Source organism: Trachypithecus francoisi, unplaced genomic scaffold, assembly GCF_009764315.1.
Source record: "Trachypithecus francoisi isolate TF-2019V2 unplaced genomic scaffold, Tfra_2.0 Lachesis_group6, whole genome shotgun sequence".
Taxonomy (NCBI): domain Eukaryota; kingdom Metazoa; phylum Chordata; class Mammalia; order Primates; family Cercopithecidae; genus Trachypithecus; species Trachypithecus francoisi.
This window is the reverse complement of record NW_022681471.1, coordinates 109,642,454-109,714,542: the sequence shown is the minus strand read 5'-3', so window position 1 is coordinate 109,714,542 and position 72,089 is coordinate 109,642,454. Positions and strand designations below refer to the sequence as shown.

The 72,089-nt window shown below is 36.5% G+C and overlaps 1 long non-coding RNA gene across 1 annotated transcript; it reads left to right on the top strand.

The window, feature by feature from the left end:
- The first annotated feature begins 35,994 nt into the window (after positions 1-35,994).
- Positions 35,995-60,090, top strand: LOC117078334. The gene is made up of 4 exons (XR_004434974.1): positions 35,995-36,005; positions 42,030-42,034; positions 50,992-50,998; positions 60,010-60,090. It is a non-coding gene; the product is annotated as an uncharacterized LOC117078334 (long non-coding RNA).
- The last annotated feature ends 11,999 nt before the right edge of the window (positions 60,091-72,089 follow it).

The window sequence follows — 72,089 nt, the reverse complement described above, 5'->3', positions numbered from 1 at the left end:
GTTCCACTTCCCCTATGCTTTTGCAGACACTTAGTATTTTGTTTTTTTCAATGTGGTCATTCTAGTAGGCATGCAGTGGTATCTTTTTGTGGTTTTAATCTTTATTTCCCTAATAAGTGGTGATGATAAGCATATTTATCTTCACCACTATTAACTATTCATGTATGTTCTTTGGTGAAATGTCTATATGAATTTTTTGCCCATTTTTAATTGAGTTGTTTTTCTTATTATTGTAAGAATAGATATCTGAATACAAGGCCTTTATTAGGTGTATGATTTGCAAATATGTTGTCCCCAGCCTATAACTTGTCTTTTCATTTTCTCATTGGCATCTTTTGCAGCACAAAACTTTTTAGTTTTGTAAAGCCAAATTTTTCAAATGTTTCTTTAATGGCTCATGCTTTGTGTTGTATCAAAGAACTCTGCCAAATTCAGGGTGATAATTATTTTCTTGTTTCCTTGTAGAAGTTTAATAGGTTTAGCTCTTAAAGTCTATGTTTCATGTTTCATGAATTACATTTTAGGCATGGTATGAGATAAGGGTCTAAGGTCATTTTCTTTGCACATGAGTGTTCAATTGTGTCAACATCATTTGTTGAAAAGATTGTCCTTTCTTCCATGAATTGTTTGATATCTTTGTCAAAAATCAGTTGGTCGTATATTTAAGGGTTTTTGCTTCTGGTCTCTCAACTCTATTCCCATGGTCTATATGTTTATCCTTATACCAGTACAGCATAGTCTTGATTACTGTGTTTTGAAATCAGGAAGTGTGAGTCCTCCAACTTTCTTCCTTTTCAATATTGCTTTGACTATTCAGAGTTCTCTGCATTTCCATATAAATCTTAGGATCAGCTTGCCAATTTATACAAGAATTCCTGCTGGACTATTGATAAGGATTGTGTTGAATTTATAGATCAATTTTTGGGGAATTTCTATCTTTACAATAATGAATATTCCCATCCTTAAACATGACTGTCTCTCAGTTAATTTATTTAGTTATTCTTTAATAATTTAGCAATGTTTTGTAGTTTTCAGTACACAAATCTTATTTGTTCAAATTTAGAACCTCCAGTACAAAGTTGAATGGAAGCAATGAGACCAGATTTTCTTACGTCCTTGTCTGGTATCTGATCTTCAGATGAGGTAATTCAGTCTTTCACAATTAGTATGATGTTAACTGGGGGGTTTTCATAGACGTCCTTTATCTCTATTATTATTTGAAGCTGCCATAACACATAAACTATATGTTCTTATTTGGACTTACTTTTCTCTCCTCTTCTTAAAATCACTTGCCAATATCAGCTTAGGTAGTCATCATGGAATTTTTAAAAAATGGGTAGGAATTTGATGATGGGGAAAAAGAATGCTGCAAGGCTAATGGAAAAATATTACTAAAACACAACAGTATCCAATATATTTAGGTATATATAACTGTCTTAACTTTGTCCATGGCAAAATTTCAGTGATTTTGTAAAGATCCTGAGAGTTTTTAGAGCACTGTTGATAACTCTGGATATAGTTATATACACCAACTCTTTACTGAACGTACATAAGTTAAATTTACTTAGTCTTTACAACATTTATAGTTATACATATTACTAAAATATACACTACACATTTGTTATTTTCGAAAGCTGGAAAACAAGGCATATATGTACAAAGTCAAAGATGACTTTATTTACTTTTTTAATTATATTTTCAGTTCTAGGGTACATGTGCACAACATGCAGGTTTGTTACATATGTATATATGTACCATGTTGGTGTGCTGCACCCATTAATTCATCATTTACATTAGGTATATCTCCTAATGCTATCCCCCACCCGACAACAGGCCACAGTGTGTGATGTTCCCCTTCCTGTGTCCAAGTGATCTCATTGTTCAATTCCCACCTGTGAGTGAGAACATGCAGTGTTTGGTTTTTTGTCCTTGCAATAGTTTACTGAGAATGATGGTTTCCAGCTTCATCCATGTCCCTACAAAGGACATGAACTCATCCTTGTTTATGGCTGCATAGTATTCCATGGTGTATATGCACCACATTTTCTTAGTCCAGTCTATCATTGATGGATATTTGGGTTGGTTCCAAGTCTTTGCTATTGTGAATAGTGCCACAATAAACAGAAGTGTGCATGTGTCTTTATAGCAGCATGATTTATAATCCTTTGGGTATATACTCAGTAATGGGATGACTGGGTCAAATGGTATTTCTAGTTCTAGATCCTTGAGGAAATGCCACACTCTCTTCCACAATGGTTGAACTAGTTTACAGTCCCACCAACAGTGTAAAAGTGTTCCTATTTCTCCACATCCTCTCCAGCACCTGTTGTTTCCTGACTTTTGAATGACCGCCATTCTAACTGGCATGAGATGGTATCTCATTGTGGTTTTGATTTGCATTTCTCTGATGGCGAGTGATGATGAGCATTTTTTCATGTGTCTGTTGGCTGCATAAATGTCTTCTTTTGAGAAGTATCTGTTCATCTCCTTCGCCCACTTTTTGATGAGGTAATTTGTTTTTTTTCTTGTAAATTTGTTTAAGTTTTTGTAGATTCTGGATATTAGCCCTTTGTCAGATGGGTAGATTGCAAAAATGTTCTCCCATTCTGTAGGTTGCCTGTTCACTCTGATGGTAGTTTCTTTTGCTGTCCAGAAGCTCTTTAGTTTAATTAGATCCCATTTGTCAATTTTGGTTTTTGTTGCCATTGCTTTTGGTGTTTTAGACATGAAGTCCTTGCTCATGACTATGTCCTGAATGGTATTGCCTAGGCTTTCTTCTAGGGTTTTTATGATTTTAGGTCTAACATTTAAGTATTTAATCCATCTTGAATTAATTTTTGTATAAGGTGTAAGGAAGGGATCCAGTTTCAGCTTTCTACATATGGCTAGCCAATTTTCCCAGCACCATTTATTAAATAGGGAATCCTTTCCCTGTTTCTTGTTTCTGTCAGGGTTGTCAAAGATCAGATGGTTGTAGATGTGTGGTATTATTTCTGAGGGCTCTGTTCTGTTCCATTGGTCTATATCTCTGTTTTGGTACCAATACCGTGCTGTTTTGGTTACTGTAGCCTTGTAGTATAGTTTGAAGTCAGGTAGCGTGATGCCTCCAGCTTTATTCTTTTGGCTTAGGATTGTCTTGGCAATGTGGGCTCTTTTTTGGTTCCATATGAACTTTAAAGCAGTTTTTCCCAATTCTGTGAAGAAACTCATTGGTAGCTTGATGGGGATGGCATTGAATCTATAAATTACCTTGGGCAGTATGGCCATTTTCACAATATTGATTCTTCCTATCCATGAGCATGGAATGTTCTTCCATTTGTTTGTGTCCTCTTTTCTTTCACTGAGCAGTGGTTTGTAGTTCTCCTTGAAGAGGTCCTTTACATCCCTTATAAGTTAGATTCCTAGGTATTTTATCCTCTTTGAAGCAATTGTGAATGGGAGTTCACTCATGATTTGGCTCTCTGTCTGTTACTGGTGTATAAGAATGCTTGTGATTTTTGCACATTGATTTTGTATCCTGAGACTTTGCTGAAGTTGCTCATCAGCCTAAGGAGATTTTGGGCTGAGACAATGGTGTTTTCTAAATATACAATCATGTCATCTGCAAACAGGGACAATTTGACTTCTTCTTATCCTAATTGAATACGCTTTATTTCTTTTGCCTGATTGCCCTGGCCAGAACTTCCAACACTGTGTTGAATAGGAGTAGTGAGAGAGGGCATCCCTGTCTTGTGCCCATTTTCAAAGGGAATGCTTCCAGTTTTTGCCCATTCAGTATGATATTGGCTGTGGGTTTGTCATAAATAGCTCTTATTATTTTGATATACATTCCATAAATACCTAATGAGAGTTTTTAGCATGAAGGGCTGTTGAATTTTGTCAAAAGCCTTTTCTGCATCTATTGAGATAATCATGTGGTTCTTGTCTTTGGTTCTGTTTATATGCTGGATTACGTTTATTGATTTGCATATGTTGAACGAGCCTTGCATCCCAAGGATGAAGCCCACTTATCATGGTGGATAAGCTTTTTGATGTGCTGCTGGATTCTGTTTGCCAGTATTTTATTGAGGATTTTTGCATGGATGTTCTTCAGCGATATTGGTCTAAAATTCTCTTTTTTTGTTGTGTCTCTGCTAAGCTTTGGTATCAGGATGATGCTGGCCTCATAACATGAGTTAGGGAGGATTCCCTCTTTCTCTATTGTTTGAAATAGTTTCAGGAGGAATGGTACCAGCTCCTCCTTGTACCTCTAGTAGAATTCGGCTGTGAATCGATCTGGTCCTGGGCTTTTTTTGGTTGGTAGGCTATTAATTATTGCTGGAATTTCAGAGCCTGATATTGGTCCCTTCAGGGATTCAACTTCTTCCTAGTTTAGTCTTGGGAGGGTGTATGTGTCCAGGAATTTATGCATTTCTTCTAGATTTTCTAGTTTATTTGTATAGTGGTGTTTATAGTAGTCTCTGATGGTAGTTTTTATTTCTGTGGGATTGGTGGTGATATCCCCTTTATCATTTTTTATTGTGTCTATTTGATTCTTCTCTCTTTTCTTCTTTATTAGTCTTGCTAGCGGTCTGTCAATTTTGTTGATCTTTTCAAAAAACCAACTCCTGGATTCATTGATTTTTTGGAGGGTTTTTTGTGTCTCTATCTCCTTCAGTTCTGCTCTGACCTTAGTTATTTCTTGCCTTCTGCTACCTTTTGAATGTGTTTGCTCTTGCTTCTCTAGTTCTTTTAATTGTGATGTTAGGGTGTCGATTTTAGATCTTTCCAGCTTTCTCTTGTGGGCATTTAGTGCTATAAATTTCCCTCTACACACTGCTTTAAATGTGTCCCAGAGATTCTGGTATGTTGTGACTTTGTTCTCATTGGTTTCAAAGAACATTTTTATTTCTGCCTTCATTTCATTATGTACCCAGTAGTCATTCAGGAGCCGGTTATTCAGTTTCCATGTAGTTGAGTGGTTTTGAGTCAGTGTCTTAATCCTGAGTTCTAGTTTGATTGCACTGTGGTCTGAGAGACAGTTTGTTATTATTTCTGTTCTTTTGCATTTGCTGAGGAGTGCTTTACTTCCAACTATGTGGTCAACTTTGGAATAAGTGTGATGTGGTACTGAGAAGAATGTATATTCTGCTGATTTGGGGTGGAGAGTTTTGTAGACGTCTATTAGGTCTGCTTGGTGCAGAGCTGAGTTCAATTCCTAGATATCCTTGTTAACTTTCTGTCTTGTTGATCTGTCTAATGTTGACAGTGGGATGTTAAAGTCTCCCATTATTATTGTATGGGAGTCTAAGTCTCTTTGTAAGTCTCTAAGGACTTGCTTTATGAATCTGGGTGCTCCTGTATTGGGTGCATATATATTTAGGATGGTTAGCTCCTCTTGTTGAATTGATCCCTGTAATGGCCTTCTTTGTCTCTTTTGATCTTTGTTGGTTTAAAGTCTGTTTTATCAGTGACTAGGATTGCAACCCCTGCCTTTTTTTGTTTTCCATTTGCTTGGTAGATCTTCCTCCATCCCTTTATTTTGAGCCTATGTGTTTCTCTGCACATGAGATGGGTCTCCTGAATACAGCAGACTGATGGGTCTTGACTCTTTATCCAGTTTGCCAGTCTGTGTCTTTTAATTGGAGCATTTAGCCCATTTACATTTAAGGTTCATATTGTTGTGTGTGAATGTGATCCTGTCATTATGATGTTAGCTGGTTATTTTGCTCATTAGTTGATGCAGTTTCTTCCTAGCATCGATGGTCTTTACATTTTGGCATGTTTTTGCAGTGACTGGTACCAGTTGTTCCTTTCCATGTTTAGTGCTTCCTTCAAGAGCTCTTGTAGGGCAGGCCTGGTGGTGACAAAATCTCTCAGTACTTGCTTGCCTGTAAAGGATTTTATTTCTCCTTCACTGATGAAGCTTAGTTTGGCTGGATATGAAATTGTGGGTTGAAAATTCTTTAAGAATGTTGAATATTCACCCCCACTCTCTTGTGGCTTGTAGAGTTTCTGCTGAGAGATCTGCTGCTAGTCTGATGGGCTTCCTGTTGTGGGTAACCCGACCTTTCTCTCTGGCTGCCCTTAACATTTTTTCCTTCATTTCAACTTTGGTGAATCTGACAATTATGTGTCTTGGAGTTGCTCTTCTCGAGGAGTATCTTTGTGGTATTCTCTGTATTTCCTGAAGTTGAATGTTGGCCTGCCTTGCTGGGTTGGGGAAGTTCTCCTGGGTAATATCCTGCAGAGTGTTTTCCAGCTTCATTCCATTCTCCCCGTCACTTTCAGATACACCAATCAGATGTAATCTCCTGGTGTGCCGTTTGCTAAGACTGTTGGAAAAGTGCAATATTAGGGTGGGAGTGTCCTGATTTTCCAGCTACCATCTGTCATGGCTTCCCTTGGCTAGGAAAGGGAATCCCGTCAGGGCTTGTGCTTCCTGGGTGAGGCGATGCCCTGCCCTGCTTCGGCTCACACTCTGTGGGCTGCACCCACTGTCCAACAAGCCCCAGTGACATGAACCCTGTACCTCAGTTGGAAATGCAGAAATCAACCGTCTTCTGCATTGCTCACACTGGGAGCTGTAGACTGGAGCTGTTCGTATTCGGCCATCTTGGAACTGCACCTGACTTTGTTTACTTTTATTAAACTAGGACCTTGATACACACAAACACACACACACAGAATAACTACAGTAATATCATGTTGCTATTTATATCTATGCTTAAAATATAATTGGCTTTAAATGACAGCACACTTAAAAAAACCAAACAGTATATAAATATATGTTGTGAAAAATAACTAGACACATAATGCTAGTTTCTTATATAACACCTGCCCTCACAATTTTATGAAGATAAACTTTTTTGTTCAGGATAGTTATGTGCCCCTTTAAGAATGCATACTTCTACACATTCCTTTGCAGTTAAAGGTGGCTTTGTGCCTTACCTTGGGCTATCAAGACAGAAGCAGAAGTTCCTAGGCGGGGGTTCCCTAAAATTATTTTCCTGATAAAAATGAAGAGTGTCAGGTAGCATGCAAATTTGCCTTTCACCTTTCCTCATGTTCTTGCTGCCTGCAATGTAGACTAAATTCTTAGGGGTCGAGCCACCATCATTGCAGTACTAACCACTAAAAACTGCACATCTGATTGCCAGGAGCTGGGACTTGGGGAATGGGAAGATGTTGACCTAGGATACAAAATTTCAGTCAGATAGCAGAAATAAGTTCTAGAGCTCTGTTGATAGCATGGCGACTATAGTTAATAATAATGTATTGTATATTGCAAAATAGCCAACAGTAGATCCTAAATGTTCTCATCATAGAAAAATGATAAGTATGTAAGGTGATAAATATGTAAATTTGCTTGATTTATTCATTTCACAATGTGTGTGTATAAACATCACATTTTATACTATAAATATATATATAATTTTATTTATCAATTAAACCTTAATAAAACCGAAAGCAGGAATGTAAGGCAGGGAGGAAAACACCATCTCAGTTTCTTGAACAGGTGCATTGACTTGCTTGCCCATTCATTGATTTTTTGTGAAAATCAATAAATAAACTCAAAATTTGGTTAAGACACCATGGTCAACTTCTGTTACATGCTGTTGAATACTATCCTAAAATAAAACACCTTCCCACGACCAACCTTCATTGCTCCAGTCTCCCTTCCCAGAGGTACCTGCAACCACCCATTACTGTTGTACTCTTCCAAATAAATTGTATGCGTTTTATTTTAAATACGTGATTTCTAGGTAAGAATTTCATCAATTTCTTAAAATTTATGATGCATTTTGAAGACACTAGAATACCTCCTGGAAATGTTTAACATAAATCTTATTTACATTCTATATATAAATTTAAAAGAAAAGCATTTCTAGCAATTGAATCTTGATTTGGAATATGAGGAATACATTTTTTGGTATTTTTTCATCTAAAAGGAAGGCTTAGAGAACAATCGAGAAAACAGTTGACAATCTTGGAAACTTTTTTCAAGAGCACAATCTTTGAGGGGGCAGGAGCGAAATCTGGTACTAAGGATTTAAGAAATTATAATAGTTGTGTAATATATATGATTTTAAAACACCCTAGTGGCAGGAATTTCTGTTGCTGACTGTGAAAAAAGTAGCCTGTATCAGGCTAAGCCTCCTACAGAGACAAATTATGCAGTCTAAATAAAATATACAAAATAATTTTATGGGGCCGGGCGCGGTGGCTCAAGCCTGTAATCCCAGCACTTTGGGAGGCCGAGACGGGCGGATCACGAGGTCAGGAGATCGAGACCATCCTGGCTAACACGGTGAAACCCCGTCTCTACTAAAAATACAAAAAACTAGCCGGGCGAGGTGGCGGCGCCTGTAGTCCCAGCTACTCGGGAGGCTGAGGCAGGAGAATGGCATGAACCCGGGAGGCGGAGCTTGCAGTGAGCTGAGGTCTGGCCACTGCACTCCAGCCTGGGTGACAGAGCGAGACTCCGTCTCAAAAAAAAAAAAAAAAAAATAATAATAATAATAATAATAATTTTATGAAGCCATCAAAGAGCAACCATGACAGACAGAACAATAGGGACCAAGATCTAGAAAGCAGGGGCATGAAATGAGCCTGGAGATGCATTTGGTGACATGTTTCCTCTAAAGGCATTTGCTTATATTCATTCGATCTAGAGGCCCAACCAAAAGTAGTAGTCTAGAATTTGCAACAGTCTCATGAGGATGGAGAGGCAAACATTGGAGCTCAGAGCTACAAAGGCAGCCTATACTTCAGGTGCCAAAACCTTAGAATTTGATAATATTCAAGAACCCAACACCTGCACTCAATTTTCCCTTGAAAAATGAATGAAGTAAAAGGCCAAGAAACCTAGAAAAAAAATCAGCTGCTAAGGGGCTATAATGCCAAGTAGATATTTAGGCAGTCTCAGTGCTAGAGAGAGAAACACTGGAGTCCAGTGCCTGCCAAGGTGGAAGCCCCTGAATTAGTATGCTCTAGGAATAAGGAAAACAAATGTAAATCAAATTTTCCAAACCCTAAACTACAGCCTTGAATCTTTTAATATAGGATGAAATTGAGGTGAAATAGACAAGCTTGTAATAACAATAGAATATTTTAACACATCTCTCTCTGTAATCAATAGAATAAGCAAAAAAAAAAAGAATCAGTAGAGAATATTACAAAATTCTTAATTGGCATATATAGAACACAATACTCTAAAACTGCAAAATGTGCTTTTATATCTTAACTTTTTTACCCTTATAAACTAATAATCAGACTCAAAGACATTAAGCAATTCCAAAATTACATAAGATTATCCTCTGAAAGGCTTCAGTTTCAAACCTGAATTTCACTCCAAAATCCATGCCGTTTTCTCTAAGCCATAATACTGTGATAAATTTGAAAGTGATATTGCAGTGTTTTTCATGACACCAGACTTTCCTGTTATGTTATACTTTTGAGCAATTTGTACATGAAGAGATGCTTTAGTGGGGAAAAAGCACACACATAAAAAGCATATTTTAAAAAAGAGTTCCAAGCCTATTAAAATGGGTCCCAATCCAATGTGACTGTGTCTTACAGAAAGGGATAAGTTTGGAGAAAGACATGCATACAAGGACTATGCCATGTGAGGTTAAAGGCAGAGTTGGGGTGATGTTTCTACAAGCCAAAGAACAGCAAATATTTCCAGCAAACCACCAGAAGCTAGACAAGAGACATGGAACAGATTCTTGACAGTCTCCAGAAGAAGCCAGTCCTGGTGACATCTTGATCTTGGCCTCCAGACTGTGAAACAATAAGTTTCTGTTGCTTAAAAAAAAGAAAAAAAGGAAAAAAGAAAAAGAGTGGTTTACCCCTCTACTGACACTTCTCAGTGTAATTTAGCACTTAAAAATTCAATTGTCATGAAATCTCCTCAATTTTTTTAATCTAGTGTTTCCTAAACTTGTTTTATCTCCTATTCAACCTCACGCAAACGTACTTTTTTTTTTTTTTTTGCATAAAGTCTATTAAGTAAATACCATATCATGAAAATTACAGGGTTTTAAAAAAGTGTGTCTGGAGACCTTTCTCGATAATAACCTCTCCCCAGTGTAACTTTGTTGCTTTGCTTCGGAGAATCTTCTAACTTCTCCAGTGAAGAAACATTTATTTTCCCAGATATTATAATCTCTTGGGGTAGAGTAGAATGAATGGGGAGGAGGGAATAAGATAATATTAACTGTAAAAGCTGCTGGAGCAGGGTCTGGTGCCTTTATTACTCTCTCCACTGAGTCTTGATGGCTGGTAAGGAAAAACAGTGGAGATTAAAAGGATCCAGTGTCAGATGAGACAAGTGGATTGTAGTTAACTTGATGGCCATGCCTATGGCAGTCTTCAGAGTGCCTGTTATAACTCTCTTGTCTATATTTCTGTCTCACTCCAATCTTCTCTTGTGATTTTGCACAATTTTTACCTCTTCTATAAGAACACACTTGAATAATAGAAATGATCAGGAGATGGTTTTTGTATTTGTACTACCTCTCTACACAAACATACACCCAGCCTTGGGACCCCTTTTTAACTGATTTGTTTCACAGAAGACTTTATTATAAAATTCTGATCATATGTAAGAATTTTTAAAGTTTTTGGTAGTTAATGTTATTGATTAAAGGAAAGCTTACAGTTTTTAAATTCAAATATCACAAGACAATCAAAAACTTCAAATGAGTCATAAAAGAGAAAATACAGTATTGCCAAAATAAATCTACAATCGATATAAATGCAGCTTTGAAAGATCTAAATAAAAACTTTTCTACAAAAGTGAAAAAAGTTCATATCCAAAGTTAGGAAAGGCAGCCTTCCTTCAAATACATTTTTTAAATGTATCAGCCTGAAAATAATTAATTCCAGAAAATGATTTCAAATGCATTGTCATTCACAGGAAAATCATCATTAGAATCATTCAGATTCACTCCTACCTTTCAACTCATAAGACAAAATTAGACACAATGGCCTACTTAAGGAATACACACACACATACTAGCAGGTATTATAACTTTGAATTTTTGATTCACCATTGATAGCACAGTGAGGAGCATAACATAGGGCGAATGTTTTGAGAATTCAACAAACCATGTCAAGTTTTTTGTAATGAAATTCTTCTGAAATTCATTTTTTAATTACAAAATGTGTACTTTCTCAATAAATGATAGTTTATATAAGTCTAGGAAACAAGTGTTCCTCAACAAAATTATGGGGATTCTTTACTGGACTTTCTTTATGCCTGTATTAAATCAAACCCATTCCATAAATATTTATCAACAGCTATGTGCCAAGACTCATGCTACCTGTCAGAGGATATAAAGAGTTACAATCTATTGAAATCTGGTGAGTTCATCTTAATTAGAGTTGAGGTCACACTACAGTAGAAAATGTTTCAATCGTGTTTTAAAGTATAAAAGGAAACCTTCACGTTTGGATATCTTCCAGGTTTCATGGACATTGTGTCATGATTTTTTTCAAAGTTATACATGGGCTTTCAAACTATGAGTTGGTGCAGGTATTTAGTATCTTTTTATATTTGGTTCATACTCTCCCCCACTCCAATCTATCATGTTAAGAGGCATTTGAAGGTGAATGACTTGCATCATGAATAAAAATTGTTCAGCAGACAGCTCTTTAATTACAAATCTTTAAATGTTTGGGAGGACTGCATTTTACTTAAATTCCCTTCATACAATGACAAATTCTGAAAATACAACTTTTGTATTCTTTAATTAAGAGAAGATATCGCTTAAAAAAGGCCAAAATACATATATTTTTTAAGTGTATATAATGGTACATATTACCTGCTGTCTTTTCCGTAACATTTAAAGTCATTTATGCAGTGAAGATGGCAAAGTGTCTTGCTATTAAAAAATATATTCTTTCTGCAGTACAGAACACTTTAACAAAGTAATGCTGGATATGTTTCAAGTCAGTAACTCTAATGGCATTCTTCAATTTCTCATATTACTAACCCCTCAGAACAAAAGTGCCACTATTAATAGGGTTCAGATATTCTCACTAACTCATTTTGACTTCCATTGAAACCTTTTCTTCATATTATGTGGACTTTCTAAAAAGTCTTCAAGCTCTTTAAATATTGGATGTGAAGACTAAAGTCAGAAGCTATTTATTTGGGAAATGAATTATCCTAATCTCTTGCAGACATTTCTATACTAGAAAAACATAGAAAAGAAATGAAGAATAACAACAGGAGGGACAAATGAGCAGTGAAAAAACTGAAGCCTAGTTTGAATGAGATAGTTTTCGATTTCCAAATGAGGATTTAATGGTAAAATTCAGGAGTATTCAAAACCAGGTGTGTAGTTTATAGTTGCTAAAATGTAATGAACTTGCCTTGTTAATTGGCTTAGGAATTTATAATATCAGTTTTCACATTCAAACCTATATAGAGAACACACATTTTAAATCAACTAATCAAAGGCGTTCTTTAAATCCTCAATATATACTAATGTACCCAGCAACGTGTTAGGCCAGTGGTTCTCAAACTTTTCCTTACTTGAGTCTGAGAGTAGGCTTGTTACCACACAGATGAGCTTTAATGCCACAGCTTCTGATACAGTAGGTCTGGGGTGGGGCCCAACACTTTGCATTCTAACATATTTTCAGGTGTATTAGGCTGGCATTACAAAATGCCACAGTCTTGGGTGGCTTAAACAACAGAAATTTATCACAATTCTGGAGACTGGGAAGTCTAAGGTCAAGATGCTGGCAGGGTGGGTTTTATTCTAAGACCTCTTCTCTTGGCTTGTAGCAGGCTGCCACCTCCATGTGTGCTCAAGTGACCTATTCTTTGTGCATGGAGAGAGAGAGAGAGCGTGAGTGAGAGAGAGATCTCTATGGTATCTATTCTTCATCTTATGAGGACACCAGCCCTATCCCTATCAGATTAGGGCCTCACTCTTTTGACCTCATTTAACCTTAAATACCTCCTTAAAGTACTATCTCCAAATACAGTCACATTGGAGGTTAGAGCTCAATATATGGATTTCTGGAAAACACAATTCAGTCTATAACACCAGGTGATGCTGCTGCCATGGTTCTAGAAACCACACTTTTGAGAACTAGTATATTAGATACTGTGATGAATACAAAAGTATATTTGCAAAGGCTACTGTCCTCAATAAGCTTCTGCTGTTTTCAAGAGAAGGGTCTAACAAATATAAAATATGTAGAGGGCAAACTAAAGGTATAAATGCTTAATTTTATGCATGTGTCAAAACATAAAATATATACATGAATTAAAAATTGGACACGAGGTTCTTATGAACACCTTGCAGTTGGTAAGATATCAGATAGCACTAAAATTGGTAAGATTTTGAAAGTTAATGTGAAAAAAGTATGGATACGAGGAATCAACAAGGCAATAATGTGGAGTTTGGAATAAGTGGAGTATATTGAATGGAAAAAATAAGACGATTTTGTCTGAAGAAAAATTTGTGTGGATTATAATGGGAGATAAGGCTGATAAATTGGATTGAACTAGGAGAGTAAGAATTATAGGGTCTGTAAGTTCCCAAGAAAAAGAAAACATGATGAAATTGGAACAATGAACACTGAACAAGAATGAGATCTAGGTGGTTCAGGGAAGTATCTACATTTCACACGCCCTCTACTTTCTCTTTGTTTGCTGTGTTTCCAGAATTTGTAAATTGCAAAATTTTGATGACTGTTGAGAGAGCTTATTTCTTTGAACCATAATGCATGAAATCATCTGTAACTCTTGGCTTGCAAAAAGGAATCCACAATCTTTCTCCATATTACAAATTATATAATGTCAAGTAAGAAAGTGCAAAATAATTATGAACAGAATTTTGTCTCTTTACATTCATTCAACATCATCACCAAGAAATTACTTGTCTAGAATTTGGCTGACACTTTGGAAATGTACATAACTTATTCATATTACAGAGTTTAACTGTATTTCTAGCGTATATAAATATGCTCTTATGATGCATTATTTTGTTTAGTTTCCATTCTCAGTAGAAATAATAGATATCATTTTCCCTATGGTTTTATTCTTAATGGAATGAATTATACTTATGATTTTATAGTTATGCCATATATATTTGAAATCAATGTTTTTAAGGTAAACCTGGAGAATAAAAATTAACAAATATACTAATGTACCTCAAGGACTGTATTATTAAAATTATTTTGCAACCTTTGTTTATTTGGATTAATTAAAAGTAGAGATGTCTTAGTTATACCATTTTATAATTTAAAAAAATAATCTAGCCCCAAAATGAAACTCAAGTCTTTCATGGTGCGAAAGAGAGGACAATCTCATTGTCAATCTGTGTGCTCAGAAAAACTCGTTTTAATGGAGACAAAATTATAATGCATGAAGAAAGCCTGTGCTTCTTGGAATTCCTCTTGTGACTTTTTCTACAAACAGAAGTTTCTAGTGAATATAATGTCACAAATATAGTGTTGGTGAAGGGAACCACAATTGTGTTGAAATGTATAGATGTTTATTCAACCCAAGAATGCAATTGATAAAATTATTGCCAGGAGAAAGGGACTAACATGCTTGCCACCAGTGCTGACTCAATTTGTTCACTGGGAAAGCATATCATGATATAGTATTAAGTGTATGAAACAAATTAGGAAGCATCTCTCTTTTCTGCTATAAGACTGTTAGAATGCCCCTGGAATTATTTATTTCTTAAAGGTTGGGAAGAAATCACCCATAGATTCCACTCACACACTTTTCTATGGGGGTCATTCATTGACATCTCATTGAATTTCTTCTATAGTTATTGTTCTATTCTGGATTTAGTACTCTTCTTCAGTTGGTTTTGTTCATTTATATTTTCCTAGAAAAACTTCCTTTCTGGAAGAGAAATTCATATTTATGGCTATATAATTGCTTTTTATATTTTCTTATAATTTTAAAACTCCTCTGTATATCTGGTGTTATGGTTTGAATGTATGTATCCCTCTAAAGTTCATGTTGGAATTTTACCCCCAAGGTAATGGTATTAAGGGTTCTGCCCTCATGGATGTGATTCGTGTCCTTATAAAAGGAATTGAAAAAGCAAATTTGTCCCTTTTGCCCTTCCACTTTCCCTCGTGTGAAAAGAAGGCCACAAGGTACCACCTTAGAAGAAGGCAGCAAGCCTTCATCAGGCACCGAATCTGCTGGTGCCTTGATCTTGGACTTTTCAGCCTCTAGAACTGTGAGCAATAAATCTTTGTTATTTATAAATTACCCAGTCTAAGGTATTTTGCCAGAGCAGCCTGAGAGACATGTGGTTATATACATATTTTTTACTCATAATTTCACATACTTCATCTTTAATTCTTTATTCTAGATCAGTATTAGCAGTTTTATATAATTTATTGTTCTTTAAAAACTCTGTCATACTAATTAACTCTTTCCAAAGTATTTATTTTAACTATATCATATATTCTACTTTTAAAAAATCTATATTAGGCTTCTCAGTAATTTATATTTTAACCTATTTTTTATATTTTTGTAATGAGTAACTTTTTGCATGGACCAAAGCCTAAAATTTATGTAAAAATATGTTGTACAGTGAAAAAAGCTTCTTATTTCCCATCTTGTTCACAACCTTCCTTCTTCCTAACCACTTTTCATAATTCTCATGTATCCTTTCAAAGATTTATAAGCAAATACTTGCAAATATTAAGATATATGATTCTCCCTCTTCTAACAAAGCAACTTCAATATAATGTTTTTCAGTTTGCTTTTACTTATTATTTCTTGTAGATTTTTTACATAGCGAGCATATCTGTAGGATAAATTCCAGGAAGTGTAATTGCTGTATGAAAAGGTATACATTAAGTTTGATAGATATTGCCAAATTGTCTTCTAACAAATGAAACATTATTAGATGTTTTTCCTATAGATTTTGGATATAGCTACTTATATCTTCTGGTTCTTAATCCCTTGTCAGGTGGGTAGTTTGCAAATATTTTCTCCCATTCTGTGTGTTGTCTCTTCACTCTGTTGTTTCCTTTGCTGTACTGCAGCTTTTTAACTTGATGTTATCTCCTTTGTCCATTTTTGCTTTGGTTGCCTGTGCTTTTAGGGTATCTTGTAGATGTTTCTTTTTCTTTTTTCTTTTTTTTTTTTTTGAGACGGAGTCTGGCTCTGTCTCCCAGGCTGGAGTGCAGTGGCTGGATCTCAGCTCACTGCAAGCTCTGCCTCCCGGGTTTACACCATTCTCCTGCCTCAGCCTCCCGACTAGCTGGGACTACAGGCGTCTGCCACCTTGCCCGGCTAGTTTTTTGTATTTTTAGTAGAGACGGGGTTTCACCGTGTTAGCCAGGATGGTCTCAATCTCCTGACCTCGTGATCCGCCCGTCTCGGCCTCCCAAAGTGCTGGGATTACAGGCTTGAGCCACTGCGCCCGGCCTTTCTTTTTTATTTTTTGAGATAGAGTTTTGCTCTGTCCCCCAGGCTGGTGGGCAGTAACATGATCTCAGCTCCCTGCAACCTCTGCCTCCCGGGTTCAAGCAATCCTTCGACCTCAGCCTCCCAAGTAGCTGGGATTACAAGTGTGTACCACCACACCAAGCTAATTTTTTTAATTTTTAGTAGAGACAGGGTTTCACCATGTTGGCCAGGCTGGTCTTGAACTCCTGACCTCAGGTGATCTGCCCAGCTCGGCCTCCCAAAGTGCTGAGATTATAAGTGTGAGCCACTGCACCTAACCAGATGTTTCTATATTAATACATAAGGAGCTTCTCTACTCTTTTCTCCAGTTTTATTTTACTTATATACTTACTGTAATTAGTTTAACCAGTGTCCTCTTGGCAGATATTCTGGGTGGTTTTTTTTTTTTCCTTTTAGCATTAAGAAATATTTCTTGAGACAGGGTCTCACTCTGTTACCCAGGCTAGAGTACAGTAATGTGATGATAGCAGCCTTGAATTCCTGGGCTCAAGCGATCCTCCCACCTTATCCTCCCTAGTAGCTGGGATTACAGGTATGTAGCACCACACTCTAATTTTTAAATTATTGGTAGAGGTAGGGTCTTGAAATGTTGCCCAAGCTGGTCTTATAAACCCCTGGCCTCAAGTGATCCTCCCACCTCAGCCTCCCAAAGTGTTGGGATTACAGGCATGAGCCACTGCACCCCAGCTCTTTTTAGCATTTATTATAAACTATGAATAAAGACTTTATGTATCATTTTTTACATGGTGAATATATCTGTAGGATAAATTCTAGGAAGTGTAATCGCTGTATCAAAAGGTATACAGTAAGTTTGATAGATATTGCCAAATTGTCTTCCAAGAGTTTGTATAAATTATAATTCTTACTAAAAAGGAATGGGACTACGTATTTCCCTATAGCCTTGCCAACACTGTGTATCATCAAACTTTTAAAAAAGCTTCCGAACCAGTAGGTAAAAAAATATCATCTCAGTACATTTTAATTTGCATCTCCTTTTAGCAGTAAAATAGAGTATGCTTCTTTATATTTAAGAGTCATTTGTATTTTATTTTCCATGAGCCATCTCTTTATGTCCATTAATCATTAGGTTGGGGGAGTGGTTAGTATTCAGATATTATGGAACATATTTTTATTTGTAATGTGAGTTACAAATCTTTTCTCACAACCTATTATTTATCTTTTTGACTTCACTTATGTTTTTTATGCAGATTTTTTTTTTTTTTTTTTTTTTTTTGAGGCAGAGTCTCGCTCTGTCGCCCAGACTGGAGTGCAGTGGCGCAATCTCGGCTCACTGCAAGCTCCGCCTCCCGGGTTCACGCCATTCTCCTGCCTCAGCCTCCCGAGTAGCTGGGACTACAGGCGCCCGCCACCTCGCCCGGCTAGTTTTTTGTATTTTTAGTAGAGACGGGGTTTCACCATGCTAGCCAGGATGGTCTCGATCTCCTGACCTCGTGATCCGCCCGTCTCGGCCTCCCAAAGTGCTGGGATTACAGGCTTGAGCCACCGCGCCCGGCCTTATGCAGATTTTTTAATGTTATGTAGTTGAATTATCAATGCTTTATATGTGGTTTCTGAAGTTTGATCAAAGTAGAAAGATCTCTTCCTATTTATTCCTAGTTGTGAAAGAATTTTCCCGTGTTTGTCAAGTTAGTTTTTTTTTGGGGTTGCACTTTGTATATTTAAATCTGTTGTCCTTTGGAAATTGGTGTGCACCATGAGGTAGAGAGTAATTATTTTATTCACAAAATTACCCAGTTATTAAAACATTATTTTTGCCACTTTTATTGTATACCAACATCCCTGCTAGAATTTTGGTTCTCCTACCCAATTTCCAGGCTGTGTCTGGCTCCTCTGGTAATAAGAGGGATGGGAACAGAAGAAGTAAAGGGTCCAGAAAGTCCTCATTTGATTGGCACCTATGTGCCAGCGATTTCCTCTGGTTGTGGCAAACACTTAAGTCTGACTCTTTATCAAGAAGGTACTTCTTGTCATTTGCCACTAAGAGAGTTTCTTACCAACTTCTTCAAAGTTGGTGAATGGCTCTCCACATTTGTCAATTTAGTCTCCTTCCCATCCTCACATACCATATTTTGCTGAGATTTTCTTGCCTGCTCAGAAAGTTTCTTAAAGTACATTCGGAAAATCTTTCCCTCTTGTGTTGTCCACATTTGTTCCTCTGACAAAGTACATGGGGGCAAAGGTAGAACATCAACAACTTACTTTTAAAAAAATTCCTCTCTTGAGTGTTCAAAGTTTCCTTTTACTAACTACATGTGGGTGAGAAGCTACAAGGAATAAAATTCATTATTCATTTGTTTTCTTTATCTTTGTTCCTTCTAAATCCTGTATGGTCATTTTGTAACTCAACTTGGGCATAACTGGCACTGAGATTTAATAGTGTTCATTTAACATCCTGTTGTATAAGCTATTTACCATGTTATATATTTCCTTGTTATTTGATCTTTGAAAACTTATTGATATGTTTTACATAGTCTACCATAATTGTGTTTTTTCTCAATTTTATCTTCTATTTCTGTACTAGTTTTCTATTGTGAATGTAACAAATCACCACAAACTTATTGGCTCAAAACAAAACAAAACAAAAATTATCTTAAGGGCTCAATAAACTGTAGCTATTAATATTTATTTTTTCCTGTTCTCGGAAAGCCTATTCCATTTAATGTTCAGATCTTAGGCTCATGAAACTTTTTTACTTTTTGTTTTTCTTTAGTATGCTCTGTTCTCTCTTTATAGAGTTCTTATTATACATATTGAATTTCCTGGATTTGTCCTCTAGGTCCCTTATCCTTTCACTTATCAACTTCATTTCATTAACCATTTCCTCTGACTTCTGAGAAAATGTCTCAGATCAATCTTTTAAAATAATTACATGGATTTCTGCAGCATTAAGTTTGTTGTTTACTGTCTCTTGAATTTTTTAATTTGATCAGTGTGTCTACTGATTTGTAAAGGCTGAAAGAGGTATGCAAAATCTCTCACTATGACTGGTTTTGTTCATTACTTGAAAATAATTATTTGGAATTTCTGATTGATTTTATTTCATAGAATAATAATGTAGTTCATTTTAAGGTTTAAAACTAGAGATTTAATAACTGTTTTCTTCTGCTCTTTCATAGGAGAATATTTACTTGGACTCACCAATATGGTGGAATGTTTACCCTTTTCATTTATCTTTTTCTCCCTGCTCATTCTTCAAATCAAGAGACAAACTTTACCAGAAAATGTGTCTATACTCATCTGTTGTAGTAATAGACAAAGAAAAAAGATGAGTGTTCTTTTGTTTTGATAGTGTGACTTTGTCTCATGTAATTAATTGTATTACTTTGCTGTGCAGTTAATTTTCAGCACTTCATATGTAGGCACCATTGGGTGAGGAGGACAGGAAGGAAGAGGAGGAGAAACAGAAGAAGGAAAAAGAAGGGAGAGGAGGAGAAAAGGAAAGAGAAAGAGGGAGGGAGGGAGGAAGGAATTACTTATGCCCCTTCTTTTACTTAAAAAGCATATTTTACTGTTTCAATGATTGAGTATATTTACAATGTGTTTCGATATTTCTGATAAATTCTATTTTTCAGCTCTATTGAGATATAATAAATAAAAATTATATATTTAAGATGTACAACATGATGATTTGATATACATATATATTGCAAAATGATCACCAGAATCAAACTAATTAAGACACCCATCACATCACATACTTACCAATTTTTTGTGTGAGAACACTTAGGACCTACTCTCTTAGCAAATTTCAAGTACATTCATGCACTCCATAATGATGTTTCGGTCAATGGTGGATTGCATATCTGATGGTGGTCTCATAAGATTATAGTATAGTACTGTATTTTTACAGTATCTTTTCTTTTCTATGATTAGAGACACAAACACTTACCATTGTGTTACTATTTCCTTATTCTATCTAGTCCACTCAGCCCAGGAGCAATAGGCTATACCATATGGCCTAGGTGTGTAATAGGCTATGCCATCTAGGTTTGTGTAAGTACACTCTAAGATGTTTGCACAATGACAAAATTGCCTGATGATGCATCTGTCAGAACGTATCCCCATCATTAAGCAACACATGACTATATACAATACAGTTGTGTTAACTATAGTCACCATGAGATGCATTACATCCCCAGAACTTACTCATCTTGTAACTGAAAATATGTGCCCTTTGACCAGTATCTGCCTATTTCCCTTCCCTCCTTCAGCATCTGGTGACCACGATTCTTCTTTCAAATTTAACGTAATTGTAGATTCAGGAAGTACATGTGCAGGTTTGTTACGTGGGTATATTGCATAATGCTGAGGTGTGGGCTTCTAGTGAACCCATCACACAAATAGAGAACATTGTACCCAATAAATAATTTTTCCCTCACCACCCTCCCACCTCCCCCTTTTGAATTCACTGGTATCTATTATTTCCATCATTATATCCGTGTGTACCCATTATTTAGCTCCCACTTATAAGCGAGAAAATGTGGTGTTTGCTTTTGTTTCTGAGATATTTCACTTAGGATAATGGCCTCCATCTTCATCCATGTTGCTGTGAAGAATGTGATTGCATTCTTTTTTGTGACTGCATAATCTGATCTCTGACAAAGCCAACAAAAATAAACAACACAGAAAGGACACTGTATTCAATAAACAGTGCTGGAAAAACTGGCTAGCCATATGCAGAAGAATGACACTGGACCCCTATCTCTCACCATATAGAAAAATTAACACAGTTCTATGAGTTCAACTTTTAAAGATTCCATATATAGGTGAGATTATGCCGTATTTATCTTTCTGTGTCTGGCTTATTTCACTTAGTATAATGTCCTCTAGCTTCATGCATGTTGTCATAAATGGCAGGATTTCTCTATTTTTTATGGCAGAGTAATATTTTATATATACACCACATGTTTTTTGTCCATTCATCCATTGATAAACACAGGTTGATTCCATATCTTGGCTATTAATGCTAAAGGGAGTAAGAGAGTACAGACGTATTTTCAAGATACTAATTTTATTTCCTAGGGAAATATGCCTAGAAGTAGAATTTCTGGATCATGTGCTAGTTATATCTTTAAGTTTTGAGGAACCTCCATACTGTTCTCCATAATGGCTATATCAATTTATATGCCTAGCAACAGTGAGCAATGGTTTACTTTTCTCCATACCATCACCAACACTTGTTGTCTCTTATATTTTTGTTAGTGGCCATTCTACCAGGTGTGAGGTGATATCTCATTGTAGTTTTGATTTGCATTTCCTTTATTATTAGCAATGTGGAACACTTTTTCATATGCCTGTTAGTTTTTTGTATGTCTTCTTTGGGAAAATGACTATTCCATTCCTTTGCCCAGTTTTAATTGGGTTACTTGTTTGTTTTTGTTATTGAGTTGTAAGAGTTTCTTATATATATATATATATATATATATTATATATATATATATTTTTTTTTTTTTTTTTTTTTTTTTTTTTGAGGCGGAGTCTCGCTCTGTTGCCCGGACTGGAGTGCAGTGGCCGGATCTCAGCTCACTGCAAGCTCCGCCTCCCGGGTTTACGCCATTCTCCTGCCTCAGCCTCCCGAGTAGCTGGGACTACAGGCGCCCGCCATCTCGCCCGGCTAGTTTTTGTATTTTTAGTAGAGACGGGGTTTCACCGTGTTAGCCAGGATGGTCTCGATCTCCTGACCTCGTGATCCGCCCGTCTCGGCCTCCCAAAGTGCGGGATTACAGGCTTGAGCCACCGCGCCCGGCCTCTTATATATTTTTGATATTATCCCCTTATCAGATACAGTCATGTGTGAGTTGCCTGGTTCAGCTTTGAATGACTTCCTTCTTGTGTGAAAAATGCCTAGTTGTAGAAAAACTTACCCCTATTTTGTGACTCCAGCCTTTAGTTATACCTGCATGATCCTGGGGTGGAATCAGGACTAAAACTGGGCCAATCAGATACTTTTGCCCTGGAAGTGTCAAGAGGGAAACAAGTTAGGCTAATAGAAATGCTCATATCGATTAGGTATCTTAATTATTTCTGCAGAGATCCACTTGGCTCCTTGTTTTAATTATAAACTCTTCCTCTATCCTTCTAATGATTATCTTTTATTATGCTTCTAGCCAAAGTTACCTTCTGTTACTTTCAACCAAAACTTCAGAATTTGACCCACTTTATGTCTTTTTTATTTTTAATTTTTATGGATACATAGTAGGTATATATATTTATGGAGTCATTTTATATCATTGATGCTAAGAACATTTTGCAGCAAAATTGTTGAATGTGTATAATTTCAAACCACAAAATAGTAAAGATACCAAATGGTAAGATTTGATTGAAAGGAATGTATAAACTCCAGCACATATTACTAAATCTTTAGCATTTCTGAAAATCAAATGTTTTGCTTTGATTCTCATGGGAAGTTCAATATCTACATGTAAAAGAAATCAGTGATTGCTGGGAAGCCAATGAATATTTATTTCAAATATACTATAATTAGATTTTTTAAAGAGAAAATTCATGTTTTACTATTAGGACATCACAATATACTTTTATGTTACTTTATATTTTCAAAACCCTTAATCATAACTTATGAGTTAATCCTGACCATGTTAGTTAATGTAGTCTCAAATAAGTAATTTCATACAAGGAAACTCAAGCACAGAGAAGTGTCTTTAACCCAGGTTTTTAATCAAGATTGTTGGCCGGGCGCGGTGGCTCAAGCCTGTAATCCCAGCACTTTGGGAGGCCGAGACGGGCGGATCACGAGGTCAGGAGATCGAGACCATCCTGGCTAACACCGTGAAACCCCGTCTCTACTAAAAAATACAAAAAAAAAACTAGCCGGGCGAGGTGGCAGGCGCCTGTAGTCCCAGCTACTCGGAGGCTGAGGCAGGAGAATGGCGTAAACCTGGGAAGCGGAGATTGCAGTGAGCTGAGATCCGGCCACTGCACTCCAGCCTGGGCGACAGAGCCAGACTCCGTCTCAAAAAAAAAAAAAAAAAAAGATTGTTGCTGAGCCAAGAGAACTCCCCAGCATGTAACTTCTAGGCCTGTGAAATTGAATCTAAATTATAACAGCTTCTTTAGAACTTGTCAAATACCCTCAGTAAAAATTCAAGGGCATGTAATACCATGGGAGTTACTTGTCCAAATGTATTTTAACGTGACCCAACATGCAAGTTACTCTCTAAAGATCCACGGGGGTTGTAAGTCAAGAGCAGATGTGTGTAAGAATTGTAGGCACTGCTGTGTCTCCAGCACTGATGTGTTCTCACATTGAGAAAGACACTCACAGACTGTCTACCAACAGCCAACATCATATTGGGAAAATTATCATGGAAAGCTTTAAAAGAGCTTGTTCCTTTGTTATTTGATTTTATCAGCTTTAAAAACAAAAAGGTGATAGATAAATAAATAGATATACAGAGGTATGTCGATATAAAGAGATTTTATTAATTACTTGGATATAGCCACACAAATAGCAATTTCATTATCCCATCTTTTACCACGTATAACTACTTTCTTTCACTTTTCTCGGCCTCTGAAGAAGATATTACTTACGGGAAAAGTCCAAGCTCTGACTGTAGCCATCTTATGTAATTGTTTGACTGTGGGAATTCCAGGGTCATCCGTAAACTGGCACTTCTCAATTTCCTTATACACCGCAAAAGCTTTTGCTATAATAATTCTACTATAATACTTTTACCATAGAATGAACAATCCCAAAATGTCATTGGGTCATGAAAAATATTTATTTCCTCATCATGGAACTCTGGGTTAGCTGCAATATCTCTCTTCCAGGTAGTGTTCAGGTTCAAGTTACTTCTCAGCCCTAAGAAACACCTCTTATCCATAATGGAGTATTCTCATGTAGATATGACAGCAGAAGAGGGATGGCAGAAACTTAGAGCACCTCTTCAAGCTTCCCTTCAGAACTGCCTCTACTTAGAACTAGCACATTGTCACGTCTCCCCACATTCCATTAATCCGTTGGCCAAAGTAAGGTGACATGGTGAACCCAACCATGTCAGGATGAAGAAATATCCTACTCTTATGATCTGGACAGGGAGAGAAGTAAAGATGTTCTAAACAATAAAGCAATCTATTACATATTTTCTGTCCAAGACACTCCTGAAAACTTAATATCCTGCTAAATTTTCAGGTGAGGGCTGGGAACCACAGACAATTGGCAGATTTGAAGTGATAACTTTTCAACAAAGAGAAATAATAAAAGGATTTTGAAAACTGTGTGTTAGTGAGATTATGAGATGCTGAAAGTTTAAGTAATCAGCATACCATAAATGACTAAAATCTAGTTTCAGTCCAGTATCTTGATCTATTATCTCTACTCAATTTAATGTTTTCTTCAGCTTATATCAGTCATATATATCTAACATATCCTAACAAATACCCCAAATATAATAGTTTTAAAGTTGAAGTTTAAATAAAAATAAGTGATATGTGTTCAGTACTTTATCATGCTTCTTCTCTGAATGATGAAATTAACATTGGAATTTTTCTCATACAGAGATGTTTGTGTCCCAGGCATCTTTCTCAGAAGTGTGTCAGTTGATAAAACATGCATACAAAGCTGAAGCTTAGGATGCAGTTTATTGCCATTTTTATTTTTCCCTGCTTTAATTAAAGCTTTCACTGATGGTGAAATTATTGGTTCTGGAATGATCCTTGACAATGTCTGGAAAAGAACACTTAAACTCATTGTTATGTAGTGCTTTTGAACTAACTATCAAGAAAAGAATAGCTATTACATTCATTGCATATGACAACTAAATTTTTATTTGTTAACTGCCTCATGGAGGTTAACTCAGAAGATACTAAAATGTCTGTAGGGTTCTTGTTTGCTGACAATTTAGCTTTTTTTTTTCTTTTTTTAAGAAATGTGTACTACTACATCCATCACTTAATAACATTTTTTACATCTATGGAAAAGAAACAATACCACACTTTGTCTCTATTTGTATGTTAAATAACTAAAGTATTAACATTTACTTTTTGTCATCATGCAGTGTGTTCGTTTTCACTAACAGATGTTTTTTGTTTATTAGTTTTGCTGGTTGGTGTTTTTGGAGTGCTATGGCCACTCCAAGTAAGCGTGCTAACTTCTCCTTTGGTAAGCTTAAAAGAGATTTCATGGCTCAGATTTAAATTCAAAACTGCATTCATCCACCAATTCCAAGTATACCAGTATTAAATAGTTCAGTAATTTTTTTCTAAATTTTACATATTGTCTCTTGAGAATGGAACATTCAAAGCAAACTTAGAGTTTGCTATTAGATTTATAGTAAAGCAAGGCAGAACGACTGTGGTTTTAAAAGATACATGGAATACCACCAAATTAAAAGTGTGAAGCTGCCAACCTCCTGCTCTCCTCTTCAAAACCATGTGCAGCAGGATAAGATAATCTACCATCACCTGAGCTGAGTGGTTTTCTCTCATTGAGGAGGAAGCCCCACAGGCCACAAATGCCCATATTTGTTAGGAAAACAGGATCAGAAAAGCTCCATTATATCCTCAGAATACTGTCTTCTTTGTGTTGCACTAAATTTATTTGGAACCCCAGTTTTGGAGCTCGGCATGGCCAGTTATCTTGCCTGACAAACCCACCACTAGCTCAGAGTGCCTTGGCTGGTTTCCCTTACATATCTTTAGTCAAAAAGAAACTCAAGAATGTAAAGTATAAAGTAAGGGGTTTGGGCTGAGATCCTGACATTTCTGCTTTACATATCCCTTTTTAGCAAACAAGTTGGGGCATGGCTCACAGCTGCAGATTCCAAATGTCTGCCTTGAACGGCTGTTTAATATATGGGGTATAGAAAAACAGATTCTAACTTTGACTCTTCACTCTGCCGATGTGTGATCTCAATCATATTACTTATCTGTGCCTCAGAGTCCATGTTAATAGAAGCAGTGTATTAATAGTATTCTCTTTATAGAACTGTGATGAGGATTCAGTGAAATAATATATAGAGAAAACACTTTGCATAGTGTTTGAGCCACAGTAGGCGGTCAATAAATGATAACTTAGAAAGATTTTTAAGTGAAATTATAACCTACCCAGTAAGAAAACACAAGACACTATAAAAAACAAAAATGTTTGTCTCTAAGCCATATATTTCTCTTAATGAGAATCAAGTTGGTCTGGGTAAATGGAGACAAACTTAATAAACAATATTCTTTGTTGTCCATCTTTTCTCCTTTTAGTGTTCTGTGCATGACAACATGAGTGAGCTATTTGGAAGCAGTTGCAGCTTTTAGGTACTTCTGAGAAACAGTGGAAGGACTAGTGCAATACTAATAGTGAATAGTTAACTTTAAATATTTAAAAAATATTTTTTAAATAACCACATTAAAAAAGTAAAGAGAAATTGGTGAAGTTAATTTCAATAATATATTTTATTCAATATAATATATCCAAAATATTATGCTTTCAACATGTCACATGTAAAAATGGTTAGTAAAATATTTTTACATTTTTGCCCTCTTTGAAATAGAATATGTATTTTCCACTTATAGCACATGTAAATTCTGACCAGCCACATTGTAAGTGCTCAATAGCCACATATGGCTAATGGCTCCCATATTGGACAGTGCAGGAATGGAAGATGAAATGAGATAAGATGAGATGATATAAGATGAGAAAGAAGAGTTGGGGTAGGAAATGGGATTAGTGGCTATGCAGTGGTATTCATGTAAATTTTGTGACTAAATATTTTATAGGCTGAATGGTATCAGAGAATCATTTTCAAGGCTGCTATAAGCCACGTTAACCCATAGTATATCTTCTAAGAAAATTTGACCCTCTTACTAAGACACTGATATTAGGCAGTGCTGGGGATGTCTTTTGTTGCCTACTTACTAAAATTGTAAGGGATGTAACAGCTCTACACTGGTCATTTTTACCACGAAGGGTCTAATAAAAAGAGAAGACAGTACCTTTTACATGGTTTATTAAAACTTCATTGTAACCTCTTCTAGCCTTATCTTAGCATTTTATTCGAAACATACCACTAAACATGGCTCTGTAACTGAGTCTCTGTGCACTGTGCTGCATATAGAATATTGATCAGTTTTATCTTTGTCTCTTAAGAATTTCACATTTTATTGTACTAATGCTTCTTACAGTAACTATTGTATTAAGTCAGAACTTTAACATGATTCATAAATAGCATAAAACTTGGTTCCCATAAATCGTGGCACTAAATTGGAAGTTTAAAGTTAAGATTTATAAACTAACACACTAAATCACAACTTTAAAATTTAGGATTCATTAATAAGAACTTTTATATGCATGATGTATAAATCAAAGTACTGTACCTGATTCTTGGAAGTTAATGCATGTAAATCAGAATTCTGAAAGTTAATATTAATAAATCAAGGAAATGTATTTTATATGGTAAATTTATTTTTTAATGGAATAGTTCCTATATTAAATAACAGACACTATCTTATGAAAAATATGAACCTCAAAACTTCCTGTGATAGCCATTTCCAGAACATCTTTTTGGTTTTATTTAAGCCAGTTTCTCTTACATGAGCATGGAAATATCAGATATACATCTTCTTCATATAATCTCTATTATTCTTGAAACAGCAATTAAGTCACACTACAGGTTTTCCATTTCTAGGCTAAAAATACCCACAAAACTTAGCTTTCTTCCATAGGATTTATTTTCTGCACTTTTGAACATTTTTAACAAGTGTTTGTGGTCCTTTTGAAGGTAATGCAAGGAAACCTGGACAAAGTGCTCTTACCTGTGTCCTATTAACTCAGAGTGTGGTGGATGAATTACTTCTGAACTCTCATATGTCATACCTGTTTGTAACAGTCCATTTATATCTCAGACCAAACAACAGGAGCAGCTGGAGTTTCCTATTGTAATGCGTTACTACTTAGGAGAATTGCTTAATTCTCTTCATGCTTAGATTTTCTGGGCTCCTAAGTGGCCTACAACAAACTGGATTCTGCCTTTTCTGCTCCATTAAAACTGTTCTTGGCCAGGCGTGTGGCTCACTCCTGTAATCCCAGCACTTTGGGTGGCCAAGGCGGGTGGATCACTTGAGGTCAGGAGTTCAAGACCAGCCTGGCCAACACGATAAAACCTCATCCCTACTAAAAATACAAAAATTAGCCAGGCGTTGTGGCAGGCACCTGTAATCCCAGCTACTCGGGAGGCTGAGGTAGGAGAATCACTTGAACCCGGGAGGTGGAGGTCGCAGTGAGATCATGCCACTGCACTCCAGCCTGGGTGACAGAGTGAGACTCTGAAAAAACAAAAACAAAACAAAAAACTGCTCTTAATTCAGTCACCAAAGACCTTCATGACACCAATGGCCAAAAACCCCATTGAATCCTTATGTTATGTGAATATTCATCAACAGTTGGTACAGTTGTTCCCTTTTTCATCAGTATCTGTGACACCTCTTGATCTTTCTCCTACGTCTCCAGCAGCTCCTTCTAGTTTCTTTTGTGGAACTTCCTATTCTAACATCTCTTAACTTAAATGTTAGTGTTTCACATGGTTCTCTACTTAAGCATCTTATTTTCTTACCATGTCTTCTCATTTTTTGCCCACAGAGTCTACATGTAAGTGTTGATCATTTACAGAGCTCTTCCTGAGATCTAGAAATATTTAGTAGGTATTTCTTCCTTGAGGGACTACCGGCCCCTCTGAATCCATATACTCAAATGGAAAACATTCTTTCTTTTGTAAAAGTGACTTTTCTTTTTCAAACTCACTCCAAACCCCATATCTAATCAGCCAAGCCTTTTCCTCACATTTGTTCCATCCATTGCATTCCTGCAGCCATAGTTTTAGTTCAAATCCCTATTAATTCATCCTTGGGCTGTTCTCATCATTTCCTAACTGCTCCTCAGCCTTGCAGAATGGAAATTTGATTATATAACTTCCTAATTTGGACTTTTCATTTCCATTCCCCACTCCTTAAATAGATGGTCCTTAAAGACTCATCTGCTTCTATCTTCTCAAACTCTATCTCTACCTCCCAGCATACTCTATACTTTAAATGAGTGATTCTGAACCTGGGAATTTTGCTGCACAGGGAATATTGGCAATGTCTGAGGACATTTTGTTTTTTCACAACTGGTGGTGGTAGTGCTACTGGTATCTAGTTGGTAGAGGCCAGGGATGTTGCTAAACAATCGACAATGAATACAACAGCCTCCCACAACAAAGAATTATCCAGTCTCAAATATCAGTAGTGCAGAGGTCCAGAAACCCTGCTACAGACAAATGAAGTATGCATATTTTACCAAGAGAATAGAACTGCTGTGTGGATCTGAAACTTTGAATACATTTATAAGTGCCATGTCCTTTGCCTGAAATGTCCTTTCCTCATGTACACTCACCTTCATCCTGCAAGCCTCAGTTCAATGTCTCCTCCTCTGTAAAGGGGTTTGCTCATCCTCCCAAACATCGGTGACCTATCTTCATGGTTTTATGGAAACAATAGGCATGTTATTCAGAGTCAGAATGACATTGGTTTGAAATATGACTCCACTTTACTACTGGTGTGTACTTGAGCAAAGTAAACTTTTTGAGCCCAAATTTCTTCTTCTGAGATTTGTGAGTACAAAATATCAAGCCAACAAGTTTATCATTAGGATCTAATCAGGGAAATCCAGCTCCACATTTATTACTCCACTGACCACTAATATTAAGTTGGCTGTTTTTGCAGGTTATCACTTACATAGTATGTGAAAAGGATAGATCGTCCCACATAAAGAATGCATATTCTTCAGTAAAAGAAATACAAATGATTAGGCTCCCCAACTAGACCTTCCTAAGATGCTTTCAAGGTTGATTTGCAGATGAATTTAAAACAAGAAAACTAACTGTAAAATGTGTCTAATATCTGTCATGATCTACACTTGGATAATTGGATTGTTCCAGCTAGGGAACTGTATTACACCTGATGCATCTATTAATACTTTTGGAGATATGTTAGCTTATGCGGATTATATAATGAAACCAGAATTTGCAGTTTAGTTGGAAACATAGGACAAGGATTCTAAAATAAGCAGAAACAGAACACTATAGCTTATAATCAACTAGTACAATTTTGGTACAGAAAAGTGCTATATACTTTTCTATACAAAATGTATAAGTAGTGAAAAGGTAGTACTTACCACTAATACATGAAATGGAAGCTAACTTATCCATCTTTGTGTTTGTACGTGCATGTGTATTTCCCCTTTCTCTCTTCTTTCCACACCAACAAATTTTTTTTCAATCAGGTGATTTTGTAACATGGAAGATGCAATATGAGCACTCTAGACCACTTATTTAACAGGGCCACAAATATCAAATAATCAGAGTGATGTAAAGCTATAAGGAAAACATGTACAAATGTATTTGAAATAACTTTCAATTTAATCATGATTATTCCATTGAAGCTTCTACAACAAATATTTACTTGAGAATTTTTTGAAGTTGCCTTTTTTTAAAACTTGTGATGAATTCAACATTACAGTAAGCAGAGCCATTCTGTCTGCAGTAATGTTCTTGCATCATCTAAGCTATTCCCAGAGGAAATAATGGATAAAGGAAAACCAAGTAAAAAATAACTTTTATCAGATCTACTGTAAAAGCCTTTTCTGACATCAAGGGCATATGCAGATTTTTTTGATAGCCTGACTCCATGTGATTTAGTTTACTAATTATCTACTTCCCATCACCTATTTACTGTAAGTAACTTGACATCTAAATATATACTCGCATGCATAAAACTATATATATTATGAGAAAATATAGCATTGATACCACTTTGAGCATATCCTAAAGCATGCCTTAAGTTTAATAACATATATTTGTGATTCTAAGAGAATCATGTGTCATACAATTTGAAACAATTTGAAACAGGATTACTTCTCCTATTTAGCTACTTCTTATTATTGATTAATTTAAGTAATAAAACTTTGAAACATTTATAACATTACTAGGTGAAACTATCTACAGTTGTCTGATTTCTGACATTAAATGTCACTTCTTATTACCAAATGAGAAAAAATTAAAATACTCTTTCTTCTTGAGATTTATGTCACTTATAGTCCAGAAAGAAAATCAAAATATAAAGTGACAAAATATATCACTTATGTCATTTAGTCCAGAAGGAATCTCAAAATATAAAGTAATATCCTTCAATATAAGTTTATAAAAAACCTGTATGCCGGCCGAGTGCTGTGGCTCATGCCTGTAATCCCAACACTTTAGGAGGCCGAGGTGGGTGTCACAAGGTCAGGGGTTTGAGACCAGCCTGGCCAATATGGTGAAACCCCGTCTCTACTAAAAATACAAAAATTAGCCAGGCGTGGTGATGCGTACCTATAGTCCCAGCTACTTGGGAGGCTAAGGCAGAAGAATTACTTCAACTCGGGAGGCAGAGGTGGCAGTGAGCCAAGATTGCGCCACTGCCCTCCAGCCTGGGCGACAGAGCGAGACTCCATCTCAAAAAAAAAAAAAAAACAAAACAAAAAACCTGTATGCCATGAACAGTATTTTTAAATGGGAGGGGAATTAAAACCTAGGAGAAAAAAAAAAAAATACAACAGGTAAATATTACTAGTTTAATACATAAAAGTTCTCACAAATGAAAATGGAAAAATTACACTAATAGAAATATTATAAGGAAATGTATATAGGTTATTTTAAAAGAAGCAAAATACAGATGGCCTAGAATATAGAAATGGACAAGTTTACCTGTTATCAAATACACTGAAATTGAAGAAGCAAGATTATTCATTTACCTGCTATATGGTTCATTTTCTAATGCAATGTTGCTACTCAGTATTGATGGGCATATGAATAAAAGGAAATGATTTTATATACTTCTGGTAATCATATAAATTAGTATAACTTTCTAGGGAGAAATTTGTATCTTTTGACATAGAATGTTCCTAGAAATTTATCCTAAGGAAATAACATAGCCACAATATATATTCATTGCAGCATGGTTTAGGATCTACAAACACTCAGAAATAACCAAAATAGACAAGAAAAGGTCATGATTTAAATAAATTGTGTTATGAGAAGAACTATGCAGCCATGAAAAAGATATTCTAGAAACATATTTACCACCATAAGATGTTCATAACTTATGATTATCTGAAAAAACATACCTTCCAAAAATGCATATCATGATTCTATGTTAGAATCTTTTAGTCATAATAATTGCTTAAATTTACATAGGTAATAAAATTATATCATAATGTGTGCCCAGCAAAGTGAAGAGCCACTGTGAACCCTTCTGAACAGCTTTCCATTCAGGACTCGTGGAAGACTATGACAATAGCCCTTCATGACTCAGAACAGGAAATCAGCTTTAAGGATTCATCCCCCAAGAAGGAGGGTCCTGTTGTCCTCTTATGATTCTGCCTTTCTCACCTTTCTTCTCTTTTCCTCATTATATACTTTAGTATTTCTGTTTCTTCTTCTATGCCCTCTACCTTTACTATTATTACTGCTCTCTTTCTGTGGTTTGACTGTGTTTATTTGTGATTCTCAAAAAATACTCCCTGAGAGAGAATCCCATTGAGTCGGGTAGTTAGCATCCAATATGGCATGCCCAAGCTAGACAGAGTTCTTAATGGTAGGTTACCTCTTTAGCTCCTGATCTAGCCTCTATCTGGTTATCTTTGGTTTCAGCATTAATTCATGATCAAATCAGTGTTATCTGGGATAGTAGAGTCACGTGACACAAAGCAAGACACAGCCACCCTTTCTTGCTTTTCTCGAAAGGGAGTTCTAGAAATATAGAGGACACTAAGAGTTGCCTTTCTGTGGTGAAATTATAGAATTTATAATATACAATCTATATCACAGATCTTTTTTTCTTATTAACAGTTCATTTTTAATGACCATTATCATTATCTGCCTATAAAGAAAATATTAGTAAGAATAAGTTTTGCTTTCCATTTTAAATCACTTGGTCTAGTCTCCTGCCTACAAGGTATTCTATTCCTGCCAGTGACTATTTGTAAACATATGCGTTTTCAAAAGCATTCATTCTATCTCATCCATCATTCTGTCGGCTCTTCTTGCTTCACTTTCCATTTTGATTCCTGTAAGAACCTTGTAATTGATGTTTAGTAATGTCAGAGGCTTCCAAACCCTAAAACCCCCCTACATCCGTTTACATAACGTTTTATTTCACCTTTCTCTAAAAAAGTATGGGGATATTGCATCTAAGTAATTACTCAGATTGTATGCAGATTCTTGTAGTACTCAGTTTTGAGGTCATCTCACCCAAGAGTACTTTGCCTTTTCAAAATTTAGTGGTTCTTTTCTATCTTAAATTGTTGCTTCATTTTCAGAACTTTGGTTTTTTCCCACTTGCTTATTTCCTAACTTCAGAAATAATCCTCTAAAATTTCCTTATCTATAGGGATGTTATTCAATGTCCTACTTAATGTCACCTCAGTCTATGTATTTCCACTTCGTAAGCCTGCTGTTATGATCCATTTTCTTCCTGCTCTAGCACACAATGAGTAGTGGTGGGTTTTTTCCCCCTTATTTGACCTTTTTATTCTATCATGAATTTGATCCTGCTCTTTATAGACTTTCCATAATTCAAGTCATGTTTATTAATATCTACTCTGTGGAAGATGCTGTACTGCTCACTCTGAGGCCAGTCCTTGCCCTTTAGTGGAGAAAAGGAATGAATGTATGTAATTTTAACAGGGGAGGAGGGAAAAGAAGAGGACAGATAGCTAAAGACTGTACAAGAAATGTCAGGAGAAAGTGGGAGAATTAGTGAAGGGAAGAGGAATCTGAGGAGTACAGAAAACACTGATAGGGCTATTATAATTTTTCTTCGTATCTCATATGCATAACATGAAAGGTATTAAAGAAATTATTTTGAATTGAAATTTGTTCAATCCGAAAAATATAATAGGATATCAGTGTGGGGAAGGGGTACAGAAAATCATTCAAGATGGAATGAGTCACAGTCAAATGCAGCAGAATGAAGACTAAGTAAGGAAAACTTTTAAGAGAAACCATTAAGAACCTTCAGGAATGCATAGAAGGCAGAAATACAAATGCCATATGTTGCAAGTAGAATGTGGCAAAGATTATTACCCAAGCATCTGAGCATTTTGGTAGTGAAAGAAGACAGGAAATTACAGAGGAGAAGGTAGATAAATGGCATAAGAATCAGTAAGAGTAAAACTAGGAATAGAAGGACGATCAGCACTTCTAAGAACAGGGTTGGGCAGCTCAAAGTATAAGTTGATATTTTTGACAAAACGTTAAAAAAATTGTGTAGGCAATATTCAGAATATGTAGATAAACAAAAAATTTTAAATAGAAAATAGCAAAAAGAGGAGACTATTGCAAGAACATTCACATATCAAAAATAAAAATTAAAAATCTTTTCATGGGAAATAACAATCTTTCAAACATATGGTGTTGATAACACTGGATATCCACATGCGAAAAAATGAAGTTGGATCTTATACAAGATACAAAAATTAACTCAAAATGTATCAAATACCTAAATGTAAGAGTTAAGATGATAAAACTCTGAGAAGAAAGCATAGGGGGAAATCCTCATACCATTGTCATTGGCAATGATTTCTTCAGTATGACACCAAAAGCACAGGCAACAAAAGAAAAAATAAATTGGACTACATCAAAAGTAAAAGCTTCTATCCATCAAAGGACATAATCAACAGAGTGAAAAGGCAACCCAGGGAATGAGAGAACATATTTGCAGAAAATATATCTGACAAAGAATAAATATCCAGAATATATAAAGAAATTCTATAACTCAACAACAGCAAAACAAACAACCTAGTTAAAAATAGGCAAAAGAGGCCTGGTGCGTGGCTCACGCCTGTAATCCCAGCCCTTTGGGAGGCCGAGGTGGGCAGACCACAAGGTCAGGAGATCGAGACCATCCTGGCTAACACGGTGAAACCTCATCTCTACTAAAAATACAAAAAATTAGCCGGGCGTGGTGGCAGGCTCCTGTAGTCCCAGCTACTCGGGAGGCTGAGGCAGGAGAATGGCGTGAACCCGGCAGGTGGAGCTTGCAGTGAGCAAAGATCTCGCCACTGCACTCCAACCTGGCAAGAGAGCAAGACTCTGTCTCAAAAAAAAAAAAAAAAAGGCAAAAGCCTTAGACATTTATCCAAAGAAGATATACAAGCAGCCAAAAAGCATATGAAAATATGTTCAACATCACTAATCTTAGGGAAATACTAGTAAAAACAACAATGAAATATCCCCCTGACACTCAAGAAAATGGCTACTTTTTTAAAAAAGCAATGTCAATGAGGAGGTAGAAAAACTAGAACCCTTCTGCACTACTGGTGGGAAAGTAAAATGGGTGGGAAAGTTATGGAAAATAGTATGGCAATTCCTCCAAAAATTAAAAAATAAAATTACCATACAATCCAGAAATTCCATTTCTGGGTACATACCCAAAAGAATTGAAAGTTAAGTCTCAAAGAGATTATTTGTATAATCATATTGATAGTAGTAGTTCTCACAATAGCTAAAAAGTAGAAGCAACCCAAGTGTTTATCAAAAGATAAATGGATAAACAAAATATGGTATATACATACAATAGAATATTATTCAGCCTTAGAATGAAATTCTGACACATGCTACAATATGGAGAAAACTTGATGACATTATGCTAAGTGAAATAAGCCAGTCACAAAAGGGAAAATTCTATATGATTCCACTCATATGAGGTATCTAGAGTATCAAATTCATAGAGACAAAGTAGAAAGGTGGCTGTCAGAGGCTGGGGAGCGGGAAAAATGGGGAGTTACTAGGTATACAGTTTTACTTTTGCAAAATGAAAAGAGTTCTGGAGATTAGTTGCACAAGAACATGAATGTGCTTAAACTGTGTGCTGTGATTGCCCCTGTAAATAGCTTCTGCGCTCCAGCCTGGGCAATATAGTGAGACCCCCACCTTTAACTTTTTTGTAATTAAAAAAATGTTTTTTGTTTTTACAAATGTAGTTTTGTTACATGGATATATTGTTTAGTGTTACTGTCATCCAAATAGTGTACAGTGTATCCATTAGGTAATTCCTTATCCCTTACCCACTCAACCCCACCTGTACTCCCACCCTTCTGAGTCTCCAATGTCTATTGTTCCACTCTCTATGTTCATGTGCATGCATTATGTAGCTCCCACTTATAAGTGAGAACATGTGGTATTTGTCTGTCTTTTTGTGAGTTGTTTCACTTAAGATAATGGCTTGCAGTTTCATCTATGTGGCTGATTTCATTCTTTTTTATGACTGAGTAGCATTTAATGGTGTATATAGACCATATTTTCTTTATCCATTCCTCCCCTGATAAACACTTAGGTTTGTTAAACATATGAGTTCAGGTATCTTTGTGATATAATGATTTCTCTTCCTTAAGTAGATACCCAGTAGGGGGACTGCTGAATCAAATGGTAGTTCTAGTTTTAGTTTTTCAAGAAATCTCTATACTGTTTTCCATAGAGATTGTACTAACTTGCATTCCAACAGTTTATTTTTTCTAACTTTTATTTTAGGTTGAGATGTACACCTGTAGGTCTGTTTTATAGCTAAACTCTGTGTCACAGGGGTTTGCTGTACAGATTATTTTGTCACCCAGGTACTGAGTCTAGTACCGAAATAGTTATTTTTTCTGATCCTTTCCCTCCTCCCACGGTCTACCGTCAAGTAGGCTCCAGTGTCTGTTTTTCTCCTGTGTTCATGTGTTCTCATCATTTAGGTCCCACTTATAAGTGAGAATATGCAGTATTTGGTTTTCTTTCTTTTTAAAAAACAGTCTCACTCTGTCTCCCAAGCTAGAGTACAGTGGCACAAACACAGCTAACTGAAGTCCTGACCTCCCGGGCTCAGGTGATCCTCCCACCTCAGCCTCTTGAGTAGCTGGGAGTACAGGTGCACACCACTAGGCCTCGCTAATTTTTGTGTTTTTTGTAGAGTCGGGGTTTCGCCATATTGTCCAGGCTGGACTCAAACTCCTGGGCTCCAGTGATCCACCTACCTCAGCCTCCCAAAGTGCTGAGATTACATGCAGGAGCCACTGTACCCAGCTGGTATTTGGTTTCCTGTTCCTGTGTTACTTTGCTAAGGATAATGGCCTCCAGCTCCATCCACGTTCCTGCAAAAGACATAATCTCAGCTGGGCATGGTGGCTCATGCCTGTAATCCCAGCACTTTGGGAGGCGGCAGAGGCGGGCAGATCACGAGGTCGGATCATCCGGTCAGGAAATTGAGACCATCCTGGCTAACACGGTGAAACCCAGTCTCTACTAAAAATACAAAAAAATTAGCCAGGCGTGGTGGCAGATGCCTGTAGTCCCAGCTACTCGAGAAGCTGAGGCAGGAGAATTGCTTGAACCAGGAGACGGAGGTTGCAGTGAGCCGAGATCATGCCACTGCACTCCAGTCTGAGTGACAGAGTGAGACTCCGTCTCAAAAAAAAAAAAAGACATAATCTCATTTCTTTTTCATGGCTGCATAGTATTCCATGGTGTGTATATACCACATTTTCCTTATACACTCTGCTATGTATGGACATTTACATTGATTCCATGTCTTTGCTATTGTGAATAGTGCTGCAATGAACATTTTTGTGTATGTGCCTTTATGGTAGAATGATTTATATTCCTTTGGATATATACCCAGTAATGGGATTGCTGGGTCAAATGGTAGTTCTGTTTTTAGCTCTTTGAGGAATTGCCACACTGCTTTCCACATGGTTGAACTAACTTCCACTCCCAATTTTGTTATCTTTGTAGGTTTAAAGTCTGTTTTATCTGAAATTAGGAGTGCAACTCCTGCTTTTATCTGATTTCCATTTGCTTGGTAGATTTTCCTCCATCCTTTTATTTTGAGCCTACAGGAGTCATTACATCTGAAATGGGTCTCTTGAAGACAGTATACTATTGGGCCTTGCTTCCTTATTCAGCCTGCCACTCTGTGCCTTTTAAATGGGGCATTTAGCCCATTTACATTCAGTTGTTAGTATTGATTTATGTGGGTTCGATTCTGTCATTGTGTCGTTAGCTGGTTATTATCCTGGCTTGTTTGTGTGGCTGCTTTGTAATGTAACTGGTCTGTGTGTACTTAAGTGTGTTTTTGTATTGGCTGGTAATGGTCTTTCTTTTCCATATTTAGTGCTCCTTTCAAGATCTCTCATAAGAAAATTCTAGTGGTAACAAACTCCCTCAGCATGTGCTTATCTGAAAAATATCTTATTTCTCTTTTACTGATGAATCTTAGTTTGGCTGGACATGAAAATCTTGGTTGAAGAACTTTCTTTATGAATGTTTAATATAAGCTCCCAGTCTCTTCTGGCTTTCTGCCAAGAGGGCCACCATTAGCTTGATGGGGTTCCCCTTGTAGGTGACCCGCCCTTTCTCTCAAGTTGCCTTTAATATTCTTTCATTTTGACCTTGGAAAATCTGATGATTATATGTGTCTTGGGGATGATCTTGTGTAGAATCTTTCGGGGGTTCTCTGTATTTCCTGAATTTGACTGTTGGCCTCTCTAGCAGGTTGGGGGAGTTTTCATGATGACATTCGGAAATGTTTTCCATGTCGTTAGCTTTTTCCCTGTCACTGTCAGAGATGCCAGCGATTGGTAGATTTGGCCGCTTTATGTAATCCCGTATTTCTCAGAGGTTTTGTTTATTCCTTTTTGTTCTGTTTTCTTTTTGTCTGACTGTCTTATTTCAGAGAGAAGTAAGAGCCAGTCTTCAAGTTCCAAGATTGTTTCCTCAGCTTGGTATATTCTACTGCTAACACTTGTAATTACTCTCTGAAATTATTATAGTGTGTTTTTCAGCTCTATCAAATCAGTTAGGTTCTTTTTTATACTGGCTATATAATTTGTCAGCTCCTGTACCGTGTTATGGTGATCCTTAGTTTCTTTGCATTGGGTTTTGCTGTTAAGAATCTTGATGATCTTCATTCATGTCCATATTCTGAATTCTATTTCTGTCATTTCAGTCAGCTCAGCCTGGTTAAGAACCCTTGCTGGATAACTACTGTGATTCTGGGGAGGACATAGGACACTCTGGTCATTGGAGTTACTGGAGTACTTGCATTGGTTGTTTCTCATCTCTGCATGTGGGTGTTTCTTTAACTGCAGTGTAGATTGAGAACAGTCAGTAGACTTGTTTATTAGATGTTTTCACAGGGCTAAGGCTATGTGCAGGGTCATTATTTTGTAGCTGACTTGTTTTCTGGCTTCACAGAAGGGTATGTTAGCAAGGTATTTTTGGTGTTGGAGGTTTGGGACATGATCCTGTAGGGGGTGCTTAGGCGTAGTGGTCAGTTGGTAGGCTCTTCCTCAGTCATGTGGCTCCCCTATGTATCCTCGCAATTGCAGCCATGCTCTCTCTCAATGTCTTGAAAGTGTGGGCTCCTCTCCCTCTTGAATGCTGGCTGTAGATTGCAGGTTGTCACTCCCAGCTGCCCACCACAGTTCTGGGGTGATCTCAGGGTTTATGTTTCCTCCTCAACAAAGACAGCAGAGGAAGGGACTTTAGCAGTGATTGTGGCCCAAGGGCTTTTAATTGTCTTCTGGGGCTCCACCCCAGACAGATGCAGGTCAGCAGTCACTCAGTGTGATCAGCGTGGGACTGGGTGGGGGGGGGGCAGGTGCTGTGACCCACAGTTTGTAATCTTTCTCTTTTCTCCACATTCTTACCAACATCTGCTTTTTTTGTTGTTACTTATTAATAACCATTCTGACTGGTATGAGATAGTATCTCATTGTGGCTTTGATTTACATTACTCTAATGATCAGTGATACAGAATATTTTTCTATGTTTGTTGGTCACATATATGTTTTCAGAAGTGTCTGTTCATGTCCTTGCCTACTTTTTAATAGGGTTGTTTTTTCTCATTGAATTGTTTGAGTTCCTTGTAGATTCTGGATATTAGCCCTTTGTCAGATGCATAATTTGGAAATATTTTCTCCCATTCTGTAGGTTGTCTGTTCACACTATTGATTTTTTCTGTACAGCTTTTTTAGTTTAATTAAGTCCCATCTGTATATTTTTATTTCTGTTGCATTTGCTTTTGAGGTCTTAGTCATGAATTCTTTGTCTAGGCCTATGTCCAGAAGAATTTTTCCTACATTTTTCTCTAGAATTGTTATAGTTTCAGGTCTCACATTTAAGTCTTTAATCCATTTTGATATTTTTGTATATGGTGAGAGATAGTGGTCCAGTTTCATTCTTCTGCATATGGCCATCCAATTTTCCCAGCACCATTTATTGAATAGGGTGTTCTTTCCCCAGTAATTGTTTTTGTCGACTTTGTTGAAGATCAGGTGTAGGTATGTGGCTTTATTTCCTGGTTCTCTATTCTGTTTGCAAAGGCAGAGGAGCTCTCCAACAGTTCAGATACCAGTGGTCTGCCACAGGGGTAAGAGGAGCCAAAACACTCCCACCTACCCTTTCAATGAAACACCTAGTTACTCAGCATTCCTGGCTGATCTCTGTCAGCTCTTGATTCCTTTTCTGTGTCCCAGCTTCTTCCCATGAGTTCTCTGCTATGCTCCAGCACTCTCTGCTTGCTATGCTATTCAAATTATAATTATTCATTTGTAACTTTGGTTCTTCTTTCTGAGGAGACCTGAACATCCAGCATCTCTATTTAGCAACCTTGACCTCCTTTTTCATCCCTAAAAAAGGGAATATTTTTTAAATGGTTAATATGATAAATTTTGGGCTATGTGTGCTTTGTCACAATTAAACAAGCAAACAAAAAAAACATAAACTCCTCATGTTCTGGGAAGACTTTCCACCCTCCTTTAGTCACTGGGCTTTTTATAATTCCATGGAGGTTCCAGGATCCTTCTTGTCTCCAGCCTTTGCTGTTTTTCTCTTCACCTATAAGACTCTTCCTCAGTTCATCTCCTGGCTATGTTCAAAGCTTTGAAAACTTTCTGTGAAAACAAACAAACTTTTCTTGCCATCCAAACCAAAATTACACTCTTGTGTTTTGATGTCTTATCTCCTACTTTTTCCTACAATAATTTCAAGTATATATTTTTTCATACTTTTTCCTACAATAATTTCAAGTATACCTTTTGGAGGTGATCATTTCTTTTAGCCTGTCTTCTCCTCTAGACTGTAAGTTCCTTGAGGGCAGAGAACATAGTCCACTTGGTACACAGCTGTATCCTCAACAACTGAGTGCTTGCCTGGTGCTGAGTGTTTAGTAAACACATATTTAATGAGTAAATCAATTTAGTGATAATAAAATAAATTGTCGTTAGAGTAAATGTAGTTAGATAATTCGTTGTCAAAGCTGATGGAATTCTGGATAAGTGTTAGTAACCTTTGAGGAATACAAGTGAGATTAATACAGTTCATTGGTAGTTGTCATTTATTCCCATTCTTTTCTACGTACTTTCATATAACACAATGTAGAAGGCTAAAAACTACATTATCTGACTCTCTTCAAGCTAGGCCTCTAAATGGCAATTAGGTTCTACCAGGGAGCCCCACTCTGAAGATCAAATTGCTTGGAGGCCATTTTCCTGCTACAGCTGCTGTAACTGCTAGCAAAGCATTCATAAAGATATATCTGTTTGTGGCCTGACTCAGGGTTCCCATGACAAGTCATTAACTCCCAGACATGAGATACAGATGTGACACAGAAGATATGACACCAACAGCATCTTCCTCATCTTTGGATCTCAGCTATGATGTGTCTAGTGTCAGATGCTGACTTTCAGTCCCCCATATTTAAAACCTTAAGTCTTTATATTAAACCTTTTTCTGCTTAAAATACTTGGCATTGTCAGTTCACTGCATCGAAGCTGGAAAGATACACATAAAGTATCAAAAAGACTAGAACTAGAAAATGGTCAGTTTTCATATTATCGATCAATAGCCTTAAACTCAAGTCATGGCAAAATTCTGGGAACAATTACTAAATGAACTATTTATGATAATTTAAAATGTAACAAAAGTAATCACACAAAGCTAGCATAGAATCATTAAAAGAATGTCATGGCAAAATAACATTAATTGTTTTCTGATAGACTTATAGTAAAAAATCAGCAGTCCCATATTCATTGTGTGCTTGGATTTCTTGAAGCATTTGTCAAAAATCCCTCATGTAACCATCTCTGAGAATCCTGTCCTGGATCACTTGAGTATGCTTGATAATGGTCCTATATGCTCATATATCATTTTTCTTCATTTTTATATGATAATCAGTATCCTGTTAGTTTGTAGTTATATTTTCACATCTGTCCCTCCCTCATCTCTGTATATTTGGAGCTTATGCCTGTGAAGAAACATTTATTTTTTAACCATATAAACCTCTGACATAGTACAGTGCTTGTCACACTTTATGCTCAATAAAATTGAATACTTGATGTTCAACTAGGATATAACTAGGTAAACTCATAAATAATTTAAAATACTAACCTCAAATGCCCCCATTAATGGATCTATAGAAGTGGAAAGAAGTCTTAATTAGAATCACCACAGGCTTTTTCATTCTAATGGCGTAATTGTTTAATCCTAGAAAGAAGTGTTGCCTTATCTTGAGCCTCTTACCTTGTGGCATACTGTATTAAATTGATTCAGCATAGTTTTTTATTCTGCTTTGCAGTTGAGCTCATCAGTTTGTTTGGATGGTGTTCAGCCTCATGAACTTGATTTATAAATTTCTTAAAGGTTCAGGCTTTATCTACCTCTTTTCCTCTGCTCACATCAGTGCTGTGCCAACAGTGGCTGTGCAGAGGGCCCTTTTTACATGACCATTTTCTTGCAACTGATTCCCTTCCTCTTATCTAGTTCTTCTGTTGGCCTCCAAGACTCTATGGAAGGCCTTTTTTCAATTTGAGAATTAGTAGGGGATCAACAGAAGCTATTGTGTGTTGCCTTTCATTTCATCATTTAGAATAAACTGACTTTTTTTTGGACAACACCCATATACTTAAGACGCCCACGTATTTGGAGTAAATCACTGTAAATAGGCGATCAGCAGAAAACAACAGCCTGTAGAACACATTACCAAGGAGCAGCAGGCAGCCAAGTTTTTTATAACTGGGCTACTAGCCACCAATTTAAAGCTTTAATCGGAACACGCTTACACCACACAGAAGTCTGTTTTTCTGCACAACATAAATGGAAGGGGACAAAACACTGCTGCCTTAATTTACATTGATATTTTTAAACATGATTTCGGCTTTGAGTTGGTAAACATGCTTTGGAAAATGCATATCCAAAAAATGAAGGATGCTAAAAATAAGAGAATGTATGTAAATATACATGAAAATAGATCTTTTTAAAAGTTACATCCACCACCACCCTTACCCCTTACCTTTTAAGTTAACTTGCAACTAATTGGCTCTGGCAGTATTAGACTCGGTCCTTACATAATGCCGCCAAATGTTTCTCTATCTTTTCATTACTAATAACACTGTCTGCCATAGGGAAGGCAAATAACTACATTCTATTTCATTTGAATTCTGGAGAGCCTTTTTAAATTTTGATATTTTCAGTTCCATGCTGAAAAACAAGCATTTTCCAAGAAAAAAAAAAAACTATTTTGGAGGTGACTTATTGAGGGTGTTCTATTCTACTAATGATATTCTACCACAGAGCATTGAATATGAGCTTATAATCATAAAAATACTTGATGATGCCTTTTTATCCAAATATCCAAGAGCATTAAAGGAAATAAAAACTCCATATATTTGCATACTACTTCTGATAGAGAATAAAATAAACAGGCAGAAAACTTGAGTTGCTGTGTAACATATAGTATCAAACCGTTGAAAGGAATATTTCTGATTCCCTGACACCAAGTCTAAACAAACATGCCACTTTCCATTGACAGCTCACATCTTACCTTAAACTTATGTTCTGACTTGAGTCTCCAGTCTACTATGTCCTTCTTGCTACTTAAAAAAATCCTTTTCACACATTCCTCCCTTCTTACCCATTTTTCCATCCCTCTGCTTCCAGGACTTCAAAATCTTCTGAAATATACCTTCACAAACCCTTTGGGAGATTTCAAAGAAACAGGTAAGCCCATCTCATGTTTTCCCTATGCACACACACACACACACACACACACACAATCCTGTTTTAAATTAATGTAAAGACCTGTGTTGGAGAGAAGAAAGAGAGATGTCATAAATGGCAACCTACTAGTGCAAAGGAAGGTCAACACTGTGGTCTGGGACCCAGGCAGCCCTGGCCCTGGTCCCACAAGACTTGCTTTATGTTTTGTTTTGTTTTCAGCCCTTCAATCCACACGTCTTTGCTCCGACAGGCTGCATTTCTGTAGTTCTGTTTACATGTGATGCTTGCAGTTGGGAGACTTGCAAAATACCAAGGCCTGAAAAAGCACTAAGAGTTGCTTCACCTTAAGAACAGCTGTGAAAATTCAAGAGCTAATCGTGAAGCTCCTTCTCTTTATTGCAACCAGTTGTTCCTCTTCTCTAGGCACTACCTTGCTACTCAAAGCGTGGTCCAGCCCCATTACCATCACTTGGGAGCTTGTTAAAAATGGCCCAACCTCTGACCTCTAAGATCAGTATCTTCAGTTTAACAAGATCCCCAGGTGGTCCAATTGCACGTTAAATTTTGAGCAGCACTGATCCCAAAATGTGTTCAGCTCCTGTCTACATGATTTGACAAAATGGTTCTTAAACCAGAAGATGATATTTGCAAAACTTTTTAGCTCTGAGAGATTTGGCTCTCTATATTCAAGCCTTAAATTGTGGCAAATCTCCACAGTGCTGAAAACGTTTTTGGCTTCTCAATTCTAGACATAGAGATTTTTATCTTTTACCTTGATTATCTTTTCCTTTATTTTGACAAAATATCACCTTTATTTCTGAAAAAGTCTTTGGTCAATGAAGCTAAGATATGCCGGCCAAATGAACCTAAGATCTCTGGTCCTGCTTCTAATTCCCACATCTCCAATTCAGACTTCGGGACAATACTTTTCAGGAAGAATATCAGAGCAGACACAGTAAGGAATACAGCCTCACATGAGGAAAGGAAAGGAGATAGAATGCCAGTGCTTACTGGAGGCTAATCAATTACATTAGTCAATTTAAAACCGGGGAGTACTAATAGCACCATCCTCCACCAGTTTGGAGAAATAGGTCTGGGGCATGAGGCTGCACATCTCACTCTGGGGAAACTATTCAAAGTGAGCTTCCTGAGGTCTTTTAGGATAGCTTCCTCCTTTTGTTTTTTAAAAAGTTATTTGTTAATTTATGCATTGGAATGTACACAAACCTTCTTTCTGCCAGAAAGTATTAAGGACTATATAATCATTTTTACTTAGAAATGTGTTAGGAACATACACACACAGACACACATACCCCCTCCCCACATATATACAATCACATATATGTCTAAGTCTCATGGAGTTTAAAACATCTCTACAGGGGACATGATACACATTTTTGTACTAAGTAGGTAATTCATAAATGTTTCCTGAAATGAACTATTATAGTAAAACTTGCAATTAAAAGATGCTAGGATATCCTTGCTTAGAAGTTTGAGATAAAGGATTACAGATTGTGTTGGGCAGATCATAAGAATGGTATTCAATTACTAACAATCACTTTAATTTCTCAACATCTAAGTCAGGCCTTTATTTTGTGAATTAAAAGAATGATGGATTGGGAATCAGAAATGCAGACATTTTAATTTCTTTTCCCAGCTGATATGGTTTGGCAGTGTCTCCCCCCCCCCCAATCTCATATTGAATTGTACTTCCCATAATCTCCATGTGCAGGGGAGGGACTCGGTGGGAGGTGATTGAATCATGGGGCAGTTACCACCATGCTGTTCTTGTGATAGTGAGTGAATTCTCATGAGATCTCATCTTTTTATAAGGGGCTTTTCCCCCTTTGCTCGGAATTTCTCTCCTTCCTGCTGCCCTGTGAAGAACGTGCCTTTCTTCGCCTTCACTTCCATCATGAATGTGAGTTTCCTGAGGTCTCCCCAGCCATGCGAAACTGTGAGTCAATTAAACCTATTTTGTTTATAATATTACTGAGTCTTAGATAAAGAAAATGTGGTACATGTACACCATGAAATACTATGCAGCCATGAAGAAGAATGAGATCATGTCCTTTGCAGGGACATGGATGAAGCTGGAAGCCATCATCCTCAGCAAACTATCACAGGAACAGAAAACCTAATACTGCATGTTCTCACTCATAAGTGGGAGTTGAACAATGAGAACACATGGACACAGGGAGGGGAACATCACACACCAGGGCCTGTTGGGGAGTGGGGTGTGAGGGGAGGGAGAGCATTAGGACAAATACCTAATTCATGCAGGGCTTAAAACCTAGGTGATGGGTTGATAGGTGCAGCAAACCACCATGGCACATGGATACCTATGTAACAAACCTGCACATTCTGCGCATGTGTATAGGAACTTAAAGTAAAAATTTTAAAATAAATATAAATTACCCAGTCTTGGGTATTTCTTCATAGCAGCATGAGAATGTACTAATACACCAGCTTGTTGCTCACTGGCTGTCGGACCTTACCATGTTTGCTGTTTTCCCATCTGTGTCTGAAAAAGGTGGACTAGTTTAGCACACCTTTCAGATCCCAATCTGCTTTACAATCCTAGGCTGCCAATGGCTCAGAAGCTTTAAATATTATTAGATGTATCATACCTAAAAAAGTGAGCGTTTTGGTTAGTTATTTCCTTTTTGGTTGCTTTGTTTGTTCATTTATTTTTAATTTTGGAGAACTAGCAACTGCCACTAGGCATTATAGAAGAGGCATTTAGATGATGTCTTCATCATATTAAAAATTCTATCAACGTTTTAACACCACATTCCCCAAGAAGTGTTCCTTAGCATGATAATGTGTTACATGTTAAAAATTGATTCCACTGTCAAATAAGTTTGGAAACACTGGATTAAGCAAGTGAAAAAAGAGCCATCTTTATGCCCTGCTAATTAGGGCTTTAGCATGTTCATGAGAATTGAGAATCTACAAGAACCAAGGTATGACACGGCTGCAAAATTTCCTAAATTTATTTGATCACAGAGTATTTTGGGGGTGAAATATTCCAAGGACTAGTGTTCTAAGAGAAGTGCCGAACCCGAAGTGGAAATTAGACCTTTATATTACACCGTGTTTTTCAAGTGGGGTACCTAACAGGGAGGTAAAAACTGTCGTAATTTAAATCCCCTTATGTCTGGAGAAGATTTCTTGCCTGTGACAGAAAATCTGACTTTTCCTAACATGAAGAACAGGAAAACCATGGGGGAATTTCTTACCTGCATAAAGGGACACACTGCAGAGGATTTATCCTTGATGGTTAAACCAACACAGTTTCAATGTGTAATAAGAAGAATAGCCTGCAGATTTGGTACCTTAACAGTGGAGATATTTTTAGATATAATTCAATACTTGAATTAAACGCAAAACATAGCTGACTATATAGAAGTGTGAAAGCTCAGCATTTATACTCAAGTAAGCAAATTGCAGCATTCTGCACCAGCATCAAGTTCTGAGTATTTTTCACCTAGATATCCTTCTGCAATTCAGCTTAAATGGGAGAAAATTAAATGTTACATCCTCCCAAATAAAGGTAGACACATAGAAGGCAAGAATGCCAAAGAGATTATTAGAAATTCATGATGACCAACAGGCCAAGTTATACCAGAATTTTTATTTCTCAATAAAACATTTTAGGTAAACAAATATTTATGTCATGCTATTTATACACTCTTTGAAAGTGAAGAGTTTGCTTACAAGAACATCTTGTGAAATGGAATCCTGTGTTTTGATCTTTGCAGGATAAAAATAAATAAATAAATAAATAAATGAAAATGTTGCCTTAAGGCCCTAAAGACAGCCATATGCTTTTGCATACATTTTCACAACTCAGCAGCTGCACTGAACCTCTTCCATTTCAAGCTTTCCTGTTGACCACTCTCTTCTGCACGGCTTCTGTGACTGCCGATGGAAATATTATGAAAACACTGGGGCAGCCAGGATTGTCCAAGTGTTTTCAAAATGTTTGCTTGGCAAAGAGTTGCTGGCAGGCAAAATGTGCTCCTACAAGGGTTTTAGTAAGTGTTTATGCCTCCTCAGTGTATTCCATTTGTAAACGTGGGCAGAGACCTAAACTATGCTCTCTGGAAGCTTTAAATGAAGAAACTGAAATTCACTTTGCCTTAGAAAGCCTTTGCACCTGCCAATGCTAACTCTTCCAGATCATTTTAATAGATTCATAGGCAGATGCCTTTTTAAACCACCTCTATAATCACAGACACAGAACTTAAGCTTCCCATTATCTCCCTGAAAAGAATCAGTGAAGTTTTTCCAAAGAATTGTATTTTAAAAAGGGCTAACAGACACAATGAGGTAAGTGGTGAGATGTGTTGGGGGAGGTTTCAGACAAGGGGGAAAACCACAGAAGAACTGGAGAACATGATACATTCAAGAAACTATAATATGGTGATCATTATTAGAACATTGGTTATCCCATGGGCGAGGCAGGGGATTAGGCTGGAGACATAGGCAAGACCCACATTACGAAGAACTTTCTAAATCACATGCAGGAGTTCACAGAATCATTAAAGGGATTTAAGCAGATCTCTGGTGTGATCTGATTTTTAATTTAAAAAAGGCCATTTGTTGAGGGTCTGAAACTATAGTGGAAACTGGGGCAATACTGGACATGAACCAAACAGTATGGAATTGAAAAATTGAAAAGTTCAGGCAAAAAGTGATAATGTTATACAAATGGAATTATACAACATGCAACCTTTTGAGACTAGCTTGGTTTATTCAGCATAATGTTTGTGATATTTATCCATGTTGTTGCTTGTGTCAGTAGTTTTATCCTTTTTAATGCGGAGTAGTATTTCACTGTATTGATGTACCACAATTTATATTTATTTATTTATTTATTTATTTTTTTGAGACGGAGTCTTGCTCTGTGGCCCAGGCTGGAGTGCAGTGGCCGGATCTCAGCTCACTGCAAGCTCCGCCTCCTGGGTTTACGCCATTCTCCTGCCTCAGCCTCCCGAGTAGCTGGGACTACAGGCGCTCGCCACCTCGCCCGGCTATTTTTTTGTATTTTTTAGTAGAGAGGGGTTTCACTGTGTTAGCCAGGAGGGTCTCGATCTCCTGACCTCGTGATCCGCCCGTCTCGGCCTCCCAAAGTGCTGGGATTACAGGCTTGAGCCACCGCGTCCGGCCACACAATTTATTTATATATTTACCAGTTAAAGGGAGTTTGGTTTGCTTCCCATTTTGCGAGATTATGAATAAAGCTGCTTAAACAATCACATACAGATGGAACTGTTGTATCCTGACTATGATAGTGGATACACAAATCTATAAAATGTTAACATTACTGTATTTAATTTTAATTTTAAAATAAAATTTGTAAAAAGCCAAGTTAATAAAGGGGCAGTGAGACTGGAGAAGAAAAAGTACAGATAATTCAAAGATGAATTCAACACATTATTTCATTTTTACTAGGAGACTAGAAAGTTTCAAGAGTAGATTTCAGCAATTGCAGGGACAATAGTGAGCTTCATTCATTCGCCATTCAGTTTCTGGCTTTGATGTGTTTGTAAAAAGAAGAACAATAACAATAAATAAAGAAATAAAAACTATGCCAGATGGCTCTTGGGGGAGTTACTTTCTTCTAATGGTCTTGCTGTTGTCAAAGCATTCTGGGGAAACACCTTCACAGTTGATTGAAACACAGATGCCACACCAGCCCATCTGGACTTTGCAACTTGCATGACATGGACCTGATAACTTCTTTTATTCGAATAGGCATTCGTACGTGCCTATACCATCGTTTCTTTTTTTCTTTTTTTAAAAAGTAACACCTGGGTAAAGAAATAAAAAGGAAAGATCTTGCGTAGAAAAAGCAGCATGCAACATATGGTCTTTTTTTGTCCTTAGCTAAGCTGCATTAGAAACAGTTCAGAAAAGCCTTGAGATAACACTCCATTAGTAACTCCATATGGGTGAGGCTTATTGAACCTGGAATCATATATTGAAAAAGGAATTTGGTAAAAATTCTTTTCCACTTTGCTTTTAAAGGTTAATATAAATGGGATTGAGAGGCATATTGACTAGGTAAATAGCTATTAATGCTGTCAAGTGAATTAGTTAATCAGATCTTTTATAAACTAACAGTAGTTTATCAGAAGCTTGTCAGCATATGGGTATTCTACAGAAAGAGAAAATTATGAAATGGTTGAGGGGATGGCCACATGCAGGGGCCAGAAAATCAGGTAAAAGCCAAGATACGTGTTTTTCCAAGAGTGACTGTGTGGTACATTCATTGCAAAAGTATTTCAAATTTGTTGTCTCTCTCCTTATCCACACTCTTTACATGACTTTGCAGCTCCTTTCACTGAGAATTGAAATCTATTTTACTAACCACTGAAACCTGGGCAGGCTTTGTGACATGCCTTGTTCAAAAGCAGGGCAAATGATGCTGTGTCAATTTTGAGCCCAAACTTCAAGAAGTCAGGTGTTCTTCCTTGTTCTCTCTTGTGGAAATCTGTCCATTCACCACGTGAGCAAGCATGGGCTAGCTTTTCTGGGGAGCATGTGAAACAGATAATTGCCACTACCCACCCCCTCCCCTACTCATCAAGCTAAGGCCTCCCTAGACCAGTCAGCACACAGATGTGGCAAAGTGACCTGAGATACATAAGCAAGTTCAGCTGAGATGTGCCAAGCCCAGACCAGATTTGCAGAACCCAAAGCAACCCCAAAGACTTGTGAGCTAAATAAATGCTTGGTATTTTAAGTCACTGTTTTAGGGTGGTTTGTTACATAACACTAACAGATACCGACCTCAAATGACTTCTTCATCTCTCCTTGTATTAGTTTCTTTATTCCACTGTAACAAGTACCACAAAGTCATGGTACTTACAACAAAACACAAATTTATTCTCTTACAGTTCTGTACATCGACGTCTGCGATCAGTTTCACTGGGGTAAAGTTATGGCGTCAGTAGGGCTGGTTCTTTCTGTAGGCTTTAAGGGAGAATCCATTCCTGGCATTTTCAGCTTCTAGTGCTGTCTGTATTGTTTGGATTGAGGCCCCTTCCTCCATCTTCAAAGCACATCTTCAATCTCTGCTCCTTTCATCACCTCCTTTTCCTCTGAATCTGACTCCTCCTGTGTCCCTCTTACAAGAACTCATGTGAGTATATCAGGCCTACATAAATAATCCAGGTTGACCTCCCCATCTCAAGCCCTATCACACCTGCAAAGTCCATTTTGCCATATTTGGTAACACATTCAGAATCTGGGGATTTGGACATGAATATATTTGGGGTACCATTATTCAGCCTCCACACAACCTTTTCCTTGAAGTGATTGTAGTCATATTCCTTTCCACTTTTAAATTAACAGTAGAAAGTGTATATATTGGAAGAAAAATGAAGTCCAAATAAAGTTGTGACAGGATAGGGGGAAGGAAAGGATTGTGACATCAGGTTTAGCTGGAAGAAAAGTAAACTGAATAATAACTAATACTTACCTCTTTTTTTGGTCTGGAAACTGTTCTAGGCATGTTACATTTAATTTTTATAACTATTAAGGTCTTTTAAGGTAGTTCCTTGCCTTACTGAGGCTGAGAAATGTATATAACTTGTCTGCAGCTTGTAAGTGGCTGATTTGGAATGTGACCCCAGATCTTTCTGCCCACCGAGCACTTTATCCATTTTGTTTTATTCAAATCTCTTACTTTCTGAAAGTGGTCCCCCAAATTGCAAATCTAATAGTCTACAAGACAAGATTTACACTACAGAAATCTCTCAACGCAAGGATGACAAACATCCCCTACCTTTAGGATACTGAGAATTCTTCTAGAGCGTAATATAACTAGAAGTCAAATGCTTAAGTCAATTTAAATGCTTCTGGATTTTAGCCTAATAATCTATCAGAAACAAAAAAAAAAAAACTTTTGATACTTTTGAACAAACTTTCAGTATTTTGACCCATGGCAAAACTTGTTTTAATTGCCCTATGAATCATATTTATTATTATTATAAGATTGTACTCAGCTTAATTTATTTTCAGTTTGGCCTAATTTTCTTTTAGGCAACAAATGTCTAAGTTTGGGTTGGTTTACAATTTCCCTGAAAGTTTTACTTTGAGAAGTAAATTTGAAGAGGGTTTTTGTTAATGAAGACAAAGTGCTGCTTCACTGAAAAACATTTCATTTCTAACTGAAAAGTTAAAAGCTTTTCTGAGTATGTGTCAGTGGCAAGGAACACAATTCAAATGCATGGTTAAAGGAAAACAATTTAATATGTGCATACTAACTACCCTTATTTGAAATATTTGCTAATAAAATATTAATGCACAATTGTTACCAAATACCCGACTTCAGTGTATCCTTAAGACATTAAACTATCTTAGAATTGTATAACATTAGTAGAAAAGAAGAGAGTACCTTCTACACTGCAGACTAAAGCCTACTGATCTGTTTTGTGGTAGGGTCAAGGTTTTTTTTATATATCTCATGGTGTAGTAATTTCCTAGGGCTGGCCATAACAAAGTACCACAAACTGGGTGGCTTAAACACCAGAAATTTATCATTTATAGTTCTTGAGGCTGAAAGTCTGAGATCAAGGTGTTGGCAGGGTTGATTGCTTCTGAGGGCTCTGAGGGAGAATCTGTTCCATGCTTTTTCCCTAGCTTCTAGTGTTTTGCCTGCAGTCTTTGAGGTTTCTTGGCTTGTAGATATAACCCTCCAATCTCTGTATACATGTTCACATGACATATTCCCTGTGTGCCTGTCTGTGTACAAATTTTCCCTTCTTATATGTGTAGTAATCATATTGGTAATATTAGTGGCCCATCCTACTTCAGTATGTATGACCTCACCTCAACCAATTACATCTACAACTTCCCTATTTCCAAATAAGATCACATTCTGGGATATTGGAACTTCAACATATGGCTATTTAGGAGACAAAATTCAACCTATAATTCTTGGTGATAAATACATTTCAAAGCTGAAGCTTGAATATAGCTTTAAAACAACAACCAGAAATAAATATGCATCTATCATAATGGTGAGGCAAAAAGCATGCTACCATTGAAAAGAGAAGGGACATTTCAGAAACACAAGGCTTTAATTTGGGTATAGAAGAAACCAATGGATGTTTGAAGCTGGAAGTTCAAAATATTTTTATTATATAACAAAAATGTAAATTAATAATTTTGTTCTCGGTTTGTGCAGGCTAGATATTATATCTACCTAAACAAATGAGAATAAGTAATAAGGAACAACTCAGTGGCAGAGATAAAGTAATATTAGGATAACTGGCTCATCTATTTATACTCTCTAGCTTCACTTGTATTTCCTCAAAAATCTGTAGCTACCTGTCTATTTTAATCATAAACAAATCTCCCACCAATTCACACTACTAAGCACAATAATAGAAGTTCAAAATGTGGAAGCTTCATACAAGAAAAGAATTTTTAATTTAAAAGAAACATGAGAAGCTATCCAGTTCAATCTTCTTCTCTTGCCAAAATCCCTATAGAATATCAGGACATAGTCAGCCACCCTCTGCTAACATTCTTCCAAAGCTGATGCCTGCCAAAGACAAGTCATTTTATTTGAGATAGTTATTTTTCTTAGCAAAATTTTAATCTTTATAAACTGACCCATTGAAACATACAATGCACTCCAGAACAAGATAGACCATGTTAATTCATGTTCCATATAGCAACTCACAAAGCATTCGAAAACCATGGGCATGCGCCTGTAAGGTTTCTCTTCTGGAGTTAAGCACCTCACTCCCATCTGGAGGTGTAAGTTTAATCATGTTCTGCTTGATAATGTTCCAGGAGTGTCTTCCCAATGCAGCATATAGTGAGACTGTCACTACCATTGTGTGTTCTCTTCAGTGCACACAAGATTGAAATCACTATTCTATACTTCAGATCATATTCTTTCTTCTTTCTTTTTTTTTTTTTTTTGAGATGGAGTCTCGCTCTGTCACCCAGGCTGCCCGATCTCGGCCCAATCTCCGTGCACTACCTCAGCCTCCCCAGTAGCTGGGACTACAGGCGCCCACTACTGCGCCCGGCTAATTGTTTTGTATTTTTAGTAGAGACTGGGTTTCACCGTGTTAGCCAGGATGGTCTCGATCTCCTGGCCTCGTGATCCACCCGCCTCGGCCTCCCAAAGTGCTGGGATTACAGACTTGAGCCACCACGCCTGGCCCAGATCATATTCTTGATTTAGAAAAATATATATTAGAGAAAATGTTAGCTTAAAGAATAGTTGCAATCTAAATTGGGAGTTCTGAAAGTGGGAGACTAGCACTTAGGTTTTCAGTTCTATTCTTTCTAAAATTACCTTGATAAGGCTTTGGAGAAGATTCATTTAGAAGATAGAAAATATAAAAAAGGGACAACTAATTGCTGTGCGTAACCAAGTAGCAGGAATTTTGCATAGTCCTTTGGTAGGTTCAAGAGAGAGAGCTTTTTAAATTTTGAATACATTATATTTGTACATATTTATGGTATACATGTGATAATTTGTTGTATGTATACAATGTGTAATGATAAATCCAGGGTATTTAGGATATCCATCACCTGAGTATTTATCATTTCTATATATTAGGTGCATTTCAAGTCAAGGGATATTTTTAATCCCATTGTAAAAAGAAAACAAATGAAGCATATGCAAAAGGAAAAACAAAATTCTGAAATCGGCTTGGAGTGCTGGCTATAACAGCACCAAAAAAAAGATTAATGCATAGCTTATCTCATGAAAAAGAAAGCAATTTCCCATCCCAGTTTCCATAATTTATGAAAAATGAAATACAGTTCTAATTGCTTCAGCTATTACTGCTTCACATCTTATACCATCTGAGAAAGCGTTATTGGATACAAAAACCAAGGTCTTTGGTTATAATGTCACATAGGAATAGGAGATGAAGCCCAGGACCTGTATGAGAAAAGAAGCTGAAAATGAGACCACAGGAAATATCCTGGACACACAAAAATATGCATCCACCATGAAAGTGAGTACTCGGAAAAAAATCACTAACAAGGAAACTTTGTTTCTCTACTAGGTTTACAACACAACAACAACAACAACAACAAAAACTCCTCTAAAAAGTCAAAAGCTGTGTTCCAGCCAATATAGATTTGGAAAAATAAAATTTAAATTTAAAGCTTCCTAATATCAAAAATATAGCCAACTAAAAGCACAGGTTTGTGTTCAAAAGCAGATTAGATGCAACTGAAGAGACCAATGATCTAGAAGCTACCTGTGAGAATTAATTGCTCAAAATGGCATATACAGAAGTAAAGAGATGGAAAACATATATGGTCCTGAAAGATAAACAGATAGAAGAGTATGCATCTAGACCTCAGTGGACCTAGGCAATATTAGAGGAAACTGCCTGAGAGATTTCCAGTATAGACTAAAGATTTTGATACTTAAAAAAGAAAATCACAAGTCCTGGGAGGAATAAATAAAAATTACTCCACATTTATATGAGTGATATAATATTTAGGACCACAAATAAAAAGTGTATATATTAATAATTTGAAGATAAAGCTTAAAATACTTGAAGGATATTTTAAAAAGTAAATAGAGTAGAAAAGAAGAAATAGCAAATAAACGGAGCAACCTGGTAAAGAATTAAAAACAGAAAAACAACAAAAACAGAAAGATGGAAATAAAAGAAGCATTAATAAAAGAAAAAACAGGCGGGCGCGGTGGCTCAAGCCTGTAATCCCCAGCACTTTGGGAGGCCGAGACGGGCGGATCACGAGGTCAGGAGATCGAGACCCTCCTGGCTAACACAGTGAAACCCGTCTCTACTAAAAAATACAAAAAAATAGCCGGGCGAGGTGGTGGGCGCCTGTAGCCCCAGCTACTCGGAGGTGAGGCAGGAGAATGGCTTAAACCCGGGAGGCGGAGCTTGCAGTGAGCTGAGATCCGGCCACTGCACTCCAGCTGGGCGACAGAGCGAGACTCTGTCTCAAAAAAAAAAAAAAGAAAGAAAAAACAATGGAAAAAATCAACAAACTCATAATTTGGATGTATAAATAGACTAATAAAATTTTTAAAAGCTCTAAAAACGTTCATGCTAATCAGGTAATCATTTTGGGGGAGGAGAGGGAGAAAGAGAAAGAAGATGGTACATACCCAATATTAAACATGACAAAGAATACATGACTGCAGTTGTGGCAGAAATTTTAAGCAAATGACACAATCAACAGAGTGAAAAGGCAGCCTATGGAATGGGAAAATATATTTGCAAATCATATATTTGATAAGCACTTACTATACAGGTTATACAAACAGCCCCTATAACTCAACAACAGCAAACCCAAAGAACAAAAGCAAAATGTAAAAATGAACAAAATACTTGAATAGCTATTTCTCCAAAGATAACATGCAAATGGCTAACACGCATATGAAAATATGCTCAAAACCACTAATCATTAGAGAAATGCAAATGAAATCCACAATAAGATACCACCTCACACTCATTAGGATGGCTACCATCTAAGAAAATAACAAGCGTTGGCAAACATATGGAAAAATTGTAACCTTTGTACACTATTGGTGGAAATGTAAAATGATGCAGCTGCTATGGAAAACAGTAAGGTAGTTCCTTAAAAAATGCAATTCCACCTCTGGGTATATACACAAAAGAATTTAAAGCAGGATATTGAGGAGGTATTTGCACACTCATGTTCTAAGCAGCAGCATTCACAATAGCCATGAGGTTGAAGGAATTCAAATGTCCATTAATGGATGAACAGATAAACAAAATATGGTATATGCATACAATGAAATATCATTCAACCTTAAAAAGGAAGGAAATTCTGGCACAATGCTACACAATGGATGAACCGTGAAAAACATCATGCTAAGTGAAATAAGCCAGTCATAAAAAAAGACAATTACTGTATGATTTCACTTATATAATGTACCTAGAGTTGTCAAATTTATAGAAACAGAAAGTAGAATAGTGGTTGCCAAGGGCTAGGAAAGAGGAGAGTATGGAGAAATGTTGTTTAATAAGTACAGACTTTCAATTTTAAAAGATAAAATGCCAGAGATTGGTTGCAAAACAGTGTGAATATACTTAATACCACTAAACTGTATACTTAGGAATAGTTAAGATGTAAATTTTATGTTATACTTTTTTACTGCAATAAGAATAATAATTAAAAGTTTATTATATACATATTTATATCAATAAAATAGAAAATCTGATAAAATTGATAATTCCTGAAAAAGAAATATAGTTTATTAGACTCAATTAAATAAAAAAATTTTTAAAAATCTAAACATACCTATAACTCTTAAGAAATTGAATCACCAGTTAACCTAGTAATTAGGCTGAGGAGAAGGGAGAACCAGCCCCAAATTTTTCACATGACAATCTAACGAGTCTTTAGAGACCATGTAATTTTTTTCTTAGAAAAACAGTTCCAGAGGATGTAAAAGAAAGAAATCACCCAAATCATTTCATCAAGTGAGTATAACCTTCATATAAAAATCAGTGATGGCACTAGGGAAAGGAAAAATTACAGACAAATCACACTTAGGAAAATAGACAGAGAAATTAAAATATTAGCAAATCAAATTCAGCTATGCTTACCTCAGAAATATCATGGGTTTGGTTGTGGTCCAGTGTAATAAAGCAGATAGCACAATAAAGTGAGTCACATAATTTTTGTGGTTTTACAGTGCATATAAAACATATTTACCCTGTACTACAGTTCGTGAAGTGTGCAATAGCATTGTGTCTAAAAAACAATGCACATACTTTGAATTACCTAAGGCCTGGTGTCGCGACTCATGCCTGTAATTCCAACACTTGGGAGGTTGAGACCAGAGAATCGCTTGAGCTCAAGAGTTGGAGACTAGCCTGGGCAACACAGTGAGACTTTCTCTCTACAAAAAATTTTAAAAAATTAGCTGGGCATGGTGGTGCACACTTTCAGTCCCAGCTTCTCAGGAAGCTGAGGCAAAATGATTTCTTGAGCCCAGGAGGTCAAGGTTGAGACTACAGCAAGCCATGATCATACCACTGTATTCTAACCTGGACAACAGAGCAAGACCTTGTCTAAAACAAACAAACAAACAAAACTTCATAGCTTTAAAAAGCTAATAATTGTCTGAGACCTCACCAAGTTTTTTGGTGTTGGAGGGTCTTGCCTCAACGCTGACTGATCAGGACCGTGGGGTAGTTGAAGGTTAGGGTGATTGTGGCAATTTCTTAAAATAAGACAGCAGTGGAGTTTGCCACATTAATTGACTCTTCTTTTCATGAAAGATTCTGCTGTAGCATATGATGCTTTTCATAGCATTTTACCCACAGTAGAACTTTCAAAATTTGAGTCAGTCCTCTCAAACCTTGCCACTGCTTTATCAACTTTGAGACCAGCCTGGCCAACATGGTGAAAACCCATCTGTACAAAAAATACAAAACTTAGCTGGGCATGGTGGCGCATGCCTGTAGTCCCAGCTACTCATGAGGATAAGGCACAAGAATCACTTGAACCCAAGAGGAGGAGGTTGCAGTGAGCCAAGATCGTGCCACTGCACTCCAGCCTGGACAACAGAGCGAGATTACATCTCAAAATAAAAATTTTTTTTAAAAAAGGAAGTCCTAGGTAGCGTCTTCTTCCAGTAGAAGGCTGTTTCATCTACACTGAAAATCTAGTGTTTAGTGTAGCCACCTTCATCAATTATCTCAGCTAGATCTTCCAGATAACTTGCAGCTTCTGCATGAGTACTTGCTGCTTCACCTCACACTTTTATGTTATGGAGTTGGCTTCTTTCCATAAACCTCATGAACCCAACTTCTGCTAGGTTCCAACTTTTCTTCTGCAGCTTCCTCACCTCTCTCAGTCTTCATAGAATTAAAGAGAGTTATGTCCTTGCTCTGGATTAGGCTTGGCTTAACAGAATGTTGTAGGTGGTTTGATCTTATATCCAGACCACTAAAATCTTCTCCATATCGGCAATAAGGTGCTTCAATTTCTTATCATTTATGTGTTCACTGAAGTAGCACTTTAATTTCCTTTAAGAACTTTTCCTTTGCATTCATAACTTGGTTGGTTGGCACAAGAGGCGTAGGCGTCAGCCTGTCTTGGCTTTTGACATGCCGTCTTCACTTCACTAAGCTTAATCATTTTTAGCTTTTGATTTAAAGTGTGAGAGACGTGAGACTCTTCCTTTCACTTGAACAGAGGTCATTTTAGGGTTATTAATTTGCCTCATTTTAACATGTTGTGTCTGAAAGAAGAGGAAGCCTGAGGAGGAGAGAGATGGGAAACTGCTGGTTGGTGGAGCAGTCAGAACACTCACAACATCCTTTAATTAAGATTGCCATTTGTGTGTGCATGGTTTGTGGTGCCCCAAAACAATTACAATAGTAGCATCAAAGATCACTGATCACAGATCACCATAACAGATATGATAATCATGAAAAAGTTTGAAATTTGCAAGAATTACCTAAATGTGACACAGAGACACAAAGTGAGCACATGGTGTTGGAAAAATGGCGCCAATAGATTTGCTTGACACAGAGTTGCCACAAACCTTCAATTTGTGAAAAAAACACAGTATCTTCAAAGCGGAATAAAGTAAAAACACAATAAAATGAGGTGTACCTGTATATATTTTTAAATAAACCAAAGATTTTAATCAAGTGCTTTATATCAAAAATACAATGATGGCTTAACATTAGAAAATTGAATTGTCATTTACATTCCTATCTTGAAAATATTGATTCAAAAAAATTGCATGGGGATTATAAATATAATTTTTTAAATCATTAAATGCAGAATTAAAGGTGTACTTCTGTGGGCATTTACATTTAGAGTAAAAGTACAAAAATGTGTTTGGATGGAACGTATAATGAATTCAGGGCAGTGGTAACTTTTGGGCAGGAAGAGGACTGGGAGTAGAGGGATTTGAGTTTTTAGTTATATCTATTATATTTCATTATGAAAAGGAGATCTAAAACAAAGTAAAATATTCTCTCTTTTTATGGGTTGCATGCGTGTTTATCATAGAAAAAATGTATTTCACTGAAAAAATATACAGCTATCGGTCACTGTTCTGAGCTATTAGATTCTAGCTCTGTTCATTGCTTTGAGCTATTCTACATTTCTTTATAAACTGTAGATAACTGATAGATACTGGCCTCAAATAAAGTTTACATTGCCACATGAAATCTCTGCAAACTATTAAAGTGTCTTTCTGATAGAAATTTAATGCCTTCTTTTTCCATACCCCCCAAAAAAACCACAATTTTGTCTTCATTTGCAATTTACCTCAACATTGCTTTACTCCATATAAATTTGTGCTAATTTGACTTTTCCTTTGAACCGGTTATAACATCTGCTGGTTCCCTCATAGCATATGTATAAAATACATTTTTTAACATGTGTTCACTTTTATATTGTATGAAAGTCATGATTAACCTTTTCTGAAAATTATCTCTTAAACTAGTTTTATGTGTTTGTAATATTTCACAATTTTAAAAATTAAGCGACAGAGCTTTGAGAAGATCCAAGATCTGGAACCAGGAAAGGAAGGGACTAGAGTTATTCTGATAGACGGCTCCCAGTAGCTCCCAGTATTATGGCAGATAATACTGGGAAGAAGGAGAAGCATAGTCAGGGAGGGTTCTTCTAGGGTGGGGATCATGGAACAACTTTGGAGCCATGATTTTTCATGTTTATTTTGAATTTCTTTCCTCTCCTATGTTCTGTTTTACTCTCTGTCTCCATTTCCACCAAACCTTTAGCAAAATAGTTTACTCAAAAACGCCCTTGTAGTCGTTCTTTTAGAAATAAACCAGGGGCAAGACAAGTTAAAGAACACTACAAACACAACACAAACACACCTGATGGTTCATTGCTTATTTCACACTGTGAGTTTCCAAATTCTGCTATTTGTAACAATTACCTCTCCTTTTTGTGGAGGAGATTAATGGAAAGATAAGGGATTTTAAGCCAAAATTTAAAAACAATGTACTTATTTTCAGTAAATTATTTTATAACATTTATAGTCTAAAATTTAGGGGGATTATTATGAGATGTATTGATTTTTTCTGACAAGTGTCATGGTTCGTGTTAATAAAGGTGTTATTTTCTACCTAGCAGCCCTCGCTCTCACATGAGGAATAGAATAAGTGACACTTTGTTGGATCTTGACATTTGTGAATGACAGAGTATACAGGACAATTAAGAAGATGATTTTATTCAGGCTATTGCAAAAGACAGCATGCTCATTAATGAGGAACATCTCATAGAAAAGAAAGAGAGCCTGGGATTTTATAAAGGCAGGTAAAAATAAGAGAGTCATCAACAAGTCTTATGAGAGTCATAAGGAAGGATAGAGAGAAATTTTGTGAGTCATCGAGGAAGGGTGGAAGTGGATTTTATCTCAGAATATGGCAGATCATGCAGGTCCTTTATGAGGACGGAGGCCCATTCCCAAACAAGTGTGGGGTATTTTTCAACTGTCACTGCTTTTCAGGAGCAGAGAGCTCAAATAAATTTCAACATTGTCAGTCCCCTCTTTTGGTCATGAAGAACGAATACCATTGTAACTCAGAGGTAATCATAAACCTCCTAAATGCGACAAAGCAGCGTCTAAGAAAGTTGCTCAAGGATTCTTTCTGGTGTTTCTCTTGACAAACCAGTTGAAGTATCACTTGAAACTATGTTCTAGAGTTCTGTAGATCAGGCAGAACTTTGTCTAAAATGAAAAAAAAAAAAAAGAGAAATGTATAAATGGTTGCATTAAAGAGCCAGAAATCAAACCCTGAGGTTAACTGGTCTGGCAGATTTCAAGAGCTAGGTGGACGAAAATATTTCGGTTACACAGCACCACTCATTGAGTATCCTGAAACTCTCAAATAGATGTCTATGCTCTTAGTGACATTATCACCTGTCATGGTTACCTCTCACACAAGCATTTTCCTGCATTTCCTTAGTGGTTCAGACTCATCTCATTCCAGGAAAATTTCAGCCCATGCATAGACTGTTGTGGTGATGAGTCTGTCAAAGTTTATAGCAAGTTATTGGGCTTCAGCTGACAGAGCTTCTTCAGATTTTGGGGGAAAGGGTCAGCTGCAAGGCAACCTAGATCCTGTGAAGGATCCAGGTAGACAGGTTTTAGTTCTCAGTGAGTCCAAGTCATGTGGGAAAGAAAAAATTTGGAAATGTTAGCTTGAAGAATTGTAATCAGATATTGAAAGAAACATGAAGAACCAAAAATTTGGTAAGGTTTGACAATTTGAAGAAGATAACAAAATCCAGTCCAGTTTGCAGACAGATACCAAAACTAGATTTTCCATAGTGTGAAATGTCACAGTCTCCTCCATGCAAAACACTTTGAGTATCCATTAGTCACCTGCAATTTACAAAGAGGTACAAAATAGCTCAAAGACAATAAATAGGACTAGAATCATGATTCAAACTGATATGCTATAGATAATGCATAGTTTTCCGGAGAAACACAAAATTTATCTTATAATCTTCACCCTACTGTTCAAAAATAATCTCAAAGAACAATTATTCTCGATCACAAAAGTGTTCTCATTAGATTTGCTATAATTATTTACATAGATGCAGCAACAATCATAATTTACCATATAGACCACCTTAAGTGTTTGTTGTTGTTGTTGTTGTTCCGTTTCTTTGTTTTTTTTTTCCTCCCAGTAGTCTGCCTAAAGACTCTCAGATTAGGCTTTTTAAAGAAAGCTTTATGAGGCAAAGAAGCCAAGCCAAGAACTCACTATGAGATTTCATTTGCAGTAACTTGGATGAATCTCATCCAAGTAGACTTAGATGAATCTCTGTCTCCTTGAGTTCCCCAAAATATCCTAAGTTTCCAGGGCCTGCCAGGAAGTGACCCTCTTTACTCACCTATAAGGCTGAGAACCCTGTGAGAGAAGTACCAGACAAGTTTTCCCAATAAGGTTTTGTAAGTATGGACTCTATAAAGTCAACCTTAGTTCATCAAAAGTCTTCAGTCATGTTTGATTATATGAGTTTTATTCTCGAATATGACACGCTAAAGGATATAATTTCTGTTGGAATAAAGTTCTTCAAAATAGATATTCAACTTGTTTAAATGCAAACTTTTGTTTAATAATCTTAAACATTTAGTAAAAGCAATGCCAGTTTATTCCATCAGTAAACTTGTATAATTTTAGGAAAATAATTTCCTAGTAGAATAAAAGTTTATAGGTATTTATACTTAACACTGATAAATCAGAGAAGATAAAACAAGTGTTAAGCTAGTAGAATGTGCTAAAATTTACCTAGATTATGTAAATTTGAATTCTTAACACATTTTTCAAGTTGGTTTCTGTAAAAATACGTTTTAAATTAAGCATATATAAAGTTTTGGTGGATAAATCTCCTATTTTCTGGAAATTTTAGGAATTTTCTATTTATATAAGTCAGTTTATAAAATCTCTATAGGCCATTCAGAATAGAGCTCCTTTAAGAGATTTTTATATTTATTTATTAACATTAATACCATCTAGAGGTAGAAACCTATTTCACACTTACACAATGACAGGTAAATTGTATAAACTACAGACATAAGCATATAAACAGACCAGAGGGAAAACTTATAGCTTCAACTCTAAAATTTCAGCCCTGGGTCAAGCAAAACACAAAAATACAAACCACTGGTATCCATCCCAGTGGACATAAAATTCTTCATTGATTTGGACCCAAAATAGACAAATAGACAAACAGGAAAGATAAAAAACGGATTTTCTTTCATCTTTTGCCAAGAGAGACAAGATCTCTATGAACCATTAATCCTCTTACAGAAATCATCAAATGATCAAACCATGAAACCAAAAGAATTTAGCACCAGAAATCAAGCCAGTACTCAAAAAGAATAAAAACCAAATCCCTACTATGGACAAGAGTTTCAGGCATAGGAATAGGAGTCAAACGTATTGCTAAGTTTCAGATCACCCGTCAGGAACAGAGTATAAAGGCTCTGAGAGGCCTTTTTACTTGAATGAAGTATATGGGGATCTGAAGGCAAAGTCTAATCTCATCCAACTCATGGTACTACACTGTGAAAGACAAAGTGAACCAGACAATAAAGGAAGTTATTTTATTTAGGCTATTGCATTAGGGGGCACATTTGTTAACGACACACATGTCCAATAAAAAAGGAAACCTTGGGTTTGTGGAAATAAATAACAGAGTTTTCAGTGAGTCATGGGTCTCATGAGGAAGGATAGTGATCTGTCTTATCTGAGTCACTGAGTAAGGGGTGGGGTGGATCTTTTATCAGATATTCAAGAGCAGGATGGTTCTTTGAAATTAGCAATTTCTCGGAAAGTGTTGGGGGATTTTACAATTACTGCTTTTGGGGAGCACAGTATTAAGTTCAACCTTATCACATTAAATCTCTGTAACCTATTAAAATGAAGTCATATAGATACAGATTACTTTTGACTTGTAATTTCACTTGTCATTGTCACTGTAGGTTACTCTGTCTTACTGTGGGACAGAGTACCTGTCAGACTGAGAAGGTACCATCTAGTGTTAAACCATAAATCCCTTAATACCATGATATGCATGTGGTATAAGTTTAAATACCATTAGCTTACACATGTGTTAAACTCTTTTCTTTCCATTTCATTATTCACAGATTCTGATCTACTTTGACCATATCCAGATTATAATTCATCACGTGGATGGTTGACTTTTTTTGTTGTTGTTGCTAGAAACAATATGTAGATATAACGCTAGAAAACCGTTATTTTGTTTTTATGGCAACGAAAAAGCAAGGTTATTGTTTCATAGTAGGGAGTCATTCAATAAAATCTTAAGACAGAAGTTGGCATGTCAGAAATCCATATATGGTTTCTCTTTCTCCCACCACCCTGAGGGCAGTACTAATGTCATACTAAACAACTAGCAAATATCTTGTTTAGCCTAATTACTTTATAATTTATCTGCTCCCCAAGAAGAAGAGCATTTTTGCCCATTCCATGGATCTTATAGAATCACCTAATATAAAATGCTTCCCTACCCTAAGAGCCCAAAGCTCAGTTTTGTTTTTTTTTTTTAATTTGCGACTTTTACTTGTTCCAAATTATAGGGCACCATTTGGCCTAGGGAAAAAAATTACTGGAGGACCCACATGTTTTATACATACATAATTAAGATTAATTGAATTAATTTATTTCAAAATGATTGATTTGATAATTTTTCTTTATATGGGAGAATAAAAGAGACTGATAAAAGGTAAGAAAGTAGAGGGTCTAGGAAATTTAAAATGTAAATTGTCAGTCCTTGAAGAAATAGGATATATAAAACTGAAACACTTAAATTGTATTTCAACTGTCCAACTATTAGTAGTTCAATAGTTCCTTAGAAAAATCAGGCTTGGCCTGGCAGAGACACAACAAAAAAAGAATTTTAGACCAATATCCCTCATGAACATCGATGCAAAAATCCTCGATAAACTGGCAAACCGAATCCAGCAGCACATCAAAAAGTTTATCCACCACGATCAAGTGGACTTCCTCCCTGGGATGCAAGAGTGGTTCAACATACGCAAATCAATAAACATAATTCAACATATAAACAGAACCAAAGACAAAAATCACATGATTATTTCAATAGATACAGAAAAGGCCTTTGACAAAATTCAGCAGCCCTTCATGCTAAAAACTCTGAATAAACTAGGTATCGATGGGACGTATCTCAAAATAATAAGAGCTATTTATGACAAACCCACAGCCAATATCATACTGAATGGGCAAAAACTGGAAACATTCCCTTTGAAAACGGGCACAAGACAGGGATGCCCTCTCTCACTACTCCTATTCAATATAGTGTTGGAAGTTCTGGCCAGGGCAATCAGGCAGGAGAAAGAAATAAAGGGTATTCATTTAGGAAAAGAAGAAGTCAAATTGTCCCTGTTTGCAGATGACATGACTGTATATTTAGAAAACCCCATCGTCTCAGTCCAAAATCTCCTTAAGCTGATAAGCAACTTCAGCAAAATCTCGGCATACAAAATCAATGTGCAAAAGTCACAAGCATTGTTATATACCAATAACAGACAAGCAGAGAGCCAAATCATGAGTGAACTCCCATTCACAATTGCTTCAAAGAGAATAAAATACCTAGGAATCCAACTTACAAGGGATGTGAAGGACCTCTTCAAGGAGAACTACAAACCACTTGTCAATGAAATAAAAGAGGACACAAACAAAGGGAAGAACATTCCATGCTCATGGATAGGAAGAATCAATGTTGTAAATATGGCCATACTGCCCAAGGTAATTTATAGATTCAATGCCATCCCCATCAAGCTACCAATGACTTTCTTCACAGAATTGGGAAAAACTACTTTAAAGTTCATATGGCACCAAAAAAGAGCCCACATTGCCAAGACAATCCTAAGCCAAAAGAACAAAGCTGGAGGCATCTTGCCACCTGATTTCAAACTATACTACAAGGCTACAGTAACCAAAACAGCATGGTACTGGTACCAAAACAGAGATATAGACCAATGGAACAGAATAGAGCCCTCAGAGACAATACCACACATCTCCAACCATCTGATCTTTGACAAACCTGAGAGAAACAAGAAATGGGGAAAGGATTCCCTATTTAATAAATGGTGCTGGGAAAACTGGCTAGCCATATGTAGAAAGCTGAAACTGGATCCCTTCCTTACACCTTATACAAAAATTAATTCAAGATAGATTAGACCTAAAACCATAAACACTCCAGAAGAAAACCTAGGCAATACCTTTCAGGACCTAGGCATGCGCAAGGACTTCATGAATAAAACACCAAAAGCAATGGCAACAAAAGCCAAAATTGACAAATGGGATCTAATTAGACTAAAGAACTTCTGCACTGCAAAAGAAGCTACCATCAGAGTGAACAGGCAACCTACAGAATGGGAGAAAATTTTTACAATCTACCCATCTGACAAAGGGCTAATATCCAGAATCTACAAAGAACTTAAACAAATTTACAAGAAAAAAATCAAACAAGCCCATCAAAAAGTGGGTGAAGGATATGAACAGACATTTCTCAAAAGAAGACATTTATGCAGCCAACAGACACATGAAAAAATGCTCATCAGTGCTTGTTTGGCCGGGCGCGGTGGCTCAAGCCTGTAATCCCAGCACTTTGGGAGGCCGAGACGGGCGGATCACGAGGTCAGGAGATCGAGACCATCCTGGCTAACACGGTGAAACCCCGTCTCTACTAAAAATACAAAATCTAGCCGGGCGAGGTGGCAGGCGCCTGTAGTCCCAGCTACTCGGGAGGCTGAGGCAGGAGAATGGTGTAAACCCGGGAGGCGGAGCTTGCAGTGAGCTGAGATCCGGCCACTGCACTCCAGTCCGGGCGACAGAGCGAGACTCTGCCTCAAAAAAAAAAAAAAAAAAAAAAAAAAAAAAAAAAAAAAAAAAAAAAAAGCTCATCATCACTCGCCATCAGAGAAATGCAAATCAAAACTACAATGAAATACCATCTCACACCAGTTAGAATGGCAATCATTAAAAAGTCAGGAAACAATAGGTGCTGGAGAGGATTGGAGAAACAGGTACACTTTTACGCTGTTGGTGGGACTGTAAACTAGTTCAACCATTGTGGAAGACAGTGTGGCGTTTCCTCAAGGATCTAGAACTAGAAATACCATTGACCCAGCCATCCATTACTGGGTATATACCAAAGGATTATAAATCATGCTGCTATAAAGACACATGCACATGTATGTTTATTGAGGCACTATTCACAATAGTGAAGACTTGGAACCAACCCAAATGTCCATCAATGATAGACTGGACTAAGAAAATGTAGCACATATACACCATGGAATACTGTGCAACCAGAAAAAGGATGAGTTCATGTCCTTTGTAGGAACATGGATGAAGCTGGAAACTATCATTCTGAGCAAACTATCACAAGGACAGAAAACCAAACAGCTCATGTTCTCACTCATAGGTGAGAATTGAACAATGAGAACACTTGGTCACAGGGTGGGGAACATCACACACCAGGGCATTTTGTGGGGTGGAGGGAGAGGGGAGGGATAACATTAGGAGATATACCTAATGTAAACAACGAGTTAATGGGTGCAGCACACCAACATGGCACATGTATACATATGTAACAAACCTGCATGTTGTGCACATGTACCCTAGAACTTAAAGTATAATAAAAAAGGATATTAAGAGAAACCACCATCTCTGTTTATATTATATTTGTTATGTAGAATAAGCATATCCCATTGAATATTGGGAACAATTAATATACTTTCTCAAAAAAATCAGGCTTGGTTACAGCTACAAGTTATCTAATGGATTCTACATGAAATAATTACATTTGTAATTCATTTGATTGCCCAAAATTCCATTTAATAATTATTTGTTCGTTTATTAGGTTTGCCAAGATGTGCTCTGGATAGGGAAATTAGGAATTTATAATGTTTTGTTATCTCTAATATAAATATGTATTATATGTTTTAGATGATTATAGAGATTAATAGTAAGCTCCATAGTTTTTTGTAGTGGTTGTTAAAACCTTTCAATGGCCAGGCGCAGTGGCTCACACTTTTAATCCCAGTACTTTGGGAGGCCAAGGTGGGTGGATCACCTGAGGTCAGGAGTTTGAGACCGGCCTGACTAACATGGTAAAATCCTGTTTCTACTGAAAATACAAAAAATTAGCCCGGTGTGGTGGCATGCGCCTGTAATCCCAGCTACTTGGGAAGCTGAGGCATGAGAATCACTTGAACCCGGGAGGCGGAGGTCGCAGTGAGCCGAGATCACACCATTACACTCCAGCTTGGGCAACAAGAATGAAACTCTGTCTCAAAAAGAAAAAAACAAAAAAAAAACCCTTTCAACATTTTTAACAATTAATGAAATGTAAGATTCATGTGAATTTTCTTTCAATTTTTAAAATACAATTAAATTACAATTTAAAATACGATTAAAAATTGTACATTTAAAATACAATTAAAATAAAATTTTTTTTCCCATTTTTAACAGCTTTATTAAGATACAATTTATATAACATAATTTATCCATTTAAAGTGTAAAATTCAATAGTCTGCTGTATTTGAATATTAATTTTTGTAATGGTGGTAAAATCATAAGATCTGCCATTTTAACCAACTTTAAGTGTACAATTCAGTGGTATTAATTACACTTACACACTTGTGCAACCATCACCACTATTTCCAAAACTTTGATCACCCCATACAAAAACTCTGTAACCACTAAACAATAACTTTAAATCCCCCTTCCCCTGCTCTCTAGCCCTTGGTAACCTCTAATCTTCTTTCTGTGTCTATGAATTTGCCTATTCTAGATATTTGATGTATGTGAATTATACAATATTGTTCTTCTGTGTCTGGCTTACTTCACTTGGCATAAAGTTTTAAGGTTCATTCATGTTTTAGCATGTATCAGAACTTCATTTCCTTTTGAAACTGAATATTCATTGTATGTGTATACCACATTTTGTATACTCATTATCTGTTAATGGACACTTGGATTGTTTCCACCTCTTGGCTATTTTGAATAATGCTGCAATGAACATTGGCATACAAGTATCTGTTACAGTTCCTACTTTCAATTCCTTTGGTTGTATACCCAGGAGTAAAATTGCTGGATCATATGGTAATTCTGTGTTTAGCTTTTTGAAGAACTGCCAGACTTTTCCACAGCAGCTTCACCATTTTATATTCCTACCATCAATGTACAAGGTTTCTAATTCCTCACATGCTTGACAACACTTGGTATTTTGGGTTGTTGTTGTTGTTGTTTTTAATGCTAGCCATGCTAGTAGGTATAAAGTGATATCTCATTGTAGTTTTCATTTGCATTTCCTAATGATGTTGAGAATCTTTTCATGTGCTGTGGCCACTTCTGTATCTTCTTAGGAGAAATGTCTAGTCAAATACTTTGCCCATTTTAAAAACTGGATTATTTGTGTTTCTATTACTGAGTTGTAAGAGTTCTTTATACATTTTGAGTACAAGTTCCTTATTGGATACATGATTTTCTTTTTTTTTTTTTTTTCTGTTTTTTTTTTTTAATTTATTTTTTATTATACTTTAAGTTCTAGGGTACATGTGCATGACGTTTATATCAATTTTGAAAAATTTTAATTTATTTATATAAAATAAAATTTTTTTAAATTTTAAAGTGCAGTACTTATTTTGTAACCATATTAAAACTTGCTGTTTTGGAAGAGAATATGCAATAAGCTGACACTTTATCTTTGTGCTTCTATGAGAACTCTTTCCCTAAAAATGTTCTCAAGAGATTCTAGGTAGCCTAATGTGTGGTTTCAAGTCATAAGAGACATCTTGGGGTAAGACACAAAATTCCCAGAACTTTTCTTTTTCATTACTTGTGTTTATGCCTTTACATTAATATGTCCTCGACTTTGAAATTTCTGAGTGAATGGTGAGTTTTACCTCTCCTAACCAGCGTAATGAGTTAATTTAAAATTTTCTCACCTCTTTGGCACAGTGGCCAAGATCCATAAATTTTGTGGTGATGGGATTTAATCCAATTAAAAGGTAGCTTCTTTCCTGCTGTGAGGTAAGCTGCACCTCTCTTTTGTTCCAGTTTTCTGGTATTCTTCCCAAAGGGTGCCAGCCCTAGATAAATTAACAACTTTGTAAAGCCTTCTTTCACTGAAGTGACTTTAAGATAACATGCTGAGTCTTTCTAAATTCAGCAGACTAAGAATATCAATCTCTTTTTTATCATATTGAAATATTGGAATTGTGTGTGTGTGTGTGTGTGTGTATTTTCCTTGTCTTTGGCTATCATAGGTCTACATGAAGATTATAAAAATGGGCCATGGAACACCTTTCCTAATAGGCAATTAAAACGATTAAATAATATTGTGTGCCAATTCTTGTTTGTGATGATGAAAGAGAATCTTGCCAGCACGTAACAGGGCAATATTTTATCTACACTAATTGGTTAAATTGTAGCTTTGATAATAAAACTCTGTATCTAGCATGCAATAATTCAAGAATATTAACAGTGCTCCATTCATTTCATCTGAATGGAAGATACAACTCTACAAAGTGTGAGATTTCAACATTTCCTAAGTCTCTGCTCTGTAGAACTCAATTCTATTCCATAAAGTGGTAGTCCTTAAACAAAAACAAAAGTTTCTTAAATCTTGTGAAAAGTGAGAGTACATTATAAAATTATCTCCTCCTCATAATGTTAAAGTTATGCTTTTTGTTTGGTAATGTCAAAAGATAATGTTCAGAAAAAGGTAAAATCACGACTCTCATACAGATATAAAAATAAACATGTGGTAAAGATGTTCTCACTCATATGAGGAAATCAGACACTTATAACTAGCTCAAAAGAAAAGTCAAAAGCACAAATTTTTATGGAGTGGAGGAACTGAGTTGCAAGTAGAAGCAAAACTGGCTTTTTTAGGAGTAGGAGTGTAAGGGTGTGTGTGTGTGTGTGTGTGTGTGTGTGTAGAGGATGTTAATTAAATCTCTATTAGAGTACAGAATTTATTTGTGTATCAGTTATCTACAG